The sequence below is a fragment of the Hyperolius riggenbachi genome, chromosome 12 (genome assembly GCF_040937935.1).
Source record: "Hyperolius riggenbachi isolate aHypRig1 chromosome 12, aHypRig1.pri, whole genome shotgun sequence".
Classification (NCBI taxonomy): domain Eukaryota; kingdom Metazoa; phylum Chordata; class Amphibia; order Anura; family Hyperoliidae; genus Hyperolius; species Hyperolius riggenbachi.
In genome coordinates, this window is record NC_090657.1 from 34709738 (window position 1) to 34781826 (window position 72089).

At 44.9% G+C, this 72089-nt stretch overlaps 1 protein-coding gene across 1 annotated transcript; it reads right to left on the reverse strand.

Annotated features, from left to right (window-relative positions):
• Nucleotides 1–12435: 12435 nt before the first annotated feature.
• On the reverse strand, nt 12436–48112 carry LOC137541687 (keratin, type I cytoskeletal 19-like). Its single transcript, XM_068263105.1, has 8 exons — nt 47610–48112; nt 39397–39479; nt 39140–39296; nt 37207–37368; nt 35464–35589; nt 22127–22347; nt 18420–18448; nt 12436–12688 (listed from the first exon to the last, which is right to left on the reverse strand). The coding sequence occupies exons 1-8, from the start codon at nt 48042–48044 to the stop codon at nt 12627–12629; spliced, it is 1275 nt and encodes a 424-aa protein (XP_068119206.1). The 5' UTR covers nt 48045–48112; the 3' UTR covers nt 12436–12626.
• Nucleotides 48113–72089: the final 23977 nt, after the last annotated feature.

A 72089-nucleotide genomic window follows, 5' to 3' on the forward strand; every position in this document is an offset into this window, starting at 1 on the left:
GGCAGTTTGTTACAATGTAACAAGGTTCACAGACAGGAATTAGCTGTTTACAGCTGTCTCTAACAGCCAAAACAGCTAGGAGCAGCTACATAACCTGCCCACAGTAACAATGTCGCCATGTAATAAATGTCAGAATGTAAATCGGGGAGAGGAAAGATTTTACAATGAGCAAACACTGACTAAATCATTTATACATAAGTATTGTAAAAATTAAGCACTTTTTTTACTACATTATTTTCACTGGAGTTCCTCTTTAAACCTTCTCCAAGTCGCAATCGCAAAAGCTCCAGCTGAGGGATTGCCATCCAGTTTGGTTCCACCTCTAAAGCTGCTCCTATTGGCTTACATACCAGGGAGGTGTAACCACCTTTTGCTTTTTGAGGGTGGCTCAGACAGTGAAGGGTAGAGTAATGCACCATGTGACCTTCAGTATGTTCGAGCATTCAATGGAATTGACATAATCCGGAAGTGAAGTGGTGCGCTCCAGTATGGAACTCACGCGGATATCTGGCATGGGTGGGAACGGATTGGCTGGCACACAGTTTAGGGAGTGGTTTGGAGTTATATATGCCTCCTACTTTAACATGGTACTTGTAATAAATATTTGTTGGTTGCTATGGGCAACAACACTACACCTTTGTTCGGCACCATATCACAGAAAGTGTGATAACTTGACACTCATCACAGCAACAGCACAGGAGATAGAACTGCTTAGACGTCAACTCGTCACAGGTTAAGGTGTTTATTCAGTAAACAGATATACAAATACTTATCTTCGTTACATGTTACCTCAGCAAAGCAATCGGTCTGTAGAATCTCATGCGTTCCATGCAGACTTGGTCTATCCCTTGTTGTGAACAGGGCTGAGCAGAAACCACGCCAGTGCGAATTTACGCATCGTAGTTCGCATCTACGCATCGTACTTCATAGGTGAAGTTTCAAAACTACACTTACGAATTTACATGTAGCAAAGTACTGCTATGCGTAGCTTATGCCCACTATGCGTAGTTAACATGTGTATTGCATAGCGAACTACAAATGCGTTACTCACGTCTAATTTTTCGCGTGCGATTGTATGCATACAAATTTATGCATTGGAAAGGGGAATGTACACATAGAAGAGGTTCCGGTACAAGCATTTAAAGAGAAATTAATGCATAAAATTTTCTGCATACGGGCATAAGCATCCACATACACTACGCTTCGCACTACGCGTAATTGCATATTTTAACGCGTAGTCTACGAAATGCATACAAAGTGAATGTTTGATTTCGAAGCCGTAGTTTGGCGAAGCGTATTTGCGTAAAACTATGCATAGTTCCAGCGTAGGGAAGTTGGCTGACTACGACCATCCCTGGTTGTGAATAGACCAGGCTTTCTCTTATGTTATATCTATGCCCTTAGCATATACTGTATACAGCATACAGGTATATGAATGAAAGTAGAAGTGAAGTCTTAAGTTGAAGGGAAAGTTGGAAGTCCGAAGTGCCTCTCTGGAGCCCATGTCGGCTATTTTATACTAGCCTCTAAAGAGTTAAATGTGACATCATCCAGCAAGGATGGATCAATAACCCATCACCTGCTATTGGCTGACAAGAACATGTGACATCATGACAAGCACAGTCTTTACTGCGCATGCACTGGAAAATACAATTTTCCAATGACCTGTCCACAATGTTCTGAGGAGAACCTTATTTAATGTACTTGTGAGAATATTTTCATAACAATGGCTCATGTTTATGTTGGTTGTCGCCAGCTAGTCTGGCTTCTGCACTGGATATCCCTACTTACAGCCTTTGGAGTTCCAGTACAATGTTTTACTGAAAATCAGAACTGTCTTAATTTCTCTCTAAGAGAAATTCTCTTTAAAGAGACACTCTCTGCAGAGCAAGTCCTTTTACTCAACCAGTTATGTAAAGTGACCCCGAATTCAAGCATATCATACATAAATTCTAACAGTACTGAGCTTTCTCCCCACCATGGAGCCAAGTCCATGACAATGCACACTTAGCATGAAACTATTGTTGACTCTCCAGTCTCCATGTGCAACTGCGACCTCGGAAAGTAGATGTATAAACCCCAACTACCTGTCATCTTGTTGGTATTTATTGCTGAGCCTGAAAACACCAGGAACAAATGAAAGCTTCATATCACTGGTGCCCATGATTGCTTCTGCTTTTTGATTGTCCAACTACAATTATGTGCAGCCAGCCCTGACCTCTAACCTGAACTTGACCACATCTTCTCTTCCCTCTTCAATCTCTCCACCAAAGCCTAATCGTAGCTACCCGCATAATTTCAGATTTGTTTGTCACTGTGGGACAAACACAGGGGCATAGACCTGGTAGTCAAAGCAGCAATGTAGTCCATTGCCTATTAGAAGTAGTGACTTCATGACCCTGGCTAGATGCTCTGGTGAAGATCAGTGTCTACTTCATGCAGCGGGTAGTCCATGTCTAGTCTACCACTAGTGCCGGGGTCACCTGGTTTCCTGCGTTACAACCAACTACTGCAAGCATTAGGGCCCATAGAACATGTGGATAAGGTTTGAAGAAAGAAATGTAGAGTTTTTAAGGAATTACTGGGGAACATTTAGAATAAGCATACTTTACACACTGACCTACACTACACCATATCTTCTTCTATCATTCTTTAAAGCAGTGTTCCCCAATCCTGTCCTCGAGAGGCCCACAAACACTGCATGTTTTGTATAAATCCACAGAGGTCTGCTGCATCACTAATTACCCCAACTGTGATTGTGTGTGGTTTCCTGCAAAAGTGTTGGTGGGCCTTGAGGACAGGGTTAAGAAACTCTGCTTTAACCTCTTGAGGACTACAGTGTTAACACCCCCCCCCCCCCTAAAGACCAGGCCATGTTTTATAAAATAGGCAACTGCAGCTTTAAAGCCAAGCTGCAGGGCCGCACAACACAGCACACAAGTGATTCCCCCACCCATTTTTTCCCCCCACCAACAGAGCTCTGTGTTGGTGGGGTCTGATTGCTCCTCCAATGTTTTTAGGTTTTTTTGTAAATATTTTTATAATTTTTTTTTTTTTTTTACAACTCTCCCTCCCCTGACCAGCCAATCACTGTGATCGCGCCGTCGATCACTGCTTTGTCCCCCAGGGGACAGCATGTAAAGCGCTGCCTTAGATCGCAGCGTTGTACATGCTAATTAGATGGCGGTTTCGCCATCTAACAGTCTCCGGGCAGCTCCGCTCCGCCTACCAAGAAGGAGATGCGCTCGCAGCGTGGACGCGAACTTCTGCAAAACGAAACTCCAGGACTTTACGCCGTTCGGCGTTAGGCGGTCCTGGGGCTGCCACCGCGGCCACACCCGCCGGTTTGACGTGACCAGCAAGCAGTTAACCACTTAAGGACCACAGGCTTTACCCCATGTGACCAGGGTATTTTTGACTAATTAGGCCACTGCAGCTTTAAGGCCTCGCTGCAGGGCCGTACAACCTGGCACACAAGTGATCCCCCCCCCCCTTTTCTGCCCACCAACAGAGATTTCTGTTGGTGGCCGGGCTCTGATTGCTGCTGGGTGTTTGTTTATTTTTTTATAAATATTTTTTTTGATTTTTTTTTTAAATAAATGTTGCTATTTTTTTAAATAATTTTCTATCCCTCCCTCCCCCCACCAGCCAATTACATTGATCTCTGTCATAGGCTTCAGCCTATGACAGCAGATCGCTTCTCTGCCTCCAGAGGGGACAGCCGTGTTACACGGCTGTCCCCCGTACAGCGCTGCAATAGATCGCAGCGCTGTACCATGTAAATAGATGGCGAAAAGATAACAGTTTTGCCGTCCAACAGTCTAACAGTATCTTCGCTGGGCCTTTAGAGCCGTGGGCCAAAGGGAGCCGTGGGCATAAGGACCGCATCCTGCTCATGCCTGCTCCCCTGTTTTTAACATATGTGACCGGTAAATTATCCTTTAAAGAGACTCCGTAACAAAAATTGCATCCTGTTTTTTATCATCCTACATGTTCCAAAAGCTATTCTAATGTGTTCTGGCTAACTGCAGCACTTTCTATTATGACAGTCGCTGTAATAAATCAATGTATCTTTCCCCTGTCAGACTTGTCGGCCTGTGTCTGGAAGGCTGCCAAGTTCTTCAGTGTTGTGGTTCTGCTATGAACTCACCCTTTCTGGCCCCTCTATGCACACTGCCTGTGTGTTATTTAGATAAGAGAGAAGAGAGAAGCTGCTCTAATCAGCTGGATAAATCGTCCTCTGAGCTGGCTGGGCTTTCACATACTGAGGAATTACAAACAAGGGCAAAGCTGTTTGCAGGAAGAAAAGAGCAGCCTGAAACTTCAGTGCATGAGAACAGGGGGAAACAAACACACAAATGATCTCTTGAGATTCAAAAGGAATGCTGTATACAGCCTGCTTATGTATGGATGTATTTTCTATGTGTGGACATACTGTACATCAACCTACTTCCTGTTTTGGTGGCCATTTTGTTTGTTTACAAACAAACTTTTTAAAACTGTTTTTAACCACTTTTAATGCGGCGAGGAGTGGCGAAATTGTGACAGAGGGTAATAGGAGATGTCCCCTAACGCACTGGTATGTTTACTTTTGAGCGATTTTAACAATACAGATTCTCTTTAATACAGATGTATTTTAATTCCTTTTGATCAGTCATGGGGGTTTGAGCCCAACATAAAATAACTGCAATTTGTTATGACAAAGGTTTGCTTTTGAAGCACTGTATAAAATCTTGGTAAACACAAATCACTGAGGATCAGAGTGGACGGTATAATTTGTCCTGGCTACATCATGTGAAAACTATTTGCTGAGCTTTTTAAGTGTGATGATTTGTACATCAGCACCATTTAACATGCAGTATTTACTGTAACCCTGAATGTAATAAACACACACTTTGTTCTTTGGCAATTGCACTGTGCTAAAACATCAACACCATCTTCTAGCAGGATGTGGAGATCACAGGCAGTGTACCTGGTGTCATGCTGCTAACAGCTTGTGTTGTTTCAGATGAGCCTTGGAGATGGTATTTAGGAGCATTTCCCATTCTCTGTGGGGTCTCTTTAAAGTGGTGGGGAGAAGCTAATTGTTAGAAAAGTGCACTTTGTTTCTGCAGAAATAACAGCACATTCAGGTCATCAGCTGATCACCTTATTTTTAAAAATGACAATACGCTTAAAGGACAACTGTAGTGAGACGTATATGAAGGCTGCCATATGTATTTCCTTCTCAACAATATTATCATTATTTATTGTATTTATAAAGCGCCAACATATTACGCAGCGCTGGACATTGATTTAGGTTACAGACAATATTTAGGGGTGACATACAGCAATATGACAACACAGGAATACAAGAATATCACGGCCGTTTTCACGCGCATTTTTGAGTTTGCACGCAATCACGAATTTTCATGCGCAAGCAAGCGCAAAAACGGCCGTGCTATAAGTTAGCACGGTTTAGTGAATCAAGCCCGTTCTGTGATATGGTACCGAACAAAGGTGTAGTATTGTTGCCCATAGCAACCAACAAACATTTATGCCATCTGTGCACATGCATAGGGCCACCATTCCCGGAGGGGGGGGGACCACTTGCACTCACCGAGGCACTACCAGGTCACCATGGCTGCACATGTCAGTGCCTCACGTCACTGCAGCGCAGCAGGTCACAGTGACACTGTGTCACTAGTAAAGGCACCATGTGCAGCCTAGTCGCCGGGACGTTCTCCCTATCAGTCCTGCTTCTGGCAGCGTGGAGAGAGGACACCAGTCACTGAGACAGTGGGGGGGCAGAGGCAAAATGAAGTGGCAATTTTAAGCAAAAAAATAAACATTTGTGTCATGAGCACAAGGCGGCTATGCAGTGTCCGCAACAGATGTGCCTATGTTTGCATATGTGTTTACTGTGCATATGATACCATATTGACATTGGCGGGCGAAGGGACTATTGATTCTTTCGCTGCCCAGGGCCACCATGAGCCTAGAGCCTCCCCTGCTAAAGTATATACGCACGGTAGGCCTTCCTCTCCCATAGCGATAGTTTGTGACCCTTGGGTGGGTACAAGTGGCTCCACCCTCTTCAGTCGGATAACTATGGTGATACTTTTGCTGCAATCTGTCTCCTGCTCGTCATCTTTCTCTCTCTTCTCCACTAGACAGAACATACTACACAACACATAGTCAAGCAGCATGTCTTTACAATAATCGTTAACTTACTATCACTCAAAAAGTTGGCCAGAAATCTGCCCTCTAACATCATTTAAAGCGGACCCAAACCAAACATTTTTGTTATTTCAAAATATTTAGTTGCACCACTCTGATACATACAAAGGTAAATAAACACTTCTTCAAGCCTGTGAGCATTTCAGTGAATGTTTTTCACCCTTCTCTTTTAACTAGGGTTATACAGGTGGCAGACTTTACTTCTGAGCTTAGTAGGGGGTTTTAGATCATGGGTGTGTTTGTCATCAGCTACCCTCCCTCACAGGGGCGTCGTCTATGTGAAATCTCACACAAGCCGAGATCACCTCCCCTGTGACATCATCAGTAGCAGCCCGTGTTTTGTTTTTGTTTTTTTATCTCCTCCACCAGACTGCTGGATTCTGTCCCGGAAATATGAAAGGAAGGGAGGGGTTCCTCCAATAAATGTAAAAAATGTTATATTTGTCATCATGCAGCTGAAAAAAAAGCTCCTATTTATTATTATAAGTTATAAGGTATTTTTAATTTGGGTCCACTTTACGGATCAATGGTGTGCAGACTCCTAACCCTGCCCATAGCAACAGTACAGATTGCTTGGCTGTATCCAAGCGAAGTGTCTGTAGGCGCTTGTGCTAGATGCTTGTGCTAGTCATATTAGCTGTTGGGTCCTGATAGCTACAGTTGACAGTGATTATTCATGTGTAGGCAGGAAGCACACTTATTTAAATTGCATGTGTTGCTGCAGGCAGGAAAACGCAGGCATCAATGCACATAAATGTTACTCTATAGCCCGCAAAATAAAAACAAAATGCAATTCTGTGCATTTTAATTGCGTTTTTAGGTGCAGCAAGTTTATTTTCCCTGCATGCCTTATGAGAATCACGTGCAATTCTCATACAATGTTTTCCTATGGGAAATCAAAAATGTGATGCAATTTTAAGAAAAAGATGATTTGAAAATGTATTAATAAAAAATAAAAAAAAAATGTAAATGCACAAAAAAGCACATAAATTGCATGGAAAAAATGCAGAAATGCACATGGCAGAAAACGGATGCTTTTCTGCATGGACAAGTGTGCTCCCTGCCTTATAGGCATCTTCCACATGTACGTAGCTGTAGTGGTACACTGATAAAGGCTGGTGATCAGCATTATTAGGCTGAGGTCATTATTCAATCCATCTTCTTTCCTAAATATTCTACATGATATTTTCATGATCAAGCAAGAAAATAAAATAATTTTGACAGTACCTATCTTCTTTTTGCTACTTTTTCAGTTGCAGAATGCAGAAAAGTAATTTTAAACAGAGCATTAAAAATTATCTCTTAAAGCGGAATTGTCACCATAAAAAAATCCAATTTCCACAGCAATTGGTCTGAGTGTATTAAGTGGTAAAGATGCTAATCCTGCATTCAAAACTTGGAAAACGTTTTCTGCTGTTATGGTTTGGAGTTATCACATACTTTAGGAGCACTGGCCCTAGTGCCAAACAGTGCCAAAGAGTTGAATGCTGGGAGTTCTTTTTATCTATAATATATTCCTCCTCTTCCATTTATTTCCATGCCTAGCTGCTTATCAGAAACACCCTCTGATCACTTGTGTTTACAAGCAAGGCTGAGGTGACTCAGTGATTGGATGTGTAAATAAAAAAAAGACAGTGCAGTTGTTAGTATACACCTCAGTGGGAGTGTCTGAAGACTCTGGGAGGAGGGCAGCTAATGAATACACAATGAGCAATAGAAGGGAGGGGAGGAAACAAGAGTCAGGGAGGATATGATGTCAGCATTAGCTTGGCAAGATGGCCACTGCCTAGAATAGGATTTTCTGCACTTGAAAATAGAGAAACAGCAATGGTGCACATCCGACTAAAACGTCATTTTATTGCTTCTATTTAAAATCCAATAGCAAAAAGTACACAGACCAGCATCTTGGAGAGAGGTACAGGCAGTGAAGGGTCTACAGCCGTTTCGCGCCTTAACACATGTGGCGCATCATCAGGACCAATCAGGATTTTCTGCTTTTCCTTTATAAAATTCGCAGGAATCATTATGTGAACAGCACAATACATCTGTTATGTAAGTAGAAGTAGTATTTATCTACTTCTATATGTGTTTTTTATTTCTAGGTTAGCATGCATGTCGCTTGTTCTTTAAGAGAAAACTTTGGAGAAAAGTGAATTAAATAAGGCCCAAGGTTATACTGTAAGTTGTGGGACACTACTTCATAAGCTTGCCATAGTTTGGGATGAGAGTAAACGTATACATGGTGTTACGGCGGGTGTGCTTGATTGTACCCCTTTGTGGTATAATTATAAATACCCTGTGTTGGTAACGTTTCATGCGGCAGCTGAATGGCAATCCAGTGGAATTACCCAATTTTCTAATGCAATCGATAACAGCATTGTTCGCTCTTTTGATGCACTTTGAACTGCCTTTGATTTGCCAGCTCAATTCTTCTTTAACCCTCCTGGCGGTTAATTGTTTTTGCCAAATAGGCAAAAATCCTTTTTTTTTTAATTTTTTTTTTGTTTCATGTAAAGCTACCAGAGTGGTAGCTACATGAAACACCACTAGAGGGCGCATGTGTCCCTCTAGTGCGATCGTCGCCGGCATCAATAGCAAACAGGGGAACACGTATATAATGCGCTCCCCTGTTTGGCTTCTCCTGTCGCCATGGCGACGATCGGAATGACGTCATGGACGTCAGCCGACGTCCTGACGTCAGACGCCTCCGATCCAGCCCATACCGCTGCCCGGAACTCATTGGTCCGGGCAGCGCAGGGCTCTGGCGGGGGGCCCTCTTGCGCCGCTGCGTGCGGGAGATCGCCGCAGAGCGGCGGCGATCAAGCTGTACGCGCGGCTAGCAAAGTGCTAGCTGCGCGTACAGCACTTTGAATGGAGCCAATCGCCACACCAGAAGCAGAGATATCCTCCTGCACGGCACAGCCTGAGCTCAGCTCGGGCTTACCGCCAGGAAGGTTGAAGTGGTCTAAAACTCCGACATAACATTCAATAAAAATGTGTTTTCCTATTTTTTATTACTTATACAGTTATCATATTTGCTTTTGTGCACAAGCAATATTGTCTGTCTACAAAGTACAAGTTTCCAAAGTGTAGTTTATCTTGTCCAGAAAGCTGCCATTGCATTTTATTCCAGCTGCTTTTTATTATATATTACAATCTTCTAGTGAGCTGTTCTGAACTGTGTGCATGCTAGAAGCAGAAAGAGCTTCTCAGAGAGTGTTTTCAGTTGTTTGCACACAAATGTAACAACATTGGAATGTGAACAAAGATACTGTTATCTCCAGTTTGGATGCAGATCTCAAGCTGAATAGCCTTTCCATGGCAGGACAAGGTGCTGTGTTTAACTGTTTCAATGATGTTGTGCTACAATTTTTTTTCTGTGATAGTAGCTTTAAAGCTGTAAGGAATATTTTAGAGCAAAGTAGAAATGCTGACTTTCAGACCACTTTAAGTACCTCCAATTAAAGCACTGTTTAAGAGCGCAATTGGAGTCCAATTACAGGTATTCTGCGTACACAAGGTATGGGGGGCCTTATTTCTCTTTTGTATTCATCCCTTATTATGGTCAAGACTTCAGCTGATGTAGACCAATTGATTGCTAAGTGGCCAAAGGAACATACGGATATGGACAAGGTAGAATAGGAGGATGCTCTAGACTCTCATCATTCTTGGCCAATGGGAAGCTTATTCAGTTTTATATCTTATGGCAAGTGTATCTGACACCTAAGCGCTTGGCAAAGATAAAGTGAACTTCTGATGCCCCCTGTCCTATGTGCATGGCACCAGATGCAGATTTATGGCACCTCATATGGGCCTGTCTTTCAATTGCTGTTTTTTTTGGGAGCAAGTTGCTCAACTCTTATCTACAATATTTGAGCAATCCCTGGATTGTCATCCTAAATGCTGTCTGCTAGGTATTTTTGAAGAAAATCGGTGTACTAAATTTGAATGTTCTATGCTTAGGGAGGCCTTATGTATGGCACTCATAGGGTTAAAAAAAGAGGAAGGATCGGCACTGCAATAAGCATTTATTTTCCATAAGTGAGGCACAGTCCATGTGAACAGGTACAATATAATAGTGCAGTATACATGGACATAGTGGTGCTTGGAGGTGTGATAAGAGCGGTGGGTGCTGGGCGCTGTTCGCCTGACGGCCGTTTCGTGCTGAACCACGCTTCTACAGAGGCAGCCCCCGTAGAAATGTGGATTAGCACGAAACGGCCGTCAGGCGAACAGCGCCCAGCACCCACTGCTACTATCACACCTCGAAGCACCGTTATGTCCATTTATGCTGCACTATTGTATTGTACCTGTTCACACGGACTGTGCGCCTCACTTATGGAGAATAAATGCTTATTGCAGTGCTGATCCTTCCTCCTTTTTTAACCCTACGAATGCTACCTCTTTTGGACCAGATCACGCAAGCCGCATCCTAGTGAGACAGGTGCATTTATCCTGCCTACCCCCATTACACTGGCTATTCAATGCTGTAGTGTCAACTACACTATAATACGTACTACACTATATTGGGCTCTCGGTGTCATTTGCTTACATGTAAAGTACTTATGTTTGCTATACATTGCTTGAATGTACTGTTGTATGTATCTCGTACTTAAAATGTTTAAAAAACAAAAAAAAGGTCCAAGAGCCCATAAGCAATTAACTTTATCTCCTGAGTTTTCTTATCAGTGATATTTTTCACATCTTGTCAATAAAATGCCTTTAAAAAAAAATCAAGCAAAATCGTACTGAAAATAATGGTCTTCAGGGCCTCAGAATCTGATCCAATTCCCTTTTTCTTCTACGTTTTCTCCTAGGAGATAATTTTTCATCTTCTCTGTAAAATAACTTTTCAGCACTTTGCAATTAAAAAGTATCAAAAAGTAGTAAAGGAAAAAAAAAGTACTGTGAAAATTATTTAGAGCATTGTCTTGCCTGCTTTTGATTTATAATACATTTTGTTGTTATTGGGAAAACATCACCTGGGAGAAAGCTCAGAAGAAAAAGTGAATTGCATATGGGACTCAGGCCCTTATGCAATTCACTTTATCTCCAAAGTTTTCTCCTAGGAGATAATTTTTCATCTTCCATTTAAAATAACTTCCCATCATTTTGCAATTGAAAAAGTACCAAAAAGTAGGCAAATGAGTACTATCAAAATTATTTTGAGTTTTTTTCTTCTTGGTGGTTTAAAGGGCACTTTATCAGAATCAGAATCAGAATCAGTTTATTCGCCGAGTACGACAAACATCGCATCCGGAATTTTTTGTGGAACACACGGCCTGGAAAGTTTGTTATACACACAGATCAGAAGAAAGTACAAACAGATCAAAAGACAATGCGATAGATACAATATAGTTTTAGGCGGCAGAGAGATTACAACATAACAAGCATTTACTAACAAGGTTTCAACATGATATGATATGGGCAGCAGTGCAAGTCTACCGTGCTTTACGAGGGTGGTGGCTCGAGTTCAGCAAGCGGATGGTTTGGGGAAAGAAAGTATTTAGATGTCTGGTGGTCTTGGTGGAGATGGATCTGTAGCGGCGACCCAAAGGCAGGCGGACAAAGTAGCGACTGCCGGGGTGAGAGGGGTAATTTCGTATTTTATTTGCTCTCGATCACAGTCTGGAGGTGTGTAAGAGGTCCAGAGGTGGAAGGGATGACCCAATGATTCTCTCCGCGGTATCGATAACTCTCTGAAGCTTAAGTCTGTCGCTCGCAATAGCGCCTGTGTACCAGACAACGATGGAAGAGCAAAGAATTGACTCAATGGTGGCAGTATACAATGTTGTCATCAGTTCCCGCGGCATCCCAAATTTCCTCAGCTGCCTCAGGAAGAACAGCCTCTGCTGGGCCTTCTTCTGGACCTTGGAGGTGTTCTCAGCCCACTTTAAGTCCTTGGTGATGGTGGCGCCTAGATACCGGACACTCAACTCCTTGGAGACATTGGTGCCTTCAATGGAGACTGGGTCGAGTGTGGGAGGGCGCCTTCTGAAATCCACTATCAGTTCAACTGTCTTTGCTGTGTTGAGTACCAGCTGGTTATTGAGTTTTATTAAGATTAAAAAATATCTCCTAGAAGAAAACTCACTTAGAAGAAAAAGTCAGTTGCATATGGGTCAGGCTCTTATTCTCTGACCTAAGACAGTGCTCACCTTTAATTAAATCACAATGTTACCTCCCAATGAAAAACTAAATGAAGAGAAGAAAAGCTCTGAGACCAGTCTGCATTTCTTTATTGGTTACATTTGTCTTTTACAAAACAGAAAAAGGTCAGATTGAGAGACTTTATAGTCGAGAAACCACAGACCACAGAACCACCGATTACTGCACGGGACTTGTGAATAACTGATCATATGTCCCCGTCATTGGCAAACCCAGAGATGTGTCATATCGTTGTTTGCTCACTTCTTCTCTGTAGAGCTCTGGACCTTGGTTGTAGTAGTAGTAGTGGTTATAGTGGAACCTAGTAAGACAAAAGAAAACCCATCAGGTCTGATCAAATTTCTAAAAATTCAAGATAGTGAATTATTTGAATGGATAAAGTGTATCTGATGCCACTGGCGTAACTAATGGGGATGCAACCCCATCGGCCGCAGGGGGGCCCACCAGCCATGTGTGGGGGGAGCGCTGACGCCCTCCCGATTGCGGGACCCCCCAGCTAGGTGTGGAACTTCTTCCCTGCAGCCTGCAGTCTCCCAAGAGGCTGAGCACGGCTATGGCAAGATGACTGCTGAAGCCCTGCACTGGAGACTATTTGTGTCTCCAGTACAGGGCTTCGGGAGCCATCTTGTCACAGCCCTGCACTCTGCCTGTCAGCGCAGGAGATGTGCTGCAGGAGGATAGTCGGGGAGCTGGTGCCAGATGCCGGGAGAGGAGACTTCTGTCAGGTGAGTGAATTGTTTTTTTTTCACAGGTGCATTTTTTTTCTGGTGCCTGCTGCTCACATTACGATTTTCTGGTGTCTGCTGCTCACATTGCAATTTTCTGGTGCCTGCTGCCCACATTATGATTTTCTGGTGCCTGCTGCCCACATTGCGATTTTCTGGTGCCTGCTGCCCACATTGCGATTTTCTGGTGCCTGCTACCCACATTGCGATTTTCTGGTGCCTGCTGCCCACATTACGATTTTCTGGTGCCTGCTGCCCACATTACGATTTTCTGGTGCCTGCTGCCCACATTGCGATTTTCTGGTGCCTGCTGCCCACATTGCGATTTTCTGGTGCCTGCTGCCCACATTGCAATTTTCTGGTGCCTACCTCCCACATTGCGATTTTCTGGTGCCTGCTGCTCACATTGCAATTTTCTGGTGCCTGCTGCCCACATTATGATTTCCTGGTGCCTGCTGCCCACTTTACGATTATTTTCTGGTGACTGCTGCTCAATTTACAATTCATTTCTGGTGAAACATTGCTGCATTAGGATTATTTTATAGTGAAACGCTGCCCCATTACGATTATTTGGTGACTGCCTATGGGGGGGCCCCATCATCATTTTTGCAGGGCTGGGGCAGTGATTTCTAGTTACGCCCCTGTCTGATGCAATTAAAATGAAAGGATTTATAATGACCTGGGGATTCCTCCAGCCCCCTGTAGTCCTTGAGCTTCCTCTGTGTCGGCCTGATCCTATGCATTCCACTGCAGACAGCCCCAGTGAAGTCCCCAACTGAGAGAGTCTGGGACTACTGCACGGCCTTAGGTGCTCCCCTCCTTGGTCGCTCCCCTCCTTGTGCCTGCACAGTTACAAGCCATACCCTAGTGCGCAGGAGGAAGAACGTTCCCAGTCACAGGAGCGCAGCCAAGTAAGTGCACAACCAGGGCTATGCATGTACAGTAGTCAGCAACTACTGAGGCTGACAGCGGGAGAATGTGCGGGACCGGACAGACACAGAGGCAGCCCATGGACTACAGGGGGCAGGAGGAAGCCCCAGGTAAGTATAAATCCTTTTGTTTCAAATGTCTCAGGTTTACATTAATATATGTCGTCAACAACCAGCATCATGGTAGCTATCTATGTGGATAACACTCTCGCCTTGCCTAGAGTCCCAGGCTTGAACAGCCAGTACACTATCTGCATTGAGTTTTTATGTTGTCATTGTGCCTACACGGGCTTTCTCCAGTGACTTAGTTTTCCTCCAACCTGCCAAAAACATACTGAATGGTTATTTTACTTATCCCTAAAACTAGCCCCAGAGCAGGGGTAGGGAACCTATGGCTATGGGAGCCAGATGTGGCTCTTTTGATGGCTACATCTGGCTCACAGACAAATCAGCACAGCTTAGTGTGGCAGCGCAAGTAACATTTTAACTGCTGTAGCATGCACGACTAACTTACTTGCGCCCCCCCCCCAAATGAGCAGCTGCTCCAATTGTCCCATTCTGGACGCTGTCAGGTCCAGTGACTTTGTAGAACAAGATCCCTGCACTTTGATTGGCCCAATAGGCTGCCTATTGGGCCAAACAGTGGGGATCTCATCTTACAAAGTGAATCAATCCCTACGCCAGCTAGCTAATTGTACAAGCTGTTAGTCGGTATTTCTCCTGTCTGGCTCTCAGGGAAATTGCTGATGTTGCTGAAACCGAAGAGAGGCTGAAGACGTGTCTGACACTTCCACTGCCCGGCAGATCAACTGTATACACATTACCATGGTAACAGGGACGTGAGCCCTACTGTCCCCATGTGAAACATATAGTATGGATCTCATGGAATTAAATTTTATAATGTGTGGTGTTTATGGCTCTCTCAGCCAAAAAAAAAGGTTCCTGACCCCTGCCCTAGACTGTGATAGGATTATTAGATTGTGGGGCTCTCTGGAGAAATAGTAATTACATGAAAGGTTCAAAGTACTCTTCTCTGCTGGACACTTTTTAGCCTAATATAAAGCATAATAATAATAAGAAGAAGAATAAATGAGTTGTTTTTGAAGGTTCAAGCTTTTGAGCAGTCATCATGATCCTTATTACATAGCTACCTATTTATGCAAAAACCTGCTACCTCCCAGACTGAATGGCCATCTGAACTTAGACATACTGCTCCAACATTTTGTTTATATGCTTTTGAGTTGAATGACCTACTTTTTTTCTATCTACACCCCAGTTTACAGTACAGGGATAATATATCAGTAGGTCTCATGGCTTGTTAAACTTTTCATCAAAAAGTTAAGTGCATCTATGACTATAAGTGCATTTGTGTGATTCTGTCCTACTGGGAGCTGTGTCGATGTTTGCTGCTTGCTACCACTTCCTTGAGCTAACAGTCTAATGTTTGGTGTATGAGGGACTACCTTTTCATCCATCATGTCAGAGAGCCTATTGCCCTTGCACCAAACAGAGACCTCTAGTGGATGGAGGAAGCATAAATCAGCCAAGCTGTGTTTGCGAATGCTGGTCCCAGCCTTGGAGCATTGTACATAGGTTTCTCAGTCATGGATAATTCCAAAGACGGCCACTGTATGTAGGATTTAAAAAGAGGACTTTTAAATACACTCATCCATTATATTTTGAAGAATGGGACAGAAGCACAGAGGACCAGATTTATCAACCCATTACTGACACTTTTTTTATTCTTAAACTGTTCTAACCAGCAGGAGGAACAGTTCTGCATGATAAGAACATTCCTAAATTCTACTTTATAGTGGCAGTTTAGCGCAATTTTCTAGAACTGCACTACAGTTAAGAAAAGTGCAAATCCATTCCTCAACTGCAGCAGATTAAGAAGTGCTTATTAGCAGTTCTGCACAGCTTGTGCAGTGCAGGCTAGGCATGATTTGTGAAGTGCTCCTCCCCCCTGCTGCCAAGTGACCTGTAAAGCTTTTCTGTGCTTAACCCTTCCAGTGCTGGGCATTGATCCTCTGTTTCAGTTTTAATACATTTATATTAGATACTTATTTACGTTACATCTTGTCAGTTAACCTAATATAATTTGCAATAAATAGTATATTTATGTTATTATAACCTTTTTTCTGTATTTATGCAGCAGATGTATTGTTTAAGACGGAATCTCGTTATTTCTTAAGATGTCTGAGACAGTTCTGCATGGATTTCTAAAAACCTACCAATATTTTGTCTCAGACACTCTTAATAAATGTCCCCTGAGACTCTTCAGGAGGACCCTAGTATAATACAGGCATGAACTCCAATAGGAAGAAGTCAGCACTGGAGTTTCTGAGAAATACAGTAGAAAATAGTGGGTGATGCAGCTCACACATCCACCCAATAATGAAATAATAATTTAAGGTGAAATGATCTTTAAGTTTGTATAACTATGTCTATCATTATAGCTATTTTTACACGAGGACAGCAAAGCTGTTACTAAAAGGAACCAGAGACTCTTGGTTGCCCTGACTGTAAAATTGGACACACTGCCAGCAATGTAGCTCAGCAATTTCCACTAGAGAGACTCACTCTTTCGCAATGTGAGGTGCTCCAAGCTTATTTTGTATACATAATGAGGGAGACGTGTGCAGTGTGTAATGGTTATTTTAATGAGTGGATTCACGGTATAACAGCAGCCAGACAGGATAATAATCTGACTGTTAATATTATCCTTGCTGTATATGGAAATGGTTGTTTTATCTGCAACTGTGCTGATCTGTTTAAAAGGACCCAAATAAACTGCTAGTACATTTTATGGCTAGGTATGGGGAGAGTACAAATACCCACTATAAAGATCTGCAAGTCACCTGAGCTTTTTTGGTTTGGACAAAAAGCAGGTTAGCTCCCAGTAGAGAGGTTTCTCAGCTTTACATTGAGTTAGCCACCCATCCAGTGGGAAGGCTTTTTTAATGTTTTTGTTGGTATCAGGAAAAAAGGGCGCAGGACGAGGGTGGACAAAAAGGGCGCCGCCATAGACTTTAATGCAATTATTGTTAATACGGCGGAAAAAGCAGAAAAGCGGGCGCTGAGAAAAATATCGTTAGCAACATTAGAACATTATAGTTTTGAAGTAGTTATTGTTTTAGAAGCTTGCAACGTTATAGTTTTTGTCATATTATTTTGTTTATACATACAGATTTTACGTTTTCAAAGGTATTATCGTTTTTATGTGTAAAAGGGTGTCTCCAGAGGGAGTGGTTAGGGTTAGGCACCACATGGGAGAGTGGTCAGGGTTAGGCACCACATGGGTGGCGGTTCATTTTAGGCAACACTAGGGGGGGTGGTTAGGGTTAGGCACCACCGGGGGGTGGTTAGGGTTAGGCTCCACATGGGCGGCGGCTAGTTTTAGGCCACACTAGGGGGGGGTGGTTAGGGTTAGGCACCACCAGTGGAGTTAGGGTCAGGCACCATCGGGGGGTTGGTTAAGGTTAGGCACCATCAGGAGGGGGTGGTTAGGGTTAGGCGCCACCAGGGGAGTGGTTCGTTTTAGGCACCACCAGGGGAGGGTTCTGTGTGAGGGTAGGGTTTGGTTAAGCTGTATTGTTGATATTTAACGCTAATATCTTTTCATTATTATTTCTCGTCTGTTTTTACAACGGAAACCAAGCTTGACAACGATGTTTATTGTTATCAGATTTCGTTAGCAACTAGCGCCATTTAGTTATCAAGTTTGGCCCTTTTTTTACTGCGCCATTTTTTAATGCACGCGTTTTGTTACCTGTTTTCTGTACATATGGTAAATAGCCTGTACCACACAAATAAAGGACTAGTGGATTGTAAAGACTGTCTCTAGTACCTGATGCCTATACCTGTGATGACTGATGAGCATGAAACAGAGAGGCAAGGAAAAATGGGTGCCTGTTTTCGTTAATAGAATTATCTACCCATATTCTTTGTTTTTTAAGTGTAAATAGTGTAAATTATCATAATAAAATATACCAATACCAATATATTAATGATATTTTACTACAACTTAACCTACCTAACACTACTCCCACACAGAACCCTCCCCTCTCTGATGCCTAACTCTTAAACGCCACCTTCCTATGCCTAACCCTAAAACTAAAACTATGGATTTTGGTTTACACTAATAATATTGATCCTTTTACACATGTTCTTTTCATGATTCTTCAGAGTATAGGTGAGTTTCAGAAGAATGAAGGATTCTTGCTGAGTTTTTACTCTGAATAAACTTGCTGACAGCTGTCAAACCTTGAGATGGTCATGCTAAAGATTTAGTGTAGAACTTATTCCAGTGGTATCTACCTGCGGCCACAAGTTAGGAATTCTGCTACATGATTGATGCTTTAAGATGAGTTCTTACCTGAAGTCTCCTTGTGAGCCCCTTCCATGCTGTAGAAAACAAAGAAGAGGTCAGTTAGTGCACTGCTCAAGCCTGTCAAATTAGGCAATAGTATAATATAAATATGGTGGACTTCATGACAGCATTATTAAACAGAGATAGTGGTTGTTTCATGTTCATGTCCATTCATATACAAGAGTTTCTACACTTGTCCTTCTTCCCACAACAAAGCACAAATGCAAAATTCAATACATGTATTGCTATTTTACACTGTTCCGTTTTGGATGCTTTTTGATTAGTTTTTGTGATTTTAATTTGCAGTTGCATTCTGTGTCAGGGACCTTAATCTGATCTGGCTGATTTAGTAAAATTATAATCGCATTGCCCATTATTCATGTATGATTTTTATTTTATTCTTTTATTTTTGTATGCACTTCCATTGACTTAAAGGACACAAGGTGAGTAGAATTTTTTTTTTACTTACCTGGGGCTTCTTCCTGCCCTTGCAAGTCACACGTGTCCCTTTACCGCAGCTCCAGTCTTCCTCTGTCTCCCGCTGGCAGCCTCCGAAGATCGCTGACTCCTGGATGGGTCGGCGTCCATATCATTGGGAGTATACTGCGCCTGCGCAGGGGGCCGGCGATCTTCAGAGTGGGAGCCCAGTGAAAGATGGAGGAAGACCTCAGCTGCAGGCAGCAAGATAATTTTTTTTTGTTTACTCACTTCCTGTGTCCTTTAAGTAGGATTGCAAACCATAGAAAATGAGAGTTGGTGTTCAAATTCAGCACAGCAAATTCTCAACACCCAAATACTGCTGAACAGCACACTTCCACACCATTTCAGTACCGAATAAGTGAACAAAGTCTAGTCGAGAGGCTAGTGCTGGCCCACCTGAAGCACTCCACCCGCACCCTCCTTGACCCACTCCAGTTTGCCTACAGGGAAAACCGATCAGTTGACGATGCCATCAATGTTAGCCTGGCATACATCTCGGAACACCTAGACAGTCCAAGAGCCTATGCTAGGGTCCTTTTCCTAGACTTCAGCTCGGCTTTCAACACCATCTGTCCAGACATTCTGATCGACAACCTTGCGCATCTTGGGGCGGATTCCCTCCTCTGCAGGTGGGTAAAGGACTTTCTCTCAAACAGAACTCAACCGGTCAAGCTTGGCAGTCGCATCTCCAGCGAGAGATCCACCAACGTCGGGGCCCCGCAGGGCTGCGTGCTGTCCCCTCTCCTGTTTTCTCTGTACACTAACAACTGTACCTCGGCCTCCGACACCGTGAAAGTTATCAAATTCGCAGACGATACCGCGCTTATCGGCCTCATCGGCAGAAACGGGGAGGACGCTTACCGAAACGAAGTTGCGAGGATCTGCAACTGGTGCAAGGACAACAATCTTGTTCTCAACACAGCAAAGACTGTGGAACTTATCGTGGACTTCCAGAAACTCCCTCCGGCCCCCCTACCAGTGTTCATCGACGGGTCCGAGGTCTCCAGAGTCCAAAGCGTACGGTTCCTAGGCTCAACGCTAACAAGCGACCTCAAATGGGGGCAGAACACCACCAGAACCCAGAAGAAAGCTCAGCAGCGGCTTTTCTTCCTACGCCAACTGAAAAAATTCGGAATGTCACGTGATCTGCTCACCAGCTTTTACTCTGCGACCATCGAATCCATCCTCTGCTGCTCCATCATTGTCTGGTACGCAGGAGCAACCGCTACAGACAAATACAAACTCCACAGAGTGATAAAAGCTGCAGAAAAGATCATTGGCACCCACCTGCCCTCCCTAGATCTCCTCTACTCCACAAGAATGAAGACAAGGGCCTCCAAGATCTTACTCGACCCCTCCCACCCGGGCAGACGATACTTCGAGACCCTTCCACTGGGACGCCGTCTTAGATCCATCCCCGCCAAGACCACTAGGCGCATGAACACCTTCTTCCCACAAGCAGTTCTTCTGCTTAACTCACTGCACTCAAACCCCCCCCCTTCCCGGCCTACATCCCGGGGTCACCACAGCCCCAGGCATCCCTCTCTCTCAGCTGTAAACTCTGACTGAAACATGAACTCCCACAGTAGCGATCACTCCCCCCCCCCCCCAGGACTCCATTTAATACTGAGATGCTCTAAATGTATGTATGTATGCATGTATGTATGTACGTACGTCCTGCTTGCCTTTACTATCTCTACCATGCGTTGTTATGTGTTGTTATATGTATATGCCATGTGAACCACAAGCAATTCCAGGCACACCACTCGGTGTGTTTGGCGATAATAAAGATGATTCTGATTCTGATTCTGATTCAATGTCAGGGGAAGTTCACTACCTGCACCTAACGGCGCGTTTCACATGACACAATACTTCCTCCTTTTGGCTTTGGAAGGAGGAAGTATCGGACACACATGAAATGCACTATGAAATACAAGTACTGAACTCCTCCTGACCCTGTCCGCTTGGTCAGTGCTGAAATGATGCTGAAGTGTGCTGTTCAGCAGTATGCGGGTGTTTAGAATTTGTTGTGTTGAATTTGAACACTAACACTACAGCAGATGAAGGATGCCATTAATTTCTGATTCAGCAAGAATTGCATTGTATGATTGAAAATGGTGTACCTTTATTGACGTTATCAAATGAGTGTTTTTGTCATCAGTAAAACGTGAGCTCACAAAAGTTAGCTCAAATACAACAATTAACAAGACCTTCTTTTATGTCATATTTTACAGATTGTATTGACTTCATATTATATTATGACTCACGTGTCACAGAAATGTGCAACTCATTACATGTTTCCCCTGAACATTTGTAGCCCATTTCATGAACATGTGTAGCCCATTACATGAGTCCCAAGAAACTTGTATTCCATTATGTTTCACCCTTTACAGGTTCAGGCCATAGCATGAGCCTCTATTACATTGGTAGCCAACTACATGTGCTACGGTAAATTAAACCTTCCATGCACACTTTACTAGCCCCATCGGGTGCTCAACTTACCTCTTGGGCGCCCGATTACTGGTAGTTAACATTAGACTCCTTCCGATCAACACACAAAAAATTACCCGATCCTCCTTCCTTGTCCTGCGAATTAACTAACTTTTCAAAAGTTTTAGCTATGGTCTCATATTAATCAGATGAGGTTTGAAATGTTTTGAAACATAATAATTGACCATTTTTAATTTATCTGGGCTAGGTTTGCCATATTACTTGTGTTCTATAATAAAAAAACAAACAGAGAAATACACGCCTCTGTAGTGTAATATATTTATTAACATTTTTCACCACACTCTTAAAACATATACTTAAGTCCCGGTGGAAGTATAGGGGCTGTGCGTGCCAATGGAAGAACTATCCAGATGGAAGATGGGAAGGGGGCTATACAAGACTGGACCTCCGGATGTGCAGTGAGAATCTTTAATAAACATATTACGCTATGGAGGTGCATATTTCTCTGTTTGTTTTTGCAGTTGCCTTTCCCCTTGATTATCCGCAGACGTATCAAGAGAGCTAATTGATTGTGTGTGGACATTTGGGCTCTCATATTTGATTGACGGTCTAAATATCTACAGTGTGTCAACCTAGCATCCTAGCAATATAGCATCTTTTATTGCTTGGATCCACTTCATTGGTTACTTTATTAGTGCTAAGATTTGAGTTTTTTTCATGTTCTACAATGTTCTGCGGAACTGAAGCATTAAGGCAGATCGTTGTCGTCTTCCTGTACTAACCTGTGCTCATGCTCCTCTAGCAGTTTGCGGTAGGTGGCAATTTCGGCCTCTAGGTGAGCCTTGATATCTAACAGTGCTTTGTACTCCATATTCTGGCGCTCCAGATCAGATCGAAGTTCTCCCAGCTGGTGTTCAATTGAGCCAATGACATTCTGGAGATGGTGGAGTTTGGTTGAATAGCGGCCCTCGGTCTCAGCGATGGAGGACTCCAGCCCAGCTTTCTGAACAGAGAAAATATTATAATTATAATATTACAATTGCACTCTGTTAACTGAAGTGGTATTTCATATTTCTGTCACGCTTGTGAGAATTTAAGAAATAGTAGATCAAGAAATGATTGATATTAGCCATGTGATTTGTCCATATTGTTTGCACCAAAATGACCCTGAGGGTCACAATATTTGCCCTACTAACAATGTGATAGTCTAGTATATATATATATATATATATATATATATATATATATATATATATATATATATATATATATATATATATATATATATATATATATATATATATATATACACACACTGTATGTACAGAGGGAGATAGTGCTTGCTTGACAGATGGGAACAGCCATTATTCCCCACAATGAGGCCCACAGACAGGAAACTGCCAGAGCCATGGTCCTGACATCGCACTGTAGGAGGGGTTTCACCACAATATCAGCCATACAGATGTCCCTGATGATCAATTTGTGAAAAGGTAAAGATTTATCATGTGAAAGGGGTATCAGCTACTGATTGAGCTAAAGTTCAATCCTGGGTCAAAGTTCCTCTTTAGGTGTTTGCTGTACCTAAAGCAAGTTACGTGGTTGTAGTCATCAATGGTTCATCTATGACATTGCTAAGCTATTTGTTGCAGGATCAGTGATACCTAAACTATGTTTAGCATTTGCCAAGACAATTTAACATAACTGTACATCACTCAAGTTAAAGTTTTAGCGTGCTTCTATGCAAGTGTGATTAAAATGCCATAAACCGAAATTCCACTGTCGTGCCGTGACAGGTGTCAGTTATACACAAGTACGTTATTAAAAATTATCTTTCCTTTTCAGCTTGCAGCCTGCTGTCCATGTCTTAAATGGCTTGTGTGATCAAACAGCAAGCATGGAATCCATACAGTACTCTTTGTAAACTACAGACTGCCCATTAACACTCTCCTTCCTGCATTTGTACTTAGCTGTACAAAGCAGGATGTATTATAAAGCTGGAGAAGTAACACCTACACTAATTGGACAGAAATCGAACACACCTAGTACCTATTGTGCCTACAGAAAGACTGAGCTATGTGACTGTGTGTGTAGATAAAACCAAGGTAATGAATTGGAATTTCTGTTTAAAAAATATCCCGTGCATGGCACAAATCAGAACTGGGGGGGATTGCTTGTTTTTGTAAAAACGAAAGTATAATATAACTTTAAAAAGTGATTAGTAATGTGATATACTTGCGTGATTGTTTTTAGCCAGTTTTAAGACACTAGCATGTCATCCCAAAATAAAAATTGCTGCATACTACTAGCTCATACGTCTGTTTACAGAGAGTACTGAGAATCTGATCATCTACACAGTAAGGATAAGGGGTGAAGAAGGACAATTTACAATTAAGATGGGGAGACCAGGGCCGGATTTGTACTCTCTACCACCCAAGGCCACTGTCACTAGCCCCCCCCCCCTTTAGTATAGGTAGCGAGATGAGCCCTCCTCCCAGTATAGGTATACCCAGATGACTCCTCACCCCTTTCCTATAGGTAGCCTAGGGGCCCTCCCCCTAGTATAGGTACCAGATGACCCCTCCTCCCTTCCCTCTAGTATAGGTGACACTGGCCAGGTGACTCGACTCCCTTAAAGGGAACCTTAACTGAACGGGGGGTAAAGAGTTTCACTTACCTGGGGCTATTACCAGCCCCCTGCAGCAGTCCTGTGCCCTCGGCACCGCTCTGGAATCCTCTGGTCCCCCACTGTCACTTAGTTTCATTTTTGACGACTCACTAGTCGCCGGCCGCCATGCGTATTATTGGACGCATTCACTAATGCAATTAGCGCTATTGCGGACCGCAACGCGTACAAAAACACGCGTTGCCGCATATCTACGCGTGCAGAATGCGGCAATGCGTATTTTTGTACACGTTGCGGTCCACAATAGCGCTAATTGCATTGGTGAATGCATCCAATAATACGCATGGCGGCCGGCGACTAGTGAGTCGTCAAAAACGAAACTGAGTGACAGTGGGGGACCAGAGGATTCCAGAGCGGCGCCGAGGGCACAGGACTGCTGCAGGGGGCTGGTAATAGCCCCAGGTAAGTGAAACTCTTTACCCCCCGTTCAGTTAAGGTTCCCTTTAATCCCCCCCTTTTCAGTATAGGTAGCTAGCTCACCTTCACACTGCAGCAGCCATCAGTCTCACTCATTTCTCTGCTTGTCTTGAGTGCAGAAGCTTCCTCTTCCCCTCCGTCCGCAATGCTGCCCAAGTCCAGAGCAGCCGGCCACAATGCAAACGTGCGCAGAGAGCAAGGCGGCCGCTGCACAGGCCGCTGGCTGCAGAGTACCACGGTCAGGCGCTCACCTGATCTCCCTGCATTGCAGCATTTGCAAGCTTGCAAATGCTGCACCCGTTTGTGCCCTTGCTCCTGTGGTGCCCTAGGCCATGGCCTAGGCGGCCTTGGCCTAAATCCGGCCCTGGGGAGACGGAACATCTTATAACCTTAAATATATGCAAACATCAGCAAAGAGAAGTAGCTAGATTGATATTAGTGTAAGCATATAGTTACAGAGGGTTGTCTTTTTTTCAACAATACTATGTAACTTTGAAACTTACACTAAATCCAATAAAAAAAAAAAAGATCAATTTTGAGCTTAGCATGGGTTGCTGGCAGTCAGTAGTCTGTACATTTTTTCCTAGATCGAATTCGTTTCTGGATCGGAAATAGGATCTGAAGTGAAAATTGCCTGTTGTGTAACGGGCCTTAGTCAATGCCGCTAAAAATATGTGCTGGAGTGCTCGCGATGCTCAAATACCCCTTTTTAAAATTCGAGTTTGGTCGAATTCGAATAGTAAATTATTCGAGGTCAGTCGAATATTCGAGTCGAATAATTTTTACTATTCGATTCGACCTCGGACTTCGAGCTCACTATTCGAGTCGGTATTCGAGCTCACTATTCAAGCTGACTATTCGAATTGGCCTTAAATAGCTTCCAACACTTGTTTTGAGGGTGAATGATGCAAGAAACATCTTTTTTTTCCAAGTAACAACAGCAAGTGATTATGTGGGGATGTTCCTTTAAAAAAAATGTGGAAAGAGAAGTTGTGTCCTTAATTTTGTTCAGTAGTGTTACTGTATATACTTGTTCTTCTTCTTCTTTATCTTTCTTCTTCTTCTTCTAGATCTTCTTCTTCTATATCTTCTTCTTCTTCTTCTATATTGTCTTTTTCTTCTTCTTCATCTTCTTCTTCATCATCTTCTTCTTCTTCTTCATCATCTTCTTCTTCTTCTTCTTCTTCATCTTCTTCTTCTTCTTCATCTTTATCTTCTTCTTCTTCTTCTTCATCTTCATATTCTTCATCTTCTTCTTCTTCATCTTCTTCTTCTTCTTCATCTTCTTCTTCTTCTTCTTCATCTTCTTCTTCTTCATCTTCTTCTTCTTCTTCATCTTCTTCATCATCTTCTTCATCTTCTTCTTCTTCTTCTTCATCTTCTTCTTCTTCATCTTCTTCTTCTTCATCTTCTTCATCTTCTTCATCTTCTTCATCTTCTTCTTCTTTTTCATCTTCTTCTTCATCATCTTCTTCATCTTCTTCTTCATCTTCTTCTTCATCTTCATCTTCTCCTTCTCCTTCTTTTTCAATATCGTCTTCTTCTTCTTCACGTATTTCTCTTTTCAATTTTTTTTTTAAAGAAATGCAGCTATTTTTGAGCGTAACAAATAGCTGGTGGGCGCACGCATGTTGGAAGCGCCATTGTATGTGCTCCCTGGCAGTGGAAACACAAAGACAGCAGGAGGTAAATTCAGCAGCAGGAGGAGGAGGATGAGTGTGTGGCAGCAGGCAGTCAATGAGGCAGGCAGCTCGCCGTGACATAATAGCCCTGGTACCTAGCGGTGATACCAGGGCTGTAAATAAACACAACAGGAGGTCCCAGACAGCGGTCGTGCAGCCCACATTGTGTCCAATACACAACTGGGACAACACAGTTTTCAACCCGGGCACCTCAGAAAAATTAAACCTTTTTTTTTTTTTTAATGGTTTGTTTGGTTTTGGTTTTGCAACCAATATAGCTATTGTTTGACGTAATAGCTGGTGGCAGAGTGGCAGCAGAAGGTAATTCTGTGTACCCTGGCAGTGGGAAACACAGACAGACAGCAACAGCAGCAGGAGGAATGGAGGAGTAATGTGAGCAGCTATTGTTTGACGTAATAGCTGGTGGCAGAGTGGCAGCAGAAGGTAAATCATCTGTGTACCCTGGCAGTGGGAAACACAGACAGACAGCAGCAGCAGCAGCAGGAGGAGGTATGGAGGAGCAGTGTGAGTGTGGCAGCAGGTAGGCAGCGTGACATAATAGCCCTGGTACCTAGCGGTGATACCAGGGCTGTAAATAAACACAACAGGAGGTCCCAGACAGCGGTCGTGCAGCCCACATTGTGTCCAATACACAACTGGGACAACACAGTTTTCAACCCGGGCACCTCAGAAAAATTAAACCTTTTTTTTTTTTAATGGTTTGTTTGGTTTTGGTTTTGCAACCAATATAGCTATTGTTTGACGTAATAGCTGGTGGCAGAGTGGCAGCAGAAGGTAATTCTGTGTACCCTGGCAGTGGGAAACACAGACAGACAGCAACAGCAGCAGGAGGAATGGAGGAGTAGGCGAGCAGCTATTGTTTGACGTAATAGCTGATGGCAGAGTGGCAGCAGAAGGTAAATCATCTGTGTAGTGTACCCTGGCAGTGGGAAACACAGACAGACAGCAGCAGCAGCAGCAGCAGGAGGAGGTATGGAGGAGCAGTGTGAGTGTGACAGCAGGTAGGCAGCGTGACATAATAGCCCTGGTACCTAGCGGTGATACCAGGGCTGTAAATAAACACAACAGGAGGTCCCAGACAGCGGTCGTGCAGCCCACATTGTGTCCAATACACAACTGGGACAACACAGTTTTCAACCCGGGCACCTCAGAAAAATTAAACCTTTTTTTTTTTTTTATGGTTTTTTGGTTTTTGGTTTTACAACCAATATAGCTATTGTTTGACGTAATAGCTGGTGGCAGAGTGGCAGCAGAAGAAGGTAATTCTGTGTACCCTGGCAGTGGGAAACACAGACAGACAGCAGCAGCAGGAGGAGGAATGGAGGAGTAGGCGAGCAGCTATTGTTTGACGTAATAGCTGGTGGCAGAGTGGCAGCAGAAGGTAAATCATCTGTGTACCCTGGCAGTGGGAAACACAGACAGACAGCAGCAGCAGGAGGAGGAATGGAGGAGTAGGCGAGCAGCTATTGTTTGACGTAATAGCTGGTGGCAGAGTGGCAGCAGAAGGTAAATCATCTGTGTACCCTGGCAGTGGGAAACACAGACAGACAGCAGCAGCAGGAGGAGGAATGGAGGAGTAGGCGAGCAGCTATTGTTTGACGTAATAGCTGGTGGCAGAGTGGCAGCAGAAGGTAAATCATCTGTGTACCCTGGCAGTGGGAAACACAGACAGACAGCAGCAGCAGCAGCAGGAGGAGGTATGGAGGAGCAGTGTGAGTGTGGCAGCAGGTAGGCAGCGTGACATAATAGCCCTGGTACCTAGCGGTGATACCAGGGCTGTAAATAAACACAACAGGAGGTCCCAGACAGCGGTCGTGCAGCCCACATTGTGTCCAATACACAACTGGAACAACACAGTTTTCAACCCGGGCACCTCAGAAAAATTAAACCTTTTTTTTTTTTAATGGTTTGTTTGGTTTTGGTTTTGCAACCAATATAGCTATTGTTTGACGTAATAGCTGGTGGCAGAGTGGCAGCAGAAGAAGGTAATTATGTGTACCCTGGCAGTGGGAAACACAGACAGACAGCAGAAGGGCAGTACACAGCAGCCCACTGTAGGTGTAAAATGTGTGGCTGCAGGCGACGTAATAGTCAAAGTGAACCAGGCTGGCTTAGTGAGCAGGAGCCAGGAGGTGGTAAAGGGTGGTAAGGCACATTAACGATGGTTCCGGCAGCCAGTTCATGTCCCCCTCTCGCCGACAACAGGGGCCAGGAACTCGCCTTCCACCCACGCCTGGTTCATCTTGAGAAACGTCAGTCTGTCCACAGACTTGTGAGACAGACGTGAGCGTTTCTCGGTGACCACGCCACTAGCTGCACTGAAGCAGCGCTCGGACAGCACGCTGGAAGGGGGGCAGGACAGCACTTCCAGGGCGTACTGCGCCAGCTCGCTCCAGATCTCCATGCGCTTGACCCAATACTCCATGGGATCAACAGGGGCATCGCTGTCAAGCCCGCTGTACGACCCCATGTAGTCAGCCACCATGCGGGTCAGGCGCTGGCTGTGACCGGAGGAGGATGCTGCTGCATGCATCTCCTCTCTAGTCACTGCTGCCGGAGCCTCTACAGTCCTGTAGAGCTCGTGGCTGAGAGACAGCAGGTCTGTGGGGCGCTTGCTGCTGCTGGATGCAGGCACCTGCTGCTGCCTCTGTGCTGGCTGCTGGACAGTGGGGGTGGAAGGCTGGGGGAAGGCTTCCTCCAAGCGCTCAACAAGGGCCTGCTGCAAGCTCCTTATTTGTTGCGCTGGGTCTCCTCCTGCAGGCGGCAGGAACTGGCTCAACTTCCCCTTGAGGCGTGGGTCCAACATCATGCTGATCCAGATGTCCTCCCTCTGCTTCATCTGGATCACCCTGGGGTCCCTGCGCAGGCACGTCAGCATGTGCGCTGCCATTTTGAAGAGGCGGGCCACGTCTGCTGGCACATCGACGTCAGTGCTGTCCTCATCCTCCTCCTCTGCCGCCTCATCCTCTCTCCACCCCCGCACCAACTCAGCTGCGCTGTGCTGATCCCCCTCATCAGCAGCCAGGTCAGGGACCTCCACCAAGTCCTCCTCCTCCTCCCCCTCAGAGGTGGACTGCGCAGCTGGTTGCCGCTCCTGCTGGTCCAAGGCTGCCGCTCCCTGTTCCAGCAAAGCATCGAGGGCCCTGTTCAGCAGAGAAACCAGGGGCACCCACTCGCAGACCATAGCATGGTCCCTGCTCACCATGTTTGTGGCCTGCAGGAAGGGAGCCAGCACTAAGCACACCTGCTGCATGTGCCTCCAGTCATCATCGGGGACGATGGACGGGATGTTGCTGGTCTTGTCCCTTCTCTGAGCTGCGGAAACAGTGGCCAGGGCAAGGTACTGTTTGACAGCGTGCCTCTGTTCAACCAGACGCTCCAACATCGCCAGGGTGGAGTTCCAGCGAGTCGGAACGTCAAGGATCAGCCGATGGCGTGGCAGATCCAGCTCCTTTTGCACGTCTTCCAGGCTCGCACAGGCTGCAGCCGAGCGCCGGAAGTGACGCACAACATTCCTTGCCGTTTCCAGCAGTTCGCCCATCCCCTGGTAGGTGCGCAGGAACTTCTGCACCACCAGGTTCAGCACGTGGGCAAGACAGGGGATGTGGGTCAGGTTTCCCCTGTCTATTGCGGCAACCAGATTGGCCCCATTGTCGGCCACCACCTCTCCGACTCTGAGGCCTCTGGGGGTCAGCCAAATCCTCTCCTGCTCCTGGAGTTTGGCCAACACATGGGTTGCCGTCAGCTTGGTCTTCCCAAGGCTGACCAAGTGCAGCAGCGCTTGGCAGTGGCGGGCCTTCACGCTGCTGCTGAGGCAGGGGGTTTGGCCAGGTGTGCCGGAGGATGGCAGAGGATCGGAGGAACCTGCTGCAGTTCCCCTGACCCTGCGGGGTGGCACCACCCACTGTGTTGCTGCTGCTGCTGTGCCCGCTGCTGCTCTCCCATCCTCACCCCCTTCCACCAAGCTGACCCAGTGGACAGTGAAGGACAGGTAGCGGCCTGTCCCGAAGCGGCTGCTCCAGGAGTCCATGGTGACGTGGACCCTTTCACCAACCGCGTGCTCCAGCCCTCGCTCCACATTGGCCATCACAAAGCGGTGCAGTGCAGGAATGGCCTTGCGGGCAAAGAAGTGTCTGCTGGGGAGCTGCCAGTCTGGGGCTGCGCAAGCAAGCAGCGCACGAATGTCGCTCCCCTCCTGCACGAGCGTGTACGGCAGGAGTTGGGAGCACATGGCCCGTGCCAGCAAGCCGTTCAGCTGCCGCACGCGACGGCTGCTGGGAGGCAGAGCCCTAACCACCCCCTGGAAGGACTCGCTCAAAAGGCTCTGGCGTGGCCTTTTGCTGACACGGGAATCAGCAGACACAGCAGAGGAGGCCACTGAGGACTGGCTGCCAGAACAGGCCTCAGTGTCGGCGGCAGGAGTTGCAGAGGGGGGAGGAGCAGTGCGTTTCCGCACTCCTGCTGGTGCTGCTGGAGGAGCAGGAGGGCGGGTGGCTGCTGTTGCTGCTGCTGCTGCTGAAGGCTGTGCAGTGATGGGTGTGGTGCCACTGCCAGCAGCAGATGCCTTTAGCCTCTGGAACTCCTCATGCTGGTGGAAATGTTTAGCCGCAAGGTGGTTGATGAGCGAGCTGGTGCTGAACTTTAAGGGGTCTGCACCTCTGCTCAACTTCCGCTGACAGTGGTTGCAAGTGGCGTACTTGCTGTACACAGTGGGCATGGTGAAAAACCGCCAGATTGGTGACAGAAACTTCCCCCTACGGCATGGAAGCGCTGCTGCCTGTCTCCCTGTGGTGGTTGGGGGGGGGGGGGGCTTGGGTGCGGCTGGTGGTGGTACTGGCTGATGCTGCTGCTGCTGCTGCTGAGCCTGAGACACCAGCAGGCTGTGGGACGCTGCCAATGCTTGCAATGATGCGCCTCCTTGCAAGGCCCACAAGCGCATCCTCCTCCTCCTCCTCAGAGCTGCTGAGGACGACATCCCCTGGAGGTGGTGGCACCCAGTCTCTGTCTGTCACCGGGTCATCATCATCATGCCCCTCCTGAAACATGTCCTGCTGGGATGATGACCCCCCAAACTCCTCTCCTGATGCATGGATGGGACGCTTGACTGTCGCCACAGTCTTGCTGTCCAATCCCTCCTCCCCCAAAGTGCCCATCAGCATCTCCTCCTCAAAATCGCCAACAACAGCAGACAATACCCTGATGGTGCCTGGGGTAAAAAGACTGCTGAGTGACAGGTCGGCGACTGATGGTGAACTGGCCTCCTCCCCAGGCCCTGCTGGGCGGCTGCTGCGAACAGGGGTGGTGGTGGTGGTGGTGGTGAGGGTGGAGGCCTCGGATGCAGAGCTGATGGCGGGCTGCTCATCCTCCGTCATGAGTTGCACCACAGTGTCTGCATCCTTTTCCTCAATGGGACGTTTCCGACCCGGCTGGAGGAAAATGGGAGCAGGTGCTACACGCTGCTGCTGCTGTGTCTCTGCAGCGTGAGTTGCAGATGCTCCTGCTGGGCGGCGCCCAAGGCGTCCACGGCCAGTGGCTATGGGAGGAATGTTAGCCACTGACGCTGCTGCTGCTGCTGCGGAACTGTGCATGGTGGCGTGCCCGCGGCCGCGGCTTGCCACAATGCTGCTCCCTCTCCTCCTGATTCCCTTGCTGCCCTTCCCCTTGCCCAAACCGCGCTGGCTGCCACTTCCAGACATCTTCAATGTTTTGGGCGTATAGACAAAAGTTTTTTAAAAGGGCGGGTGAAAAGTGGGGTACTTTAATGGAGTGGGTTGGTTGGTGAGGTGACTGAGTGAGTGTCCCCTAGTACAGTAAGTAAGTAGTAACAGTCAGGAAGTACAACTAGCAGTTACAATAATCAGTAGTAATCACAAGTAAATTTAGTGTGTGTACACTCAGACAGTGAGTGCACGCACGCAGGAGCTAGTAGCCTATGAACACAGTGACTGAGTGTCCTAGACTCCTAGTACAGTAAGAGTAAGTAGTAACAGTAAGTAGAACTAACTAATTACAATAATCAATCAGCGATCAGAAGGAAATGGAGTGTGGGTGTGTGTACACTCAGACAGTGAGTGCACGCACACAGGAGCTAGTAGCCTATGAACACAGTGACTGAGTGTCCTAGACTCCTAGTACAGTAAGAGTAAGTAGTAACAGTAAGTAGAACTAACTAATTACAATAATCAATCAGCGATCAGAAGGAAATGGAGTGTGGGTGTGTGTACACTCAGACAGTGAGTGCACGCACGCAGGAGCTAGTAGCCTATGAACACAGTGACTGAGTGTCCTAGACTCCTAGTACAGTAAGAGTAAGTAGTAACAGTAAGTAGAACTAACTAATTACAATAATCAATCAGCGATCAGAAGGAAATGGAGTGTGGGTGTGTGTACACTCAGACAGTGAGTGCACGCACGCAGGAGCTAGTAGCCTATGAACACAGTGACTGAGTGTCCTAGACTCCTAGTACAGTAAGAGTAAGTAGTAACAGTAAGTAGAACTAACTAATTACAATAATCAATCAGCGATCAGAAGGAAATGGAGTGTGGGTGGTGTGTGTACACTCAGACAGTGAGTGCACGCACGCATGAGCTAGTAGCCTATGAACACAGTGACTGAGTGTCCTAGACTCCTAGTACAGTAAGAGTAAGTAGTAACAGTAAGTAGAACTAACTAATTACAATAATCAATCAGCGATCAGAAGGAAATGGAGTGTGGGTGTGTGTACACTCAGACAGTGAGTGCACGCACGCAGGAGCTAGTAGCCTATGAACACAGTGACTGAGTGTCCTAGACTCCTAGTACAGTAAGAGTAAGTAGTAACAGTAAGTAGAACTAACTAATTACAATAATCAATCAGCGATCAGAAGGAAATGGAGTGTGGGTGGTGTGTGTACACTCAGACAGTGAGTGCACGCACGCAGGAGCTAGTAGCCTATGAACACAGTGACTGAGTGTCCTAGACTCCTAGTACAGTAAGAGTAAGTAGTAACAGTAAGTAGAACTAACTAATTACAATAATCAATCAGCGATCAGAAGGAAATGGAGTGTGGGTGGTGTGTGTACACTCAGACAGTGAGTGCACGCACGCAGGAGCTAGTAGCCTATGAACACAGTGACTGAGTGTCCTAGACTCCTAGTACAGTAAGAGTAAGTAGTAACAGTAAGTAGAACTAACTAATTACAATAATCAATCAGCGATCAGAAGGAAATGGAGTGTGGGTGGTGTGTGTACACTCAGACAGTGAGTGCACGCACGCAGGAGCTAGTAGCCTATGAACACAGTGACTGAGTGTCCTAGACTCCTAGTACAGTAAGAGTAAGTAGTAACAGTAAGTAGAACTAACTAATTACAATAATCAATCAGCGATCAGAAGGAAATGGAGTGTGGGTGGTGTGTGTACACTCAGACAGTGAGTGCACGCACGCAGGAGCTAGTAGCCAATGAACACAGTGACTGAGTGTCCTAGACTCCTAGTACAGTAAGAGTAAGTAGTAACAGTAAGTAGAACTAACTAATTACAATAATCAATCAGCGATCAGAAGGAAATGGAGTGTGGGTGGTGTGTGTACACTCAGACAGTGAGTGCACGCACGCAGGAGCTAGTAGCCTATGAACACAGTGACTGAGTGTCCTAGACTCCTAGTACAGTAAGAGTAAGTAGTAACAGTAAGTAGAACTAACTAATTACAATAATCAATCAGCGATCAGAAGGAAATGGAGTGTGGGTGGTGTGTGTACACTCAGACAGTGAGTGCACGCACGCAGGAGCTAGTAGCCTATGAACACAGTGACTGAGTGTCCTAGACTCCTAGTACAGTAAGAGTAAGTAGTAACAGTAAGTAGAACTAACTAATTACAATAATCAATCAGCGATCAGAAGGAAATGGAGTGTGGGGGGTGTGTGTACACTCAGACAGTGAGTGCACGCACGCAGGAGCTAGTAGCCTATGAACACAGTGACTGAGTGTCCTAGACTCCTAGTACAGTAAGAGTAAGTAGTAACAGTAAGTAGAACTAACTAATTACAATAATCAATCAGCGATCAGAAGGAAATAGAGTGTGTGTTGTGTGTGTACACTCAGACAGTGAGTGCAGTGCGCACACGCAGGAGCTAGTAGCCTATATGAACAGTGACAGTGAGTGTCCCTACGGGTACAGTAAGAGTAAGTAGTAAGTAAGTACAACTAACTAACAATAATCTATCAGTAATCAGAAGGAAATAGAGTGTGTGTACACACAGACAGTGAGTGAGTGCACACACGCAGGAGCTAGCTAGTAGCCTATAAACAGTGACAGTCAGTGAGTGTCCTACTCCTAGTACAGTATAACTACAATACTATTAGTAAAGGACAGCAGAAATACTGGTATAGATGAGAGAAATAAACAGAGGACAGCTGCCCACAGAGGCAAGGCCCCCCTGAGGCCTAAACCTGTAAGCTTGCAGCAGCTGCCTGTCTCTAATGTAACACACAAGCTACTAACTAAAATACAATGTCTAAATAACTAACAACAATATAGGTGTGTATAGGAGGTGTATGTGAGCAAAAACGCTAGGTAAATGACCACAATAGAGCTCTTGCTAAGCCAAAGCACAAAGGAGCAACTCTCTCTCTGTACAAGTCTCAGGCAAGCACGGAGAAACGGAACATGGCGGCCGCTATTTATAGGGTAGGGGCTGGCCAGGGTCCCCCTCTGTGATTGGCTGCCGTCAGAGGGCCTGGGAGCCCTCTGATTGGCTCTAAGGACATCAATCTGGGCTATGACGCTATTCGAGCTCGGTACCGAGCTCGAATAGCGCCGGGTTGCTCGAATAGCTCGAATAGTGAATGGGCTATTCGAGTGTACTCGGATAGCCCATTCGAATAGCTCCAGCTATTCGGAGCTCGAATACCGAGCTCGAATAGCTGAAAAAGAGCTCGAATATTCGAGCTACTCGAATATTCGAGCTCTGCTGAGCACCACTGGTAGCTACTACTTGTGCTGCAGATTTGGGCAGAAAGGACTTTTTGGAAAACCAAGGACATGATTCAACTGTTTGGCAGGGAGTAAAGATTTCAAGGTAACGCCTAACTTTCACTTTATTTTTATTTATTTTGAACCATACTTCTGGCATCTCTCTTTAGCAGGATCACAATCCAACCTGTGTATGGGTGTGGTGTAGAAGTCAATATATAATGTGGACCACATGAGGCCTGCCGAGTTTTGCTGAACTTGGAAAACAAGTGATCTTCGGGAACTGATGTGCATTAGTTGGGTGACCATATTAGGTAGTCTTTATATTAGTCCCTGAATGTGGTCTTGGCTCATTGACTCACCATGCTGTACTGTGACTGCAGTTCGATCTCCAGGCCCTGCATGGTGCGTCTCAGCTCTGTGATCTCCGTCTTGCTGCTCTGCACTTGTTCTGTGTGGGTTACAACTTCCTTCTGCAGAGATTCACTCTGTAAATAATAATGCAGTTACAATGAAAAACTGAGACAACAAACTAGGAAGCCATATAGAAATCTGAAGCCTTACCTGGACTGGGTACCATGAGAAATGATGCTTGAACTAGTCACTATGGGAGCAATATCTGCTATGGGATACTAATAACTGAGCAAGGTTATAGAAGGTATAATTGGGAGACATATTTGGACAATGTTAAGTGGCATGCCATGGAAAGCCATACCTGATCTAGGTACAATGGTTTACCATTGGGGATCAGGGCTAAGTTAGATAACATGAAATACCTTGAAGGGCCATATCTAGACTAAATACCATCACTGCCATGGGGAAAGTTGAGGTTGGTACTATGGAATTTCACACAAAGCCATATTTTGGCAATATATTGTGGGATACCATGTGGAGACTAGGTACAGTGGGATGCGTACGTTAAAAAAGGGTGCCGGGAAAAAGGGCGCAGGGTTTTAAACGATAAGCATGAATAACGTTTAAAAAAAAATTGTGCTATATTTCGTTTAAAAATAATGTTTTATAAAGTTATAAATCATTAAATAATGTGTATGATATCGGGAATTGTAAAAACGTTAATCTTCCCTGTTTAAAAAGTTAAATTTATAATAACGTTTTATAAAACATTAATAAGAATGTTACTAAAGCTATACCTAACCCTACTCTCACACAGAACCCTCCCTGTACCTTCCCCTAACCCCTAGACCCCCTGGTGGTGCCTAAACATAAGACCCCCCTGGTGGTGCCTAAACCTAAGACCCCCCTGGTGGTGCCTAAACCTAAGACCCCCCTGGTGGTGCCTAAACCTAAGACCCCCCTGGTGGTGCCTAAACCTAAGACCCCCCTCGTGGTGCCTAAACCTAAGACCCCCCTGGTGGTGCCTAACCCTAAGACCCCCCTGGTGGTGCCTAATCCTAAGACCCTCTGTGATAAGCATTAATAATGTTTTAAAAAATATTGTGCGGTTTTTCGTTTAAAAATAATGTTTAAAAAAAATTGTACAATTTTTCGTTTAAAAATAATGTTTACAAAATTATAAATCATTAAATAATGTGTAATCATGAGAAGCAGTTATAAAACATTAAAAGTCTCCGGGCTCCGCTTTTAAAACGTTATTTTTCTCCGGCGCCCTTTTTTCCTGTTGGGCGCCCATTAAACAATATTTATTATGGGAGTGAATGTAGGCGCCCTTTTTGTCCACCTGCCTCATGCGCCCAAATTTCCTGCTTCCCAATGGGATACCTTTGGACATCAAGGGTAAATCTGCTAACTTGTCTTGAGGAGCCATAACTAGGCTATAAACCACTGGATTCCATGGAGAGCCATAGTTGAGCTAGGAATCGTTGTATATTGTGAGAAGCCATGCCTGAGCTGCCTACTGTGGATACTATGAGGAGCCATACCTGTTCCTGGTATTATGGAATGCCATGAAGTGTCAGGTCTGAGCTAAGTACCATGTAGTCCCCCTTTGCTAAATACCATGGGACGCCTTCTGAAGTCATAGTTCAGCTAGGTACGATGGGATATCATAAAGAGGCATAGTATTGATGTGACACTATGAGAGCCATGCATGAGCTAGGCATCAGGAGATACTATGAGAGCCATACCTGAGTTAGATACCAAGCCTCTGCTTCCTTTCTGTTCTTCTCAGTCATGTATTCATACTGATCTCTCATGTCACCTAAGATCTTGGTCAGGTCGTTCCCTGGAGCTGCATCCATCTCCACGTTCACATTACCACTCATCTGCTGGCCCTTCTCACTCATTTCCTGATAAATGAACCAAAGACAAAGACACATTAAGAATAGACATATCCAGTTTTTAGCTCATAGAATTGATGTATTCTATCCCAAAAAGAAGATGTTAACAAAGCTTTTTTTAACATGTCCTCACTATTGCAAAACCTTTCCACATATTTAATTCAATCCAATCATGAACAGAAGACCCTATTAAAGTGTACCCGAGGCGATATGTGATATGATGAGATAAACGGGTGTATTTACAGTACAAAACATATTAATAACCGGGCTGTTTTACTTGTTTTATTTTGCTACCTGAAAGAGTTAATATTTAAGAATGGAAGTGGCAGCTTCTGTCTTGTCAGTACCTTTTCAGGAATATAGTAAACATCATCGATAAGCAAATTACAGCCATAAAAGTTTTCCTGGCAGAATACATTTTTCTACATATTTCTGAGAGCAGAGGGAGAGAGAAAGAATCAATATAGTTCATGTATTTTCATTTAGGGACACTTAATAGACTGCAACTGAGCAGAGACAACAAAACTTTCAATCTACTTTCTAAATGTTTAAATATAAAATAAAAACCTGGGATGACTAAAAAAGTCATTTTTAGGAGTAGGAGGATAAATATATTTGTTTATCTCATCAGTTTATTTTCACCCCAGGTTCACTTTAACACATCAGGATATGTTTCCACCAGTGCAACAATGAGGTCTTCTTGGGAGATGCTTGTTATTTTTTCACATTCACACTGAAATGAATTCAGCTTTTTTATATTAGAGAGTTTACCACAACTTTGCCGCACCCCTCATTTCACAGCAGTGTATCTTTGTTGAGATGAGGTAACTACTGGTAAACTTAAAGAGAACCAGAGATGAAGTACCCTCATGTATTTTACCTTATAAATCAGTGGGAACATGACAGTAAACACCTAATCTGCTCTTTGTTTCTTTGTTCTGTGTTTAATCTGACTGTTATCACCTCTGATAAGAATCCCCGACTGAGCACTCAGGCTGCTCAGTCTAGCTTTGCTATGGAAAGATTATAGCTGAGTCTGTCTTCTGTGGTGTCTTTTCAAGCCCAAGCCTGCCCCCTTGTGGCTCTGCTATAATGACTCAGCAATAATCATTCCCAGCAAAGCCAGATTGAATGCGCAGTCTGGAAATCTTATGACTGCTGATAACAGACACTTTTAGCAGTGAGGATGAAGCAGAGAGCATGGTAAGTGTTTTCTCTAATGTTCTTACTGATATACATGGTAAAATACACAAGGGTGCTTCGTCTCTGGTTCCCTTTAAGGCTCGTACACACGTCATACTGAAGCCAACGACGGGTCCGTCGGCACCTCCCGCTGGGCGGATCGCTCAGAAACAGCCTTATCAGTCCACCGACAGACTGTACACACGCTGTACTGTCTGCTGAAAACCCGCCCGGCGGGAGGTGCCGACGGACCCGTCGTTGGCTTCAGTATGACATGTGTACGAGCCTTAAGCCAAGTAGGTTTTTGCACACAGTCTAATCCCTCCCATAGTCATAGGTCCATTGTAGTCTAAGACCAATTTAGGCGGAAGCCAATTAACTTACCTGTATGTTTTTGGTATGTGGGAGGAAACCCAAGCAGACAACGTGCTGCCCAGATCTGAGAGGTGGCCCCAACTACTAGTCTCCCTCACCCTGATAGAGGAGTCCATCCCCCAGATCAGGTGTTTTTGTGGCTAAACTTGTTTTGGGTGTGACGATCATTATGGCCACACCTGGTTTATCCTGGGGGCCTTATGATTTGTAGTTAAGCTCTTACCTCCTCATGATTCTTCTTCAGGTAGGCCAGCTCTTCTTTCAGGTTCTCAATCTGCAGCTCCAAGTCTGATCTGGAAAGGGTCAGCTCATCCAATACTCTTCTCAGACCTTGGATATCTGATTCAACACCCATTCGCAAGTGTAGTTCATTTTCGTACCTGAAAGCAAAACGTAGGCTTCAGAACGTGAACCATAAAAGGTCTACTAGATGACTCCTATAGATTATACCATTTATCAAGATAAATTACCCAGACTCACTTGAGTTTGAAATCATCTGCAGCCAATCGGGCATTGTCAATTGCAAGTATGACTTGATTGTTCTCAGACGTGGCATCATGGATCTATCAGAAGAAATAAGTAGTAAGCATTTTTATCTGCTTGGTACTAAAACCAAATGAGATGCCCATGTTCTCAGGATCAATAGTAGTGGAGACTGTAAAGTGTTTTTGGTTTTCTCAAGAGCTTCTCCTATTACTGTACTAATATACTTCGTATGCATTCTATGTGACCTGTGTGAGCTAAATGTGAGATGAGGCTTTAATAACTGAATTTAGGCGTGGCACATTTTGGTTTACCAAAAGGTTGAGCATGGCACTGAATTTGTTGCCTTTAGCTTACAGGATGCATAGGCCCTTATCCAATTAACTGTTTCTTTTGAGTTTCCTCCCAGAAGGTAAATTTTATATTCTCTAAAAAATATTATTTCCACACTTAGCAAACTTAACCACTTCACATCCAGACCTTGTTTTCCACTTATGGACCAGAGCAGTGTTGACAGTTTAGCTATGTCCGTATTTAATCAGAAATAACGTTATCCCTACTTATGACACAGAAATGAAATATATGTTTTTGTTTTTTTTTTCAAGACAAACTAGGCTTTAATTGTATGCCATTTTTTCCCTCAAACAATTTTGTTTTCTATGAATTTTAATGGGAAAACAAGGAAAACAATTAAAAAAAAAACATTCTTTCTCAGTTTTACCAATTCGAGTTTAAAAATAACAATTTTTCTTACCGCTTATCACGAAATTTAGATTATGTTCCTGTCACAATTTACGGAGAAGATATTTGATTCTGAAATAATGCTACAGAGTGTATTTTTCACTATGAACTGAGAAAATAAAAATATTTTTAATGGTAAAAATCAATCTCATTAGCTCAGGAATCATATATTCCCGTTCACCAATTAGTGCTGCATCAGATAGTGCCAGAAATGTGCACAGGAGCAAGCCCAATCCTGCACAGCACTGCTTCTGCTACAAGACGTATATCTACTGACTCGTGGCTTATACTGTGGTGGTGGATAAAGTGGTTAAAAATAGTTAAAAAAAAGTAATATGAAACTTTTTTGGGAGAAATGTCTTGCATGGTGAGAGTGTTAACGTTATTTCATTGGCTATGGCTAGGTTTGAAAATGTTTTGTTGGAGAAAACGTAGGAAAAAATGAATAGGAAGATATGGGCCATAGTCTTGTCAGTTATCATGTTCTCTGATACTTCTCAACTTTTTGAGCTAAGAAAGAGGGAAATCTTTAAGACACACCCCTGCCACACCTCTGGTCACATCTCCGCCACATCCTAATCATGTATGCTGCAGAGAATTCAGGAGCATAAGATGTATTTTCAAAAATGAAACCGCACTATATCTCAAATATCTGATTGGTTGTTGAAGAAGTGTTAAGGGCGCGTACTCGTGTCGTACACATCCATACTAAGTATGGCGTGTGTACGCCCCTCTGCCCATAGACCTGTTGATTATGGGCAGATTCGACAAAGAGACAAATGTATCTCTAATCAAATCTGATTGTCTCTTGTCGAATCTGCCCATATACTACAGGCCGATATCCATCCGATTTCAGCATGAAATCCTCAGGGAATCGGCCGAGCCCCCAATGTATAAATGTGCACCCCTAGAGTGTGCATTTATACATTACCTGTCCTGTAGCAGCCTCCGCGCAGTGACCGTCCATGCCGGGTAACAGCCGCATACACACGTACACGCTAGCGGTATATAGTGTCTGACATCAGACGCTATGTACCGCTAGCGTGTATGAGTGTATGCAGAAACCAGCGAGAGGGACAGAAACCACGTGAAACCGGCGGCCCATTTATACATTACAGCGGGATTTTCATCTTTTCATTGATTGTTCCAAAATTGGCGCGCCGTACCGCCGCCCACCCGGCCAACCAACTTCAGCCCGACATCTTGCATCATGCGTGATCAACCATGTGACCAATTTCCGTCCTGAAATTGATCGCTTTGTTGGTTGGGCATGCACTTGCCGGCACCGATTTTAATCCAATTCGATTATGATATTCAAATTGGATGATCGATTAGCTGCCAAATCGCCTGATGCATGGCCACCTTTAAATGCACATATATTACTAGATTTTCCTGTTCGATTGACTGTTCAATTCAAACATTTTATCGGATCGGTAGAGAGTCGACTATGTTATTAAAGTTTTCTTTCAATTATCTCTTGTTCGACTGGGCTGCTTATCATCTCTGCACAGATTTAACCAGTTCTTCAGCATGCACTATAGTGAAGCAAGTGGTTTCAGTGCACTGTGCTCTGCACCAAAACTACGGATCAGTTCATTTCGGCGCGTGGCTCTGAGAGCCGAGTGTCGAAACTGGGCGCCTTCATAGCAGCAATGCTGTGATCCGCACCTCGCATAGCGGTAATTTAGGGCTCGGGCGGCTGCCAGACCCCGAATTACATCTCCCTCCGAGTTGCGACAACTAGGAGGGGGAATAGTATTTAACTCTGCCTCGGAGTTTAGCGGCAGTGGGAAAAGCCGTCATTCGGCTCTCCCCATGCCGAACTGAGCGGCGCCGAAATAATATGTACTCCCAAAACTAGGCATCAAAATAACAGTAATGTTATAGTGCGCGGGGCACGTAAGGGTAATTCAAGGTAACTTCCTCCGAGTTGCTACGACTTGGAGGGGGAATAATATTTAAAGATTATTCTGGGATTTGAGCGGCAGCAGGATGAGCCGTCATTCGGTGGCGTACTAACACGTACGCCACTATAGAGTACAACTAACAATGAGTAATTTCTTACTATTGGGCAAGGCTGGATTTACCATAAGGCACTGTAGGCACGTGCTTACAGGCTCCTGATGATGGAAAGGCAGCTCACTCCCCTCTCCAAGCGCCTTCCTCCTGTCTAACCTACGCAGAGTTCCATGCAGAGTGTAAAGGAGAGGTCTCGGCATTCCACTGACCAGATTTACCTCTTCAGTGGGGGCACCACTAGATACTCAATACTGTGGATAAGCTGGCTACATAATACTAAGGGGCACCTGTAGCTACCTATGATGGGCTTGGTAACTAAGAGAAGTGACAGCTGGGCCAGCCAGTACACTTGTTTGGCGGGTGTTTGTGGGTTCATGGAGGGTGGAGTCTAAGGTGCCAGGATATCTGTGCCTATAGGCTCCTGTGAGGTAAATCCGGGTCTGCTATTGAGTCATTTTTTAGCCTAAACAGCATGAGCCACATGTCGGTATTTTAAAAGAAAAAGAAAATTAGTAATGCAAGTATATTACATTATTAACCATAGCCTCATCTTAAAACATTAAGTTTAAACATGCTAAAACTTGTATGTGCCTTTGAAGTATTGCTGTGAGGCAGCTGAGTATACAGAACACACCTGAAACAACACAGGAACCCTATTTCCTGTTCATTTCCTTGTTTATAATTTTCCTGCAAGGTTTATGGATAAATAATATACTAAGTGAACCTGTGCCAAAAAGTTTTAGTGTAAAGTGATACTGTTTTTATAGTGCAGATGGGGCAGAACTGGGGAGGGGGGGAGGAGCAGCGGGGCCCAGAGGTGTTGGGGGCCCCCAACTACTAACCTTCCATTTCTCTGCTAATCCAGATCAGGTGTTTTTGTGGCTACACTTGTTACGGGTGTGAAGATCCTGATGGCCACACCTGTTTTATGACCCTTGTGAGATGGACCCCCTGGAAGAGCCACCAAGAAGAGGGAAGGGTTGTGATTTTTAAAGGGCCCCATCAAAGTTTTGCTGGGGGGAGCGGCCACCAGTGATAATTGTAATCAGCAAAATTATACTTTTGCAAAATTTTGCGTAAATTGTCGCAATTACGCCTATACGTTACAACAATTTGTCACCTATACGTCATTCGTAATTTTGCGTAATTTTGTGCCAAATTTGGAGCTTAATACTAGCAAAGCCCCCATACATTGACACCACAATTGCTACCTATGTTAAAGGCAATAGTGAGTACAAGGGAAAAAAATAATTTTCCAAAAAGACCGTATAGTTTTTAAGAAAACCAATTTCAAATATGCAAAGAAACATGGTTTTTACACTTGGAAAAATTAAAGTTTAAAAACCATTTTTCTTTGCATCTTTACAATCGATTTTCTCAAAAACTACAATGGGCTTGATTCACTAACCGGCACTAAGCCTGTTAGTGAGCCTTATGACTTTATGGGCACACATCGCGCACTGCACCGTGCATAGCGCGGGCAGCATAGTGCACCGATAATGGCGTCCGGTGCGACGATAATGTCGCACCTGCTATGCTGTATATGATGCGATGATAACAACGCACCCCTAGCCCCCGTAACGGCGCACTGATGCGCCGTTTTGGGGGCACCCGATGTGCCGTTATCGTCGCATCATATACAGCATAGCGGGTGCAACGTCATCGTTGCACCGGATGCCATTATCGGTGCACTATGCTGCCCGTGCTATGCACGATGCAGTGCGCGATGTAGCTTTGTGCATCTGTTAGTGTGCACAAAGCTACATAAGGGGCACTAAGTGGCTTTTCATTACGGCGCTAACACTTAGCGCCGCTTAGTGAATAAGCCCAATGACTTTTCGAAAAAATTGTTTGCCTTGTACTCAATATTCTGCTTTACTTATGTACCAATTTTGGTAGCAATAACATGTATGGGGGCTTTGCTATTAGCTGCCAAAGTCGGCACAACATTTCACAAAATTTTGCAAAAATTATGCAAAAAATTACGCGAAATTATGAAATACTACTATGACATACAAAGTCAATTACGATTTTCCCTGAAATTTTGCATTACGATTATGATGCAAAAATGCGAATTTCGATGTGAAATCTCGGCCCATCACTGGGGACCACGATTTGTAGTTACACCCTTGAGTGCAGGCATGTAGAAAAGCAATCTTCAAGTCATCGTTCTTTACTGCCGTCCTCAGTTTTTATTGTCACTCTTTCTGCTGGGTTTGCATTTGATTTATATTATGGCAAATGTAGCCCAAGTGAATAGAAGGTATTAGACTATCGCTGGGGTGAAGCCATCAGAGCTCACCTGTAATGACACATCACCGCCTGAACCTGAGGTTAATGTAAGCTTGCTATTTAACTTCGTTGTGTTTGTTGAAGGCATTCCATGGCATTGTGTGCTCTGTGTGGGTAACTGATCCAACTGTCTTGAAAAAAATGATCCTTCTCTTTATCAGGTGTGTCAAGATTACATCCAGTCTAGATGCGTACACATGCAAAATGATTGTCTCCTGCAGGGGTCAAGACTGAATCCTTCAGGTCGAGTTTGAGTCTGAGTGCCAGGGGCATAACTAGAGGGGAAGGGCCCCAAGCTGTGGTGGCCCCAAACTACCAACCTTCCCTTCCTCCAATTCAGGGGACTGTATTGCAGCTCAGGTGTTTTTGTGGCTACACATTTTATGGGTGTTAAGATCATGATGGTCACACTTGTTTTATGACCCTTGTGAGATGGGCACCAAAGGGAGGTAAGGGGATGGGTGTCAACATTGGGAATGCCTCAAAAAAAGGTTTGCTGGATGTCCCCATGAAAGTAGTCATGCCGCTGCTGAGTACTATACAGACTAGTCGCAGCGGTTTAGAGCGTGCAGTGGGAGCAGGGGAACAATGGGCTTGGCCCAGACGAGTTGATTAGAAACTTCAGATCTCTTGGAGAGAGCACATCAGGGCCACTGTACACATGCTAGATTCTTGGCAGAGACAGCCTCACTTGTGTCTGAGCGATCAGACATGCTGCTAAATATCAGTGGATCCTCCTGTACACAATTGCCATGTGCAAGTGTTAGCTGACAACAGGAACTTACAGAGGGCTGTACAAGGAATGTACACCCAGATGTACATTCCTTTGGCATTTCCAACCAATCAGAAATGTGGTCAGAGTAACTGATTACCTGAAACGTTGCCTTTGAGTTGTCTAATGTGTACAAGGCTTAAAGGGGAACTTCAGCCTAAACAAACATACTGTCATTAAGCTACATTAGTTATGTTAATTAGAATAGATAAGGTAATATAATCTTTTACCCACCCTGTTTTAAAAAAACAGGCAAATGTTTGTGATTCATGGGGGCTGAAAACTTTTTCATAGGAGCAGCCATCTTTTTGGTTGAAAGGCGGTGACAGGGAGCTTGAGACACAGTTCCAACTGTCCTGTGTCCTGATCACCCCTCCCAGCTGCACACGCTAGACTTCAAACGTCAAATTCAAAATGTAAAAAAAAAAAAATAATTGCACCAAAACAGCAGAACGAGAACAACAACATCAGAAATCCCATCATGCTTTGCACAGCATAAGGGGAAAACTGCCCGGGCAGTTTTCTTCTGTGCAGCTAAAAATGAGGCTTGTATAAGAGAAACAAAGTTCTGAGGCTGTGAAACTGTTAAAGAAACACAAAGCCTTTTCAGTGCTGCTGAGTCGATTTTTAGTCTGGAGGTTCACTTTTACAGATCCAGCATACCCACATGGGATTTGTTTCTTCAATCAGGATTACTGAGACATTCGTGAATTCGAATTTCTGCAAGCACCCAAAGCAGGAACATAATTGTGTAACCTCACGCACGCTATGGGGTTGATTCCCTAAACCGTGCTAACTCATGGCGTGGCTGCGCTAGCATTTTGCACACCTTATAATGCACATAACGGTTAAAATTTGCATTTGAGCGCGTTAACCGTTATGCGTGTTATAATGCGTGCAAAATGCTAGCGTGGCCATGCTATGAATTAGCACGGTTTAGTGTATCAACCCTATTGAACGCTAATTTACTAACGTATCTGCAACTCGACTGCGCAATCAACGGTAAACGCATGGAGATGAATTCACAGGGGATTTGGTGGATCCCGACACTAAAAGACGTAGATTGACTTTGGTACTTACGTATATAAATACCCGGTAGCAGCTCAGTAATCAATAAATTATAAACTGCAATCTGATTATCTCCAGTACAGACAGAAAAGGATTAAGATGAAATGGTGCCCTTGGCAAGATAGCTGTTTTTGCCCACCCCTGGTGATCATCTGGCTTTTTTAGTAAGATGTGGCGTGGGTTAGCACCTGTAGGCCCCTAATTTCTCTCCAGGCCCTAGGCAACTTCCTAGGTTTGCCTTGTGGAGGATCCAACACTGAGTTAAGATTTCCCTGTCAGGGTAAACTCAGTCTTTAACATAACATGCAGATGCTAATCAGCGCATTGAAAATGTAAATCCATGTATATTTATACAAATACAAACACAAAGGTATCCATGTTTTATCATCTGAAATGAACATAAGTTATAGACATCAGTAAAGAACTCTACACAATAAAAACCTATAGACATATCCCTTACGAGGATATGATCCTGACAAATGCTACCTCTGCAGGCTTTCCCATAATGCCTTGCTGCAGTAGTACTGCATTGTGTCATGGAATGCAGAATTTCATCTGTCCCCCAGGCAAAAAGAGTGGCAATTCTTTGCTGTCAGTAGGATGTCACAAATCTGCAAAAATAATCTATTTTTGACAGACTGTCAAAAATGTGAGCTCTTGTTCTCAGTTCATCTAAAGCCCCATCTACATCATACAATTTTTAGTCCGATTCGATTCGATTCAATCTGACATGTCCGATCAGGATTCGATTTGCCATTGCAAAACAATGGCAAATCGAATCAAATCGAATTGAATTCCGAACGGACATGTCGGATTGAATCGAATCGAATCAATGAATCGAATCGAAATGAAATGAATCGAATCAGAAAAAAATTGTATAGTGCAGATTGGGCTTAAAGACAATCACCAACTTTGCAGTTTTTGGGCCTGATCCTATTTACTTTTTTTTCCTAAGTTTTCTTCTAGGCGATATTTCACATCTTCAATAAAATGCATTTTAAGCCACCAGCAAGCAAGAAAATACTTAAAATTATTTTGGCAGTACGTTTTAACCTACTTCCTGGTACTGTTTCAATTGGAAAATGCTAAAAAGTTCTTTCAAACAGAAGATGAAAATGTATCTCCTAGGAGAAAACTTAAGAGAAAAGTGAATTGGATCTGGGCCTTTGCCTTTAAAATGCATTAATGGGGTGTGGAGGAAAATATAAAAATAGCCGACAGCTTACAATCCTATACATCTACAAATATATCCATCCAGTAATAATAGAATATACTATATTTCAACATAGAAACCCCACAGCTTTTGAATATATGTTACCTTCTCACGCAATTCTTCAATTGTCTCAAAGAAATGGGAGTAGTTCTGCTGACGCACGACGGTCGATCCTTGCTTCTCATACCAGTCATGGATCTTGTGCTCAAGTTCAGAGTTGGCTTCCTCCAAGGACTTAACTTTGTCCAAGTAGTTGGAGAGGCGGTCGTTGAGGTTCTGCATGGTATATTTTTCATTTCCAGACAGCAAACCTTCTCCACCGCTGGAAGCCATGTGAGCACCAAAGCCAGAACCGCTTCCACCCCCAAAAGATGACCCACCACCAAAGCCAGAAGACAACAGCCTTGAGGTGGAATGAGTGATACCAGATCCACCATAACCTCCATGAACACTTTGTGACTGAAAGGCCCCACCAGAATGGCGAGCGGAGAGGCCACTTCCAGTCCTGGAAGAGGTGCTGTGTGCATAGGTATAGCTCATGGTGGTCCTGGTAGACTGAGAACTGAACAGTTAGGAAGTAAGCTGGTGGAACTGATGCTCAGCGTTCAACTGGGCACTCTTTATCCTGTCCTCAGCTGGCGTTACTATGGTGAAGTTGTTTAGTTGTTGGAGGTATCCTCCTTCTTGGACCTGTGCCATGTGATACCTTTCCAAATTTCACCGATCTTGGATTCCTCTCTTGCAGATGCATATCGGAGTTTCATTCTCTTTATTTTCTCTGAGAACAAAGAAGCCACTCAGGAAGAGCCTTTTTTTTCTCCAGGCTACAAAGTCAACATCAGGGTCATCTTTCACTCATTATCAAGAGTAAATATGAATTTCTACTGCCATGTGTACATAAACATGCACTTTTCAACTAGAGGAGGATGACAATCGCAATTTTAAGATCAAGTCTTTCAGATAAACATCTTTTTTTTAAACGTCTTCTATTTGTGAATGGCATGTCAGTAGCTCGATGACAGATCAAGAAGGAAGCAAAAAACAAACCTTCACTATATTTTACAGTTTCTGCCAAGTATTACTTAAGTAAAATGTATCTGCCTTCAACGTGTATAAAAGACGAGTGCTTAGAGTTTAAGCTGTAAAGATAGAAAGATTGGATGTGCCATTGAGAAACTGTTTTCAATAGTGTTTTACTTTTTTATTGAATTTATAATAAGAAACATATAGAAAATAAGACAGGTAATTGAAAGGCGATAGATTCATAGAGTTTGGCTACATCTAACATCATCAAATCTGGACAGAAAAAATCGTATATACAATGAAACCCATTTAAAAAAAACATGCATACACATATCAACAGATTGGCTCCAAACTTAAACAGGAGTACAGCTAAGGTTTTTGTGGCCCCATAGCCCATAGTATGTGCCCCACACCCCAAAAAATGGACGTGGCCCAATGAGATAGGGACTGTAGGTCCGTCTTTAACCCAAATCCATTCTCATTTGTCCCCCCCCCCCCGTGCCTCTTTTGTCTCTCTCTGTGTCACCTCAGTCCCCCGTGCCATCTCTCTTCCCCCTGCACATCTTTTGTCACTCTCTGTGTCACCCCTGTTCCCTCTGTGCCTCTTTTTTCCCCCCTTAAGTCTCCCCGTGCCTCTTTTGTCCCCCTCTGTGTCACCTCTTGCCCCCCTCTGTGTCACCTCTTGTCCCGATGTGTCAGTGTTACCAATGGTCCCCCTGCTGTGTGTTAACTCTTGTCCCCCTTTGTGTCACCTCTGGTCCCCCTGCCCTATGTCACCTCTGGCACCCCTGTCCTATGTGTCACCTCTGGTCCCCTTCTGTTAGGATAGCTGAAGGGTTAGCCTTGTAGTTGTTCTGTTTCAGACCTTCGGCTTCTATGTTAACCCATACCTTTGAAAGGTTATTTATCCAAATGCAAAGGCCGTATAATAAGTATCCAATTTAGGTATGCCCATCCCCAATTTCCTGTGGTGAAGCATAATAACATGGTGGATTTTTTTTTTTTTATATAGAACCAAACAAAGTTGTTAGAAATAGCTTGGAGTTTTTTCAAATATGACTTGGGTTCGGAACTTAAATAGGAAGGTTTCTAAATAGGTATATGAATTGGGGATGGATGACTAGTTTAAATGCTGCTTTTTTTCCTAGCCAGGAAAACTCCAGTTCAGCAAGGTTTTGGAGCCTACCCTGGTAGTGAGGATAGCCGAGTAGCATCATTTTACGTGAATAGGTGGTGTTAAGAGGTGGTCAAGTTGATGTCCAGGTATTTTATTGATTTGGCCACCAGACAAAGGAGCATTTTCGCTGAAGTTGTGTCTTCAGTAATGGACTTGGAAGGATAGTGGTTTTGGTGTCATTTAATTTATAAGTGCTTTAATAATGATGTTTTGGCTTAGTGGGTGACAATATGATATCATCAACAAAAAGTCCTAGTTTATATTTGGAGCTACCAATGGTTATGCCTGTATTCTTGGTATGATTTATATATTTTTTTTCATCATTCCAACACACACACACACGGACACACACACGGACACACACACACACGGACACACACACGCACACACACACACACGGACACACACGGACACACACACACGGACACACACACACACGCGGACACACACACACACGCGGACACACACACACACGGACACACACACACATTCGGACACACACACGGACACACACACACACACACACACACGGACACACACGCATACGGACACACACACACACACACACACATACACACACAGACACACACGCAGACACACACACACACACACAAACACACACACACACAAATGTATGTCCCCAGGTAGCCAGGTGTCCCCCCCAGCAGGGGGGGAGCAGCGCAGAGAAGGAGAGCTATGGGAACAGCGGGGAAGGGCGGACGTCTCCCCCCCCCTTCCCTCACCTAGGGGCTCTCCTTCCTGGCTCTCCCCTCCGGTATTTTTAAAGTTTGGTGGCTAAAGTGGGCGGAGACTTACTGCCGTGCTTCCAGACGCAACTCGCAGGGGACGCTCTGCTCTGTGCGCGGCTAGAGCTAGTCTGGTATTGAGTAGACCAGACTAGCCGCGCACAGAGCAGAGTGTCCCTTGCGAACTGCGGCTGGAAGCACGGCGGTAAGTCTCCACCCACTTTAGCCGTCGAACTTTAAAAATAACGGAGGGGAAAGCCAGGAAGGAGAGCCCCTAGGTGAGGGAAGGGGGGGGAGACGTCCGCCTTTCCCCACTGTCCCCATAGCTCTCCTTCTCTGCGCTGCTCCCGCCCTGCTGGAGGGGACACCTGGCTACCTGGGGACATATACCCCTGCCTAAATATACTGGGCACATATCCTCCTGGCTATATATACTGGGCACATATACCCCTGTCTACATATACTGGGCACATATACCCCTGACTACATATACTGGGCACATATCCCCCTGGCTATATACTGGGCACATATACCCCTGCCTACATATACTGGGCACATATACTCCTGGCTACATATACTGGGCACATATACCTCTGGCTACATATACTGGGCACATATACCTCTGGCTACATATACTGGGCACATATTCCCCTGGCTACATATACTGAGGACATATACCCCTGCCTATATATACTGGGACATATACCCCTGACTACATATACTGGGCACATATACCCCTGACTACATATACTGGGCACATATCCCCCTGGCTACATATACTGGGCACATATACCCCTGACTACATATACTGGGCACATATCCCCCTGGCTACATGTACTGGGGACATATACCCCTGACAACATATACTGGGCACATATACCCCTGCCTACATATACTGGGCACATATACCCCTGACTAAATATACTGGGCACATATCCCCCTGGCTACATGTACTGGGGACATATACCCCTGACTACATATACTGGGCACATATACCCCTGCCTACATATACTGGGCACAAATCCCCCTGGCTACATGTACTGGGGACATATACCCCTGACTACATATACTGGGCACATATACCCCTGACTACATATACTGGGCACATATACCTCCGGCTACATATACTGGGCACATATACCCCTGCCTACATATACTGGGCATATATCCCTCTGGCTACATATAATGAGCACATATCCCCCTGGCTACATATACTGGGCACATATCCCCCTGGCTATATATACTGGGCACATATACCCCTGCCTATATATACTGGGCACATATACCCCTGACTCCATATACTGGGCACATATTCCCCTGACTACATATACTGGGCACATATCCCCCTGGCTACATATACTGGGCACATATACCCCTGACTACATATACTGGGCACATATCCCCCTGGCTACATGTACTGGGGACATATACCCCTTACTACATATACTGGGCACATATACCCCTGACTACATATACTGGGCACATATCCCCCTGGCTACATATACTGGGCACATATACCCCTGACTACATATACTGGGCACATATCCCCCTGGCTACATATACTGGGCACATATCCCCCTGGCTATATATACTGAGGACATATACCCCTGCCTATATATACTGGGCACATATACCCCCTGGCTACATATACTGGGGACAGCTATACACCTGGCTACATATACTGGGGACAGCTATACACCTGGCTACATATACTGGGGACTACTACAAACCGCTACCAGATTGTGAGTATGTTAGGGGAACGGCTGCTGCGAGATTTCGCGTATTTTGGGGAACTGCTGCCAGATTGTGTATGTTTGGGGGACCACTGCTGCCAGATTACATGTATTTTGGGTGATCCGCTGTCAGGTTTCGCGTATGTTGGGGAACTGCTTCCAGATTATGTGTACTGCCACATTGTCTATTTTGGGGGAACCACTGCCATATTATCTGTATTTTGGAGGAACTTCTACCAGATTACGTGTCTTTTTGGTAAAATGCTGTCAGATTACATCTATTTTTGGGGGGATACACTACGGCAGAGCTCAAACTTCCCCGGCAGACCTTTTACATCACTGCTAAGGTCATGTATATTTGGCCCCACCCATTACCACGCCCACATTATGCTTGAACACGCCCATTTTTGGCACAGGTTTTCGGAGTGAGTCCACTCACTTCTTTTGCTAGGACTAGACCCCTGGTTACTTGGCCCTATGGGCTGGTAAGCTGAATTAGACATGCCTGGTGCAATGCATGCTCACAAACAGTGGTTTTTATGCCCTTGAGCATTTTTGTTTATGACCTATGCAATATTTTGCATGACGAGGAAAAAAAAAGAGAAAATAAAATAACATCAACATCAAAGGCAGTATCAAGATGGTGTGCTATATTCCCTTACTGATATGGATTGTAAGTACATTTTTAACTTGAACAGTAAACGCTAAGATAACTGAAATGTTAGATACATACATAGAGTTTTCAAACACATTTAAACTATCACAACTTTAGAACTTTTAGTGATACCGGTAGTGCTGCAACTTTACCCAGTGTTTAAAGAGAAACTCCGACCAAGAATTGAACTTTATCCCAATCAGTAGCTGATACCCCCTTTTACATGAGAAATCTATTCCTTTTCACAAACAGACCATCAGGGGGCGCTGTATGACTGATATTGTGGTGAAACCCCTCCCACAAGAAACAAGAAAAGTACGTACTCTTGGCTGCATTGTGGAAAATAGCTGTTTACAGCTGTTTCCAACTGCTAAAAAAGCATGCAGCAGCTACATCACCTGCCAACAGTAAAAATGTCACCATGTAATAAATGTCAGAATGTAAATCAGGGATTTAAAAGATTTTACAATGGGCAAACACTGACTAAATCATTTATACATAAGTATTGTAAAAATGAAGCATTTTTTAAATTACATTATTTTCACTCGAGTTCCTCTTTAAGTTATGCCCAATAATTGTTTCCAGTTTTTTTGGTGAAAAATTCAGATTTAGTTTTAGAAAGAGAGGCATTGTTCCTCAATTTTAATTCCATTATCAGGTTTAGGAATGTCAATGACTTAAGGTAGTCGATCAATAAGGGTTCCATACTCTTCCAGTTGTTATTATATTAAGTGGTAAACTAATGATCTATTTCGTGGATCAATCTGTTCAAGATTTAGTAGTAGAATAGCTAGATGAGAGGTTAACTTAAAATTTGGGCCACAAATTCGTTGAATTATAGTTTCTACTTCTTTCGAGAAGCAGGAAATTATGGTACAGTCCCATAACATGTGGACCAGCGTGCCCACTTTTTGAGAGCATTTCCAACAAATAGGAGAAATTTGGGTAGAGAAGGCTGCAATTTTTCGAGGTGTTAAATACCATCTTGTTACTATTTTCTGAAACTGCTCCCAGTGAGAGTTACGTTTGGAGTAGGAGTCGGTCCGCCCATGAGGCGGGGTGAAACGTTTGCCTCAGGTGGCACTTCTGGGGGGCGGCACCCGCCCGTCCGTGGGTGTGGAGGGCCTCCCAAGCTGGAGGGGATAGCGGGCAGGAAGGGGGTATTGGGCCTAGCGGCGGGGAGGGGGGTCGGATCCCCCCCCTCCCTCGCCTGGGTCCCCTGCCCTCCGCTCCCCTCCAGCTTGTTATGTCGCTGGCTGCAGCTATAAGAGGCAACGGGCGGGGATCACTCACCTCTTCCTCGTTCCAGCGTGCGCTCCACTGACGTCACTTCCTGCGGCGTAGCAGGAAGTGACGTTAGTGGAGCGCAGGCTGGAACGAGGAAGAGGTGAGTGATCCCCGCCCGTTGCCTCTTATAGCTGCAGCCAGCCAGCGACGTAACAAGCTGGAGGGGAGCGGAGGACGGGGGACCCAGGCGAATCCGGACAGCGAACAGGCGAATCCGGACAGCGAACGCTAATGTGAACCAGGCCTAAGATATAAAATACAGAGTATTTTGACTGAGGAAGCGGGCATGAGACCCGCGAAACGTGTTGCAATTGTTTTATTTGGAGTACAAATAAAATGTTGTCTTTACTAATCACATTGGTTGTGTTTGAGCTTCTGGGGAGGTAATTCCACCCTTGCCCCCCTGATTTTACTGTTTTTAAATTGTTTCATGTTTTTTATTCTGCTGGCGCCTCTGTATCCATTAGACAGCATATGTGAAACTATGAACATGCCTATGCAACAGCTGTAAGAAGCAGTGATTGACAGAGAGCACATACGGTCACAAAGAGTCGGAGTCGACTAATCAAATAAGGAGGAAGAAGAGGCAGTCCCTTGAATCTGCACATTTGTTGTGAGTGGCCCTTTTCTTGGTTGCCTCAGAACCCATTAGAGATGGACCCATGGATTCACGTACTTTTCTGTTTCTTTTGTTAAGGTCAGGAGATCAAATGAGTAATAAGTATGGTACACCGCATGGCTTGGGCGCAGGCTGCTGCCAATAGCAGTCAAATATTACCGATATTAACTTTATGATTCTATGCAGTCTACAGTAGCTATCCAACCATAACCCCTACCCACCTAATGCAGAGCCCTAAGTCCCCTTACTCCCCCTACCTAATGCCTAACCCTAACAATGTCTATTGCCTAAATCAATAAAGATGCTTTTATAATTTTTTTTCTTATATTAGGGTAAGATAAAAGAATACTGTAGAGGGGTTGGGGTAAAATGAGTTGAACTTACCCGGGGCTTCTAATGGTCCCCCACAGACATCCTGTGCCTGCGCAGCCACTCTCCAATGCTCCGGCCCCGCCTCCGGTTCACTTCTGGAATTTCAGACTTTAAAGTCTGAAAACCACTGTGCCTGCAGGGCTGTGTTCTCGCTCCCGCTGATGTCACCAGGAGCGTACTGCGCATGCCCAGTATGGTCTGTGCCTGCGCAGTACGCTCCTGGTGACGTCAGTAGGAGCGAGGACACGGCAACGCAGGCGCAGTGGTTTTCAGACTTTAAAGTCTGAAATTCCAGAAGTGAACCGGAGGCGGGGCCGGAGCATCGGTGAGTGGCTGTGTGGGCACAGGATGTCTACGGGGGACCATTACAAGCCCCGGGTAACTTCAACTGATTTTACCCCGATCCCCCTACAGTATTCCTTTAAGCTATGCTTTAAGGTCTGTTAGTATTATTTCCTGTTCTTTTTGCTTGTATTGTGCAATAAAGCTGTCGTTAAATAAACAGAAGGATTACTGTTTGCAAAGAGTCAGGAGAACAAAGCACGGATCAGAGCGAGTATAAAATATACACAGAAGACAAAGCTGCTCGTATTGGTGTTTATTTTTACAACATGCAGCACTGTGCAAACACTGATTTCTTAAGATTAATGAACACAGGAGAATATAGGTAATCCAACAAACCTGAACGTGCAGCATTTTGTGTGTGTGTGTGTGTCTGTTATTAGATGGGGGATTAGATGGGATTTTTGAGCTCAATATAGTTAGTAACCATTCACAATAAGGTTTTACTTAAAGGGACACTTAAGCCAGAAAATGAGGGTATGTACAGTGCCTAGCACATAAATAACTATGCTGTGTTCCTTTTTTGTCTTTCTCTACCTTAAAGAGTTAAATATCAGATATGTAAGTGGCTGACTCAGTCCTGACTCAGACAGGAAGTGACTACAGTGTGACCCTCACTGATAAGAAAGTCCAACTATAAAACACTTTCCTAGCAGAAAATGGCTTCTGAGAGCAGGAAAGATAAATATGGTCAATAGTTCATAGATTTTAGCTCTGGCATACTTCAATGAATGTGTTACTGAGCAAAATCAATAAAACAGTTAAAACTTAAAAAGTAGATTTAAACATAAAATAAAACTATGGAATATCTTAACCACTTTGCCGCCCGGGTACAGTATATCTACGCTCCTTTGGACTTCAGTTCCCCGCCCGGAGCATAGATATACGCACCCCCCGCCGCTACCGCCGCTGTCCGCGCTCCCGCTCGCACATGCGCGCACTCCCGCGATTGTGCACGCCGCCGCCCACTCGCCCGGAGATCAATTAACGGGAAAATCCATTCCCGTTCGTTGATCTCTGCCCCCGCAATGATCGGCATGCTTCTATGAGAAGCAGCGCGACCATTGTGAAAAAACTCAGTTTCCCAGCCTCCCTTCCTGCAAGCGTCCTTCCGATGCTTGTAGGACGCCTGCAAAAAAAATGTGGCCATCTTGTGGCCAAAAAGTAATACTACACCCAAAAACATTTTTTCACATACACATACATTATTTTCACTATTAATTTTTAACTCATTAACTCCCACACTCCCCAATTGTTACCAATATTTTTTTTTTGTAATATTAAAATAAATAAAAAAAAATTACAATAAAAAAAACTCAAATAGTTACCTTAGGGACTGAAATCTTTAAATATTTATATCAAGAGTGTATAGCACTGTTACTTTATAAATTATGGACTTGTAATTAGGGATAGACGCAAAACTGAAAAAAATGCATCTTTATTTGCAAATAAAATATTGGCGCCAAACATTGTGGTAGGGACATAATTTAAACGGTGTAATAACTGGGACAAATGGGCATATAAATTACATGGATTTTAATTATAGTAGCATGCATTATTTAAAAACTATAATGGCGGAAAACTGAAAAATAATGTTTTTTTTTTTTCAAATGTTTTCCTATTTTCCCATTAAAACACATGTAGAATAAAATAATTCTTGACATTGGCCTCGATTCATAAACAGCAGTGCGATAAAAAAAATCTTGTCGGGAAAATACCGCACTCGGTATTTTCCCGGTCTGTGTGCTAATTCATAAAGATTTCCCCAGCTGCCCTTGGAGGTCGGTAAATTACCGCAGCCCATTGAGCGGTAGAGTAGAGCAGTGTCCCGATTCCCTCTTTGCCCTGCAGAAATGAATCACACAGACGGCTCTCTCTGGCTCTCCCACTGATGACTCAGACAGATGAGTCACACAGTCTTTCCCTGCCTGCAGAAATGACTCATACAACTGGCTCTCTCCACTGATGACTCAGACAGATGAGTCACACAGTCTTTCCCTGCCTGCAGAAATTACTCACACAGACGGCTCTTTCTACTGATGACTCAGACAGATGAGTCACACAGTCTTTCCCTGCCTGCTGAAATGATTCACACAGACGGCTTCTGGCTCTCTCCACAGATGAATCGAACAGACTTTCGGCTCTCTGCACTTTGCATTAATCAGAGCTGTCAGAGCAGTCGGTAACTTGTTAAGACCTCACCAGAGGTGTCGGTAACTACCGCCAGGCTTACCGCTTGTTGAAGGCTTTATGAATTGACATTTGCTGACAATTTACTGACATGTGTTGTCGGTAACTGCAGCCAAGTCGGTAATTTATCTCCCTGGTCGGTAATGTCAGCTTTTCATGCGGAAACAGCCTTTATGAATTGACATTTTGCTAAGTGGTCGGTAAAGTCTGCTGTTTTCAGCATTACCGCATGAGGTAATGCTTTATGAATCGAGGCCATAGTGTCCCACCTAAAGAAAGCCTAATTGGTGGTGAAAAAAACAAGATATAGTTCATTTTATTGTGATAAGTAATGATAAAGTTATAGGTGAATGAATGTAAGGAGCGCTGAAAGGAGAAAATTGCTCGGATGCTGAAGGGGTAAAACCCCTCAGTTGTGAAGTGGTTAAAAAGTCATTTTTAGGAGAAGGAAGATAGATACAATAGTTTATTTAACTAGTTTATTATCGCCTCGGGTGTCCTTTAACTACATTGGGACCCTTGCATGCTAAGACTACGCCGCACTTGTGGCTGCCTAAGCCTGATGCGGCGCAGTTTTAATGTCGGCTGCGGCGCCATCGCGTGTCCCTGCTGGCACAGAACCCAGCTATATAAAGACAGAGTTCCGTACCTAGATCAGAAGTTGTTTTCAATGGCTCCTGACCCCCTGATCACTGTGAGCCAATTACAGTGATCAGGAAGTGAAAAAATTAAAAAAATACTCTGGTCCTTAAAGGGGCCAGAGCCTATGGTACGAAAGTAGTTAAAGCAAATCTGTAGAGTCTTATACTTACCTATGGAGAGGGAAGCCTCTGGATCCTATTGAACCTTCTTTGTCCCCTCATTCCAGCACTGTTCCCCGGTGGAATTACGCACCTCCAGGAGCCCCCAGAATGCATTGGGATTTGGGAGCCCAAGATGGCCGGCTCCATACTGCACATGCACCAGTGAAGCCACCCACCTTCGGCCCCTAGAGCCATCAAATTTGACCGCAAATGGATTCCTTACTTTTCTGTATGTGTGGCTCACTCTAGACCACAAAGGAAGCTATATTGGAGGCAAAGCCCTTTATCATCAGGAAAGCCATATGGAGAAGGGAGAAGAAAAGCACTAGACACCAGGGAACTGTATAGTGGAGGGAGGGGGGCACTACACACCAGGAAACTGTATAGTGGAGGGAGGGGGCCAATAGACACCAGGAAACTTTCTAAGGTAGTGGGTGGGCACTAGACATTGAGGTTGGCCCGTGACTTGGTCCCAGTATTCAATTTCGTCTCACTTTGTATTTGAGTTTGATTTGAGTTGATCTAGAGCAGAGCGCCAAATAAAATTCTTTGGATAGAGTTCCACCTTATGGGCCAAGTTAACCATAATTTCTTATGTCAGTTATAGATGGATGCTGACATTGAGGCTGCTTTTATACTTGTGCGGTAGTCCCACTGCAAGGGAGTCTGCCACGGGATCACCGCATGAATCTGAACTTCATATGACCCTGGGGCAGAGTGCACCGACAGGGTCATATGCATAGGCCCACCACCATTCAGTGACGTACTCTATGGTGGACAGGAAGTATGTCACCTGGTTTCCTGTTGGTCCACAAGGCATCACACCGCGCTCATCATTTACACTTACTGCGTCACCATAGACTTGCATTACTGCATACACCATGTGATAGGCACGGATCATGCTGTAACGCCAAGATGACTTTACAGGGGGTATGCAGCAATTTAACTACTTGTATCCCATCGCATTAAGTATGAAAACTCAATAAATTTTCATTGGATTAGTGTCCTCTTGCGTAATAAAATGCACACTATAACACCATTGTAAGATCTTCTTGCCGCTCAGCGCTCATGGCAACAAAATGCCGAGACTAATGCTGAGGCGCAAGCCTCTGGGTCTCGGCAGGGCTCTGATGTCAGTGGAGCGCACAGTGCTCAGTTCCCTTTGGCTACGTGGCCGCCGCGTCCTCAGTACATGCTCTGCCGCTGTAAACAGTGACAGCGTGTGTGCATGGTGTGTCAGCAAGTCAGCAAGCCTCTGCTGGGCTTGTTGCTGAGACTGTGCTCACAGTTGCTGATCTTGTGCCGACTTTGTCTGTATCTTGACCAAGCTTATTTCCAGATTGATCTCCTGTTGCCGACTTCTGCCTGTTCCTGACCACGCTCTGTGATTGGATTATCCATTGCCGACTCTGCTTGTTCCTGGATATCCCTGATTGCTGCCTGGATCGAACCCTGCTTGTTTAAAGGTTTCTCCCATGAACTCTGCCTGGACTGACTTCGGATTGGATTGACCACGTTATCTGCAAGGTGTTTGAACTGCCTACAACCTATCCTTCCCTGCCTATCACCACCTGGCTATCATCTGGATTGCCTCCACCCCCAGGCCTCAGGTGACTATATATCTGAGTACATTGTTCTAATATTACTCATACTGCTTTGTTTGGTGAATATTATCTGTCAGTCTGTATGCTACATCTGCCTGCAGGGTATTGTAGAATTGTATTAGGTAGGAGTTTTGTGCAGGTGTTACGGGCTGGGCTATAGGTCAGTCATACGGGCATACATCCTGACCTATAGTCATTGACCAGGCAAGCATAGTGTAAAAGGGCCCTAATACTTACTGACATCCTATATCCCTTCTGTAATGAATAGCGGAGATGCCGCCGCGCTGTCTGGCGGCGGGGCGGCTGTCTCCGCATTCAGACCGGCGGTTTCCGCACAGCAGCATGTGTCTGGTTTGCCTGGGCCTTCTAGTGCACACAGATGGAGAGCTACGTGCGCGCGCGCTAGAAGACAGGACCTTTATGTCAGCAGGAAAGGTATCAGCTGATCAGGATGATCAGCTGATCTCAGCGGAACTCCTGATTGGCTGAGTGGCAGGGGGCGGCGCTGCGGAGAGCTGTAGTATATATAGATCTTGCTTGTCAGTTGCTGGTTGTCTGCCGTTGCGAATACTTACGTGTGAGCACTCAGACCTCAGTCAGATCCCACAGTGTGTTAGAACCAGGTGGACCTGGGAATTCACACTTAGCCAGATTCCGCTCTTGTTATTTACTGTGTTATACTTTAGACCAGTTCCAGGGTGTTGAGACCAAGGACCTCACACCCAAGCTTAGGATTACTGTCTCATTGCTGTGTTATCCTCTAGACCAGTTCCAGGGTGTTGAGACCAAGGACCTCACACCCAAGCATAGGATACTGTGTTATTCTTCAGACTAGTTCCCGGGTGTCGAGACCAAGGACCTCACACCTCAGACTAGGATTGTGCTTGATATCTGTTATGACCTTTTGCTCTGTCGACCTCTCTCTTGCTTTCTGATTCGGTACCTCTGCCTATCTGTCTATCAGTTGCCAACCTTGCCTGTACCCGGTTACCGAATCAGCCTTCTGTCTTTGTACCTTATCTGCTCGTGTGTTGCCGACCTGGTCTGCCCGACCCTTCTGGCTGTCACTCATCCCTCGAGTGTTCAGTCTGTCTGTACTACCCGTGACACTATTCCACCAAGTGTCAGTTAGCTGCAAGGACCTCTTGCTCCTCAGAGAGTCCTTCCTGCAGTGCAGCCAGTGGCCTCTATTCCATAGGAGTCCCCTGGCTGCAGTACAGTCTGATTACCAGTTTACCAGGGAATCACTGGCTGCCAGATTATCTCTATCCCCTCTCTAAAGGAAATAGTCCCTGCACAGCCCAGGGCCATCTGCTCCTCAGGTGGTCTCTGGCCAAAGTTATCTGTGTCTCCCGCCCCACGGGAGATAGCCTACAGTTGCACCAAACACTTACACTTCATTAGGTGTCCAGAGGTTAGTCATACTTGTATTGTTGGTGATGCTGCAGATCATCCATAATCAGGTATACATCTGTATTGTTAATGATTCTGCAGATCAACAATAATCAGATTCTCTCTGTGTGCTGACACCAATCGTTACACCTTCAGTTACATTCTAGACTGTTGAATGCTGAGACAAGTAGAAATGCAACTCGAGCTACAGTCAGGATTGCCAACTTGTATGAGTTATACGGATCTTGATTACCTGCAGGTCAGGCAGTGACTGGATGGGCTTTGCTTTGAGAAGGCGGGGTAGGCAGAGTATCTCTCCAGTGCGAGTTATTTCTCCACATGTCAGGTAATCAGATCAGATTCAGCAGTAGTTATACAAGATCCTTAAAGCTAATTGAGCACCTGGAGACTGCAACTCCTAACATGACAGATTCATGTCTAATAGTTGATATCTGCCTGATTAAATTTGCAATTTTTTATAGTAGAACATAATACAGTGAGTATGTAGCACTGCCTGGGGTGTTAGCTGTGTAGCTACAATGCTATTTCCATGTTTGCCGTGTGTTTGGAACCCACGTGTACTTTGTCACGCATGGTTCCCTCACTTTCTGGCGGGAAGCCTAATGTATAGACTCAGGCCAATGTCACATTGTCTGCAGTCAGCATAGAATGAATAGGCTCTATCCTTCTCTTATACAGGGTTTTCTTGGTTAATAGTGCAGGGTACCTTCCCTGAGTTCCCTCTATGAGCAGGGGCGTAACTATGGGGGAGCAGTCCCCGCGATTGCAAGCAGGGCCGACGCTACCATAGAGGCAAAGGAGGCAATTGCCCCAGGGCCCCAGAGCCTGCAGGGGCCCCCAGTGGCTACAAGAGGAAAAAAACATTTTTCAAAAAGACCTTATCGTTTTTGAGAAAAAAAAAAGATTTTTTGAGAAAATCGATTTTAAAGTTTCAAAGGAAAAAAGTATACTTTTAAATGCGGTAAATGTCACTGTTAGTAACAAACCTAACGGTAGTGTAATTTTACATGTACCAAAAGGAAGAGCAATGAATTTCCTGACGGGTTTCCAGGGGGTCCATACGCAGCCGCAGTGCTTTGGTCAGGGATCGCTATACAGCCGCAATATGGCTGTATGAAGATCCCTGGCATGTTTTCCTATTTTCCCAATTTTTATTTTTTTTTATGTTTAGAGTGTGGGAAATTAAAAAAAAAAAATGTATGTGGTGTCTTGAAACTTTTTAACCCCTTGTCCCCCATGCAGGCTGGGATAGCCAGAATGTGGAGCTCCGACCGATTGGGGCTTCACACCCTGACTATACCATCTGCAAAAAAAGGTCCCTTAATGCCGATTTTTGTTCCGGGGTATCTGTTGGGGGGGCCCCCAGGTTTATTTTGCCCTGGGGCCCCATTGTTGCTTAAACCGGCCCTGATTGCAAGGGGGCCCAGAGGTTTGAGGGACCCCAACTACTAACCTTCTCTGTTTCTGATACTCCAGATCAGGTGCTTTTGTGGCTACACATGTGAAGATTCTGATGGCCACACTGGTTTTATGAGCCTTGTGTGATGGGCCCCCAGGCTGTGAGGGGGCCAGGGGGAGGCAAAGGAAGGGGTGTGAACATTAAGGGGCCCCCCAAGTTTTGCTGGGGGGCCCCATAATTTGTAGTTACGTCCCTGAGGTATTACCTAAACTGAGTAATATTCCCTATTATTGCATAACGACAACCTGCTGGTTCTATCACAAACGGCTAAGCTAAGAAATAGAGACGGGCATAAGATCAGGGGCCTAACAATAACAATGATAGATTTCAGGTCAATATCGATTTTTTTTCTTTACCACATATAAGTGTATGCCTATTATCACTGCACTTTCTTATTTCTTTTTTTTTTTGTAACTCAATTTTTATTGAAATTTTTTTTTCAAAATACCAAAGACACAATAATGGCAGATGAGGTTATCCAGTTGTCTCTTTGACATTACAGAACAAAAACCTTAAAGCGGAATATAACCCTGCATTTCAACTTTGCTCTAAAACATTATTTACAGTATATTATATGTAACCAGCATTTTTTTTTACTAGACCAGCATTGGAAGGGTTACACAGGGCTTTAAAGTTCCTTTAGATTTCTGCAGATGCATCCGAAGCTGAAAAGAGATACATTTTGTTTACATAAATGTATCTAAGTGTTGAATGTGACGCATCTCTCTCTGACTGAGAAGGAGCTTGGAGGACAGCCAAAGAGTGTGTAACATTTATGAATAGATACATTCAGCTAAATAGAATGTATCTATCTGAACTTCTGCATATCTCTCCATGGAACTTTAAACCTCTGTGTTTAACCCTTCCAATGCTGGTCTATTAAAACAAAAATGCTTTTTGCATATAATATGCTGTAAATAATATTTTAGAGCAAAGTTGAAATGCAGGGTTATATTCCGCTTTAAGCAGCATAATAAGCATAACATCTAGTTTATCTAATGCTAACAGTTTCAACAGAGAAATTTAAGTTATCCCATCAAAGAATATTTAGGCCATTATTATCTTAGGTCAGTGTATGTAACTTAGGCCTCGCAATAAGTACCTTATATGGATAACAAAAAAAAAAAGTGAAGAAACAGAGAAAGAAAATCATCAAAGAAAATAAATAAAGGGAAAAAAAAAAACAAAGAAAAAAAAAGAAGGAAAAAGGAAAATTATAGAACACAAATAGACAACGTCTACCAAGTACTCAGATAGTTGCATTAGAACATCACTACCCCTCACCTCCCCACTCCCTCCTTACCCCAGTCCCCAGACCCCCCATCCAATTGCCATGTAAAAGGATCACCAAGCATAAAAAACATTCAGGTTCTGCACTTTCTTATTTTTAAAACTAATTTTTAGAAGAGTCATTGCTGGAGCCTCTGAAAGATATAACTGGTTAATATAACTGAAAAGAACATTTGCAACCAATCCAAAACTAATTCCAGGTATTGGAGATCTAAGCCGTTAAAAGCATTTGCAGATTATCAGAATGAAAACAAATGGAATTTTAAGTTATAGCTGGGTTCAGTCACTTTGAGCATGTTCATGTGTATGTGGTCATAACAATATCTATGCCTATAACTCATCAGCTACTCTTCCTTGTATATGTGACACTGTGACTGTGCCAGAAACCAGTTGCAGGGTCTGCAGGGCTGGATTTCTGAAAAGGCCACAAAGGCCTGGAACTTGGGCAGCTGCAGCCCACAGAGGCACCTGGACATGAAAGTCTGGTTGCTACATATGAAAGAGGAAGCTGAAAATCAGGAGCAATACATGAACAAGGGAAACTGATGCTCAGTGGAGCTGTGCATGAAAGAAAGGGGGTTCTGTACAAGGATGATACACATGGAAGAGGGGGCTGTACATGGAAAGGGAGGGGGGCTGCTGCACAAGAAAGGGGAGACATAACATACTTGGTCTAGGGGTACTTAAAGGACACCCGAGGCGAAAATAAACAAATGAAATAAACAATTGTATCTACCTTCCTTCTCATAAAAATGACTTTTTAAGATGTTTCACAGTTGTATTTTATGTTTAAATCTACTTTTTAAGTTTTAACTGTTTTTTTTTATTGTTTTTGCTCAATGACACATTCATTGAAGTATGCCAGAGCTAAAATCTATGAACTATTGACCTTTTTTATCTCTTTACTGCTCTCAGAAGCCATTTTCTGCTAGAAAAGTGTTTTATAGTTGGAATTTTTTTTATCAGTGAGGGTCACACTGTAGTCTCTTCCTGTCTGAGTCAGGACTGAGTCAGCCACTTACATACCTGATATTTAACTCTTTTAGGCAGAGAAAGAAAAAAAAGGAACACAGCATAGTTATTTGTGTGCTAGGCACTGTACATACCCATGTCTAGCTCATCATGTCACATGTCACCTCGGGTATCCTTTAAAGCATGGGTCCCCAACCTGGGGGCCGCGGCCCCCTGGGGGTCCTTGGGCAGATTTCTGGGGGGCCGCGGCTTCTACCTCTCCCCCCGCGGCCGCCACTCCTGTTACTTTATGAGCGGGCGGCCGCTTCCTTCCTTATATTCCTCCAGCTGCGGCTCTCCTCTTTACAACATGTCGTATTACAGCAGCGCTTCCTGCGCAGCTGCTGTAAGGAGCCAAGGGAGCCGGGACAGCGGTTCCCATGGTAACGGTGATGCGTATCGCCGCTACAGGAAGCCGCTACCCCGCCTCCTTGCACTGTACTTGCTACACTGGGCTTACTGTACTTGCTATACTGGGGTAACTGTACTTGCTATACTGGGCTAACTGTACTTGCTACACTGGGCTAACTGTACTTGCTATACTGGGCTAACTGTACTTGCTACACTGGGCTAACTGTACTTGCTACACTGGGCTAACTGTACTTGCTATACTGGGCTAACTATGCTTGCTGTACTGGGCTAACTATACTTGCTACACTGGGCTAACTACACTTGCTATACTGGGCTAACTATACTTGCTATACTGGGCTAACTATACTTGCTACACTGGGCTAACTATACTTGCTACACTGGGCTAACTGTACTAGCTATACCGGGCTAACTGTACTAGCTATACCGGGCTAACTGTACTTGCTATACTGGGCTAACTGTACTTGCTATATTGGGCTAACTGTACTTGCTATACTGGGCTAACTGTACTTGCTATATTGAGCTAACTGTACTTGCTATACTGGGCTAACTGTACTTGCTACACTGGGCTAACTGTACTTGCTATACTGTGGTAACTGTACTTGCTACACTGGGCTAACTGTACTTGCTATATTGGGCTAACTGTACTTGCTATACTGGGCTAACTGTACTTGCTATATTGGGCTAACTGTACTTGCTATACTGGGCTAACTGTACTTGCTACACTGGGCTAACTGTACTTGCTATACTGTGGTAACTGTACTTGCTATACTGGGGTAACTGTACTTGCTATACTGTGGTAACTGTACTTGCTATACTGGGGTAACTGTACTTGCTACTCTGGGCTAACTGTACTTGCTATACTGTGGTAACTGTACTTGCTATACTGGGGTAACTGTACTTGCTATACTGGGGTAACTATACTACCTAACTAACTATACTGAGGCAACTATAGTCCTTATACAGGGGCAACTGTGTTAACTACCTATACTGGGGGCAATACCTACTTACCTATATACTACACTCAAAATCAGGGAAAAGAGGAGGGCTGCCACCGCCACTAACCACGCCCCCCCCCCCCCCCCCCAGGGGGGCCCCAGAGAAAAGTTTGGTCGGGATAGTGGGCCCCGGGCTTAAAAAGGTTGGGGACCTCTGCTTTAAAGTATACATGTGGCCTTGAGGGTCTACCTCATACCCCATGCCCACCAAGAGAAGCAGTCATTTGACACTATATGGGCATTGTCATGTGCATAACTACAAACTATGGAACCCCATGCTCCTTCCAACCCAAATTCTGCCTTCTCCCACTCACAGGGACGGATCTATGGGGGCAGGCGGGCCTCTTGCCCCAGGCGCAGTTTGTTGAGTTCTTAAAAAGGCGGCAAAATTTGGATGGGGAATGGCAGTTTAGGCGCCAAAACCTGACCAGGCGCAACTTGGCCTAGATCCGTCCATGCCCCCGCATGATGGCTTGCAGCAAGGAAGGCGGTCTAACCTTCCCACCCATTAGCAAGTGTGTCCTGTACAGTACCATAGCGTACACAAATCTTCCCATAGAGTTTCTGGGAGGCTTGATGGACCTCTCTTCCCAGTACGACTCCCGGCTATATTTATACTGCAACTGAGGCCAGCAGGCTATTGTTCTATAGATTGCTGTATAGTAGTACCAGTCGTATAGGAACATAATTCCCAACCTCCCCCTCCCCAGAAAGTTTGAGCAGGTCAGCACTTCTCTCCTCTCAGGTGTGCCAATGCAGCTCCTTCCCACCCCACCCACATTCTCAGCAAATGCCCCTACCACCCCTCATTCCTATCTAGACACCCCCTATCAGAACATACTGAATAGCGGAGCAGAGCACACATGCCCAGAGGCAGATTTCTAGAAAGGCTACAAATGCCCGAGCCTTGGGTGGTTGCCGCCCCAAGAGGAAGCTGAAGAATGGATAGGAATATCCCAATGGTCAGCACTCTCCTCAGTAGAGTTTCCAATATTTCTCACTGGATTATGCAATCACCATCACCTCACCACCACTTGTGATCACTCACCAGATATCTAGACCACAACAAACGGTCATATTCGTGTAATTTTACTCCTTTTCCAGTCTAACGGGCTCTTGTCATAAAGCAATGTAGCGGATAATGGGCTTGATTCACCAAGACATAGCATGCCTTATCAGAGATAACACGCCTTATCATAGATAACACGCCTTATCAGAGTTAACATGCCTTATCAGAGTAGAATAGCAAACTTATACCTGCTAATTGGCAATGACGAGAGCTCCACTCATCCTGCCCTGAGCTCCTGCGGGTTCGTAGCGCTCGCTATCCTACTCTGATAAGGTGTGTTAACTTTGATAAGGCGTGGTAACTTTGATAAGGCATGCTATGTGTCTTAGTGAATCAAGCCCAATGAGTCCAAAAGTAAATGACATGCACCATAGAATTGCTTGCAAAAGGGTGATACTGATTAAAAATATATTTCCAAGTTAAAAACATCCACCGTTCAACTCACAATATGTTCATGTATGGTCATGACAAACTGACAGTGAGTGAGGAGGGGGAGGCAGGAGAGCATAATTGGGGAAAAGCAGCTTGTTGTGCTATGTGAGGATTCTGACACTGAGTGAAGAGGGGGGAGGCAGGAGAGCATCATTGGGGAAAAGCAGCTTGTTGTGGCAGTGAGGGAGGAGGGGGGAGGCAGGAGAGCTTCATTGGGGAAAAGCAGCTTGTTGTGCTGTGTGAGGAGTCTGACAGTGAGTGAGGAGGGGGGAGGCAGGAGAGCATCATTGGGGAAAAGCAGCTTGTTGTGCTGTGTGAGGAGTCTGACAGTGAGTGAGGAGGGGGAAAGCAGGAGAACAGCAGTGTTTAATTTGACTTGCACAGCAGAAGGGAGGAGGTGGCACTGCTGTCCTGAGTGAGGAGGAATGGAGTGGCTAAGGGTGAGCAGTTTGTTTGTCACAGAGTCACAGCCAGCCAGTGTGCTATTGTGTTGAGCTGCAGCATGTCATGTGAGAACATTAAATGAAGCAGAGTAAATTGTCGGGTGCTGTGCGATCATTCCAAATTGGGGGGGAGGAGGCGGGCGCATCCTCAAACGTTTGCCTTAGGCAGCAAAAGTTTAGAACCGGCCCTGCATGGTAATGTGATTTATAGCAATGCCACTTCTGGTTGAACTTGATGGACGTATGTCTTTTTTCAACCCAAATAACTATATAACTATGTAACTTATGACATGTCCGCTATAACTGCCCCAAAGGCAGAGCAAGATCATCCACCAGGCAACCTCGGCAGGTGCCTGGGGCCTAGTGGATGTTAAGGGCCCACCAGCGACCTTCTCTGACTTCTCTCCACTTCAGCTTAAAAGATAGCCGAAGTGACATGTGACATGATGAGATAGGCATGTGTATGTACAGTGCCTAGCACACAAATAACTATGCTGTGTTCCTTTTTTTCTTTCTCTGCCTGAAAGAGTTAAATATCAGGTATGTAAGTGGCTGACTCAGTCCTTACTCAGACAGGAAGTGACTACAGTGTGACCCTCACTGATAAAAAAAATTCCCCTTTTTATCTCTTTCTTGCTCTTAGTAGCCCTTTTCTGCTAAGAAAAGTGTTTTATAGTTGGAATTTCTTATCAGTGAGGGTCACAATGTAGTCACTTCCTGTCTGAGACAGGACTGAGTCAGCCACTTACATACCTGATATTTAACTCTTTCAGACAGAGAAAGAAAAAAAGGAACACTGCATAGTTATTTGTGTGCTAGCCACTGTACATACCCATGTCTATCTCATCATGTCACATGTCACAAAATGTACTACCTTGCCTAGGGCCCTTAATCATCTCTGCCCAGAGGATGTGAATGGACACAGCAAATCATACATGGGACCCCCTGTGGTCATACACGGTGTGGCTGTGGTGTAGTGTGAACCCAGCCTTTTCCCTTCTCCCTCTAGGTCAGGGATTTCAAACCGATCCTACAAGGGCCGAGGTCCTCACACATTTTTGACACAGCTCAAATTAACTGATGGGTCTGAATCAAGATAGGTGTGGTCCATCAGGTAGAACACATTCCTCTCTTTCTTAGTCCATCCTAAACACTGGCATGGATCTGGCCCTCCAGGCCTGGAGTTGGACACCGGTGCTCTAGGTGATTTTCCTATTGCAACTAAGCTTCGCTCTGCAAAGCAAGCAAGGGTATTTCAGGGTCACGCTTGTTCCGTGCCAACACACTTACTTCTCTTGCCATTTGGATGAATATGAGAGCTCTTGCTGAAAGGCATTTGTATCTGTTGGTTGCCTCTGTATAGGTGACTTGGCCCGCTCTGCGATCCTGGAGCTTGCAGTGATTATCTTACAGGGAGCACAGAACAGCTCTATTGTTTGCAGCTTAGTGGCTTGGCATAGAGAGCTATGATACGTGGTGAGTCAGCAGTTACTGAAGTGGATCAGGTCGCAGTCCGGGTTCACCCAGATGAGGGTCTGGCACTCACTGGATTCATAATTACTTTCTTTTGTACTACATTTTTGATTTAGTGAAACAGGTTCCAACATCTTCTATGCTAACTTTGTTAAAGGGGTACGTGCTGTAACAACATAGCTCCCAACTGTCCCTTTTTTGGAGGGACAGTCCCTCTTTGGGAACTGGACTCTCCTGCAGGGAGGTGAGAGCACAGCTTCTGCTGCGCTGTACTCTGCATTTACACACTGGGTTGGGGGAGTGCAGGAGGGGGTGGAGATAGATGGTAGAAGGAAGAAAGTTCCGCACAATGTCTATAGCCACAATGAATCCCAACTTTATTGAATCAGGTGAAAGCCATACAGTCAGGTTTCTTCTGTTTTACTGGGTCAAGTCGCTTAGGTCCAGCACTGTCTTAGTGACCGAGGTGGAGCGGACTTCACTTTGTTTTACGGAGATAGTGGCACAAGGGGACATAAGGGGGGACAGTGGGACAGAGGGAGGCACAAAGGGGGACAGAAGGAGCCTAAGCACAGTGGGACTGAGGAATGCACAGGAGCAGAGCTGTTACAAGGTCCTTCAGCACCCAAGGCTGAGACACCAAAGTGCGCCCCTCCATCCCTCCCCCCCAGCCGTCACACACTGATTGCTGCTAGACTAAGAGGCGCCCCAGGGCCCCCAACCTCCCTAATACCTTAATCTCTAGTTATCTGACTTGCAGTCACTGCCATGTATCCCCTTTTCCTATTTCTTTCTGCTTCAAACACAATTGGGAATGACAACTGAATGAATTGTGCGCCCCCTCCTACACTGCGCCCTGAGGCTGGAGCCTCTCCAGCCTCTGCCTCGGCCCGGCCCTGCACAGGAGGGTAGAGGTAGCACAAAGTTAAAGGAGGCAGAAGGGGACAGAAGGAGGAACAAGGGCACAGGGGGACTGAAGGGGGACAAAGGGGGACTGAAGGGAGTACAACAGGGGACAGAAAGAGGAACAAAGGCACAGGGGGACTGAAGCGGGCACAAAGGGGGGCAGAAGAAGGCACAGGGGGGCTGAAGGAGGCACAAGGAGACAGAAGGAGGCACGGGGGGCAGAAGTTGGGACAAAGGGGGACAGAAGGAGGCACACAAGGGGAAAGAAGGAGCAGTACGTATCTACTAATACCAGTACCTTAGCTCTGGTATCCTTTAAGCAATACCCAGGGCCGGATTTGTACTCTTTAAGGCCCTAGGCCACTGTCACACCCCCCTTCAGTATAGGTAGCGAGATGACCCCTCCCTTCTTCCCTCCAGTATAGGTAGTGAGATGACCCCTCCCTCCTTTCCTCTAGTATAGGTAGACAGATGACTCCTCCCCCCTTCCCTCTAGTATAGGTAGCCAGATTACTCCTCCCCCTTTCCCTCCAGTATAGATAGTCAAATGACTCCCTTAATTCCCCCCCCCCCCCCTTTCAGTATAGGTATAGGTAGCCAGCTCGCCTTCACACTGCAGCAGCCATCAGTGTCCCTCATTTCTCGGCTTATTTTTCGGTGCAGAAGCTTCCTCTTCCTTTCCATTTCCAATGCTGCCTAATGGTGGCCACTAATGATCCAATCTTTTTCATCCAATCTTACCGAATCGATGTAGTATAAGGGTAAACTGAGTGAATATACTGAATGGATACTTCAGGCAGTTACCTTATATTATATAGAAATGGTAAGATTGGATGAAAAAGATTGGATCATTAGTGGCCACCTTAAGTCCATAGCCGCCGAGCCACAATGCAAACGTGCACAGAGACCAAGGTGGCTGCTGCACAGGCGACTAGCAGCAGAGTACCACAGTCAGGCGCTCGCCAGATCTCGCTTCATTGCAGCATTTGCAAGCTTGCAAATGCTGCACCAGTTTAGCCTGCTGCTTTGGTGCTCTTTCTTCTCTGGTGCTTCTTCTGTGGGGCCTTGGCCTAAATCCGGCCCTGACAATACCAGTTGCCTGACTGTCCTGCTGATCTTTCTGGTATAGGTAGTGTCTGAATCACACACCTGAAACAAGCACGCGACTAAT

Coding starts and splice junctions, on each gene's coding strand:
- LOC137541687 (XM_068263105.1), bottom strand. CDS start 48,044: ATGAGCTATACCTATGCACACAGCACCTCTTCCAGGACTGGAAGTGGC. Junction 37,369..39,139: donor TGAAGAAGAATCATGAGGAG/GTAAGAGCTTAA, acceptor TTCATTTATCAG/GAAATGAGTGAGAAGGGCCA. Junction 18,449..22,126: donor CTAGAGGAGCATGAGCACAG/GTTAGTACAGGA, acceptor TGTTTTCTACAG/CATGGAAGGGGCTCACAAGG.